Source organism: Silene latifolia, chromosome 5 (genome assembly GCF_048544455.1).
Source record: "Silene latifolia isolate original U9 population chromosome 5, ASM4854445v1, whole genome shotgun sequence".
NCBI lineage: Eukaryota > Viridiplantae > Streptophyta > Magnoliopsida > Caryophyllales > Caryophyllaceae > Silene > Silene latifolia.
Window position 1 is genome coordinate 21,043,228 of NC_133530.1, and position 72,089 is coordinate 21,115,316.

General features: G+C 35.3%; 4 protein-coding genes across 6 annotated transcripts; 3 read left to right on the forward strand and 1 right to left on the reverse strand.

Annotated features, from left to right (window-relative positions):
* The first annotated feature begins 6 nt into the window (after positions 1-6).
* On the forward strand, positions 7-6,450 carry LOC141657028 (uncharacterized). The gene is made up of 2 exons (XM_074464136.1): positions 7-400; positions 1,658-6,450. The coding sequence occupies exons 1-2, from the start codon at positions 391-393 to the stop codon at positions 2,218-2,220; spliced, it is 573 nt and encodes a 190-aa protein (XP_074320237.1). The 5' UTR covers positions 7-390; the 3' UTR covers positions 2,221-6,450.
* Positions 6,451-18,110: 11,660 nt separating this feature from the next.
* LOC141657029 (uncharacterized) lies at positions 18,111-30,251 on the forward strand. Of its 3 annotated transcripts, XM_074464138.1 has the most exons (5): positions 20,103-20,218; positions 20,493-20,608; positions 24,040-27,952; positions 29,082-29,188; positions 29,884-30,251. In XM_074464138.1, exon 3 carries the CDS (start codon positions 24,059-24,061, stop codon positions 27,920-27,922), a length of 3,864 nt encoding a protein of 1,287 aa, XP_074320239.1. In that variant the 5' UTR covers positions 20,103-20,218; positions 20,493-20,608; positions 24,040-24,058; the 3' UTR covers positions 27,923-27,952; positions 29,082-29,188; positions 29,884-30,251. The 3 variants fall into 3 exon arrangements, with proteins under 3 accessions (XP_074320238.1, XP_074320240.1, XP_074320239.1); XM_074464137.1 differs by lacking the exons at positions 20,103-20,218; positions 20,493-20,608 and adding an exon at positions 18,111-18,228; XM_074464139.1 differs by lacking the exons at positions 20,103-20,218; positions 20,493-20,608 and adding an exon at positions 19,378-19,479.
* Positions 30,252-31,603: 1,352 nt separating this feature from the next.
* On the forward strand, positions 31,604-39,660 carry LOC141657030 (uncharacterized). The gene is made up of 9 exons (XM_074464140.1): positions 31,604-31,987; positions 32,077-32,148; positions 33,364-33,453; positions 34,756-34,798; positions 35,587-35,693; positions 36,170-36,265; positions 37,184-37,374; positions 37,458-37,527; positions 39,126-39,660. The coding sequence occupies exons 1-9, from the start codon at positions 31,802-31,804 to the stop codon at positions 39,231-39,233; spliced, it is 963 nt and encodes a 320-aa protein (XP_074320241.1). The 5' UTR covers positions 31,604-31,801; the 3' UTR covers positions 39,234-39,660.
* A 26,105-nt stretch (positions 39,661-65,765) lies between these two features.
* LOC141655023 (uncharacterized) lies at positions 65,766-66,239 on the reverse strand. Its single transcript, XM_074462126.1, has one exon. It carries the CDS (start codon positions 66,237-66,239, stop codon positions 65,766-65,768), a length of 474 nt encoding a protein of 157 aa, XP_074318227.1.
* Between the last annotated feature and the right edge of the window lie 5,850 nt (positions 66,240-72,089).

Consider the following 72,089-nt stretch of genomic DNA (forward strand, 5'->3'; position numbering starts at 1 on the left):
GGTTGTGTTGGAATTTTGAGTCACTAAGCACTCAAAAATACTCAAGTTGTGGCCCATTTACTTTAGCTTAATGGAGTCAAAAGATGGACTCAAACTGCCCTACTTTGTCTCCCCACTTCTTCAGCCAACCACCCACTCACCCTATATTCTAACTGATCTTTGATGGCAAGATTAGTATAAATGGAGCACCAATTCTGATTCATAAGGTCACCAAACCTACTCTCCCTTAAGTAAATATACACCATCTAAATCAGTGAGAAGGAGGGTTCGGAACCGAAATCAGAGTAAGAAAGAGACAGACGTGCAGAAATATAGACAAGTTATCGGAAAGACGGAAACGGGTTTATTTCTTTATTCGGGTTTAAAGCTGTTCAGGAATACCGATAAGCAATGGCTGGAGGTTTTAATTCTCGATCCTTATTTATCGCTTCCGCAATTTATTTATTCGTATATTCATTTAGTAATTAGAATATACATGAGTAAGAATTAAATTAATACTTACATTTGGTATCAGAGCTTGTGAAAACGCCTCTGTCTTGCTTGTTGATTTCCGACTTCAGTTTTCCGTCGGTGATATAATGATTCTGCTAATCTCGTTTTTGCCATCATGAAATCTGGGTTTTTTGTTTTAATGGTGGAGACGGAGGTAAAGGGATGAAGTTTTGCCCATTTGTCTCGTCTGATTTGATGGAGTGTTTTGCAGAATAGAGTTTGCTGCAATTATGAGGATGGTGCTTTTAATCATATAAAATATGTATATACTTTTTCCAAGACCTACTTTATAAGCATGCTCATGTGTTGTTTACATTTTTTTTTTTTTTCAAGAGTCATGCGCGCTGGAATTTTTGGTTTTCTCTGTGGAATGCTTTTTCCACTGTTTGTTTGCTAAAGCATCATTCCTTAATTTATTATATGATGTTATAGCTTTTTGGTTTATTGCTTTTTACATGACGTTGGGTCTTGTAGCCTTTCATTATACAATTCCCAATGTTTTGGTTACATAAAACTCTCTCGTTTTTGGCAAGTTGTCCCCTTTATGTGTAATATTGGCATGTTTTTGATAATGTCACAGAATTTGTCAAGGTGCATCAAACATGTGGTTTGATAAAGTAAATCCATTTAATTTATTTAATATGTGTAGATGGATGTTTGTGTTGCTTTTGTCAGATGTTTGTTCATATGATCAGTTGTTAATTTGTTATTATGGTCATATATTTTTATTTTTCTATATACATAAAGTTGAGTATATAGACTAAATTTTAATGTCAAGTGATTTTAAATTTATTAGTTAGGGAGTAGCCACAGCATCTCTAACTGATTAAATTTTATACGGAATCACATGTGGAAACTAGACATTTTATTGTAATTAATTGTACGTAATGTGATGAGACTTACCCACAGGAATCTTATTATATTTGTATAATTAATTAGGATGTTATATTGAATTATGTTTCTTAATATACCCACAGGAGTTGAGAAATGAATATAATTTGATAGTTTCATCATAAAGTTTATTTATGCATCTAATTTGAGTAGACTTTAGCCCACAGGCAAGTTTATGTCACTAGATTCATATAAGCATAATTTACATTGGTAAATTGTGATAAAGTTAAGTCTCAAATTTTGGTTACTAAGCATGTATATTTAAAATTCGCAGCAAGTTTACCTGGAAATTCCTTTGATATCAAAATAGACGTTCCTGAATTAACTGGTGATAATTTTAAGGTGTGGAAGGAAAGAGTTCTATTGCATTTAGGATTCACGCGTTTCGATTATGCTATACAACATGATGAACCGGCTAAGATAAAGGAAACTAGCACACCAGATGAAGTAGATCATCGTGAAAAGTGGGAGAAATCAAACTATATTTGCACGATGTTCATAAAGACAAAACTGTGTGCTAGTATCCGAGGTTCATCGAGCAAAGATACTAAAGTTCGAGACCTTCTTAAAACAGTAGATGAACAGTTCGAAACTTCCGATAAGGCTTTGGCAAGCACCTTAATTATGAAATTTACTTCTTTGAAGATCAATGCCACTAAAGGAGTGCGTGGTTTTATCATGCGCATGAGGGATATTGCAGCCCAACTTAAGGTATTGGAAGTTACTATGTCGACTCTTTCTGGTACATTTCATTTTGTGTTCTCTCCCAAAGACAATATGCTCCCTTTAAGATCTCTTATAATACACATAAGGATAAATGGTCTCTTAATGAATTAATGACCATGTGTGTTCAAGAGGAGGGGAGGTTGTTGTTGGAGGAGGGCGAAAAGGTGAACCTAACTACTAGTACTAATAAAGAATCATCTAGTACTAGGAAGGGTCACCATAAGGATAAGGGAAAGGGTAAGATGTCTGTTGAGCCGAACATTAAGAAGAAGTCTTCATGTTTCTTCTGTAAAAAGAAGGGGCATATGAAGAAAGACTGCATAAAGTTCAAGGCTTGGCTTAAAAAGAAAGGTAATTTTCATGCGTTTGTTTGTTATGAATCTAATATGGTTAATATTAATCATAATACTTGGTGGATTGACTCTGGTACTACAATCCATGTTTCGAATACCTTACAAGGTATGACAAACCTGCGGAAACCAGTGGCAAGTGAAAGCTCTATCTATTCAGGAAATCAGATAGGCTCGAACGTAGAGGCCGTAGGGACATGCAGTTTAATTTGAGTAGTGGTTTTGTTTTGGTTTTGGAAAAGACATTTTATGTTCCGAATTTTTCTCGGAATTTAATTTCAGTTTCAAGGCTTGTACCGTTTGGATTTACCTTTAATTTTACGAATTCTGGTTTCAGTATTTCCAGATATTCTAAAGTTATTGGTTATGGTATTTTGTCTGATAATTTATATCGTCTTTATTTACAAAATGATACCACTCAAAACACCATGCATGTTAATACTGGTTTAAAAAGAAGTATTATGAATGAGGAGTCCTCTATGTTATGGCACCGGAGATTGGGACACATCTCCATTCAGAGGGTTAAGAGATTGGTAAAGGAAGGGGTACTTAGTACTTTAGACTTTACCGATTTTGATACTTGTGTTAGTTGCATTAAGGGGAAGCAAACTAACAAATCTAAGAAAGGTGCTAAGAGGAGTTCCGACCTATTAGAAATCATACACACGGATATTTGTTGTCCTGGACATGAACGCTAATGATCCGAAATACTTTATTACCTTTATTGACGATTATTCACGATATATGTACATCTACTTACTTCGTTCCAAAGACGAGGCTTTTGATGCCTTTAAATTGTTTAAGGTCAAGTAGAGAAACAATGTGGTAAGCACATTAAAATCGTGAGATCGATAGAGGTGGTGAGTACTATGGTAGATATACTGAGGATGGACAAGCACCTGGTCCTTTTGCTAAATTCCTTCAAGAGCATGGGATTGTTGCCCAATACACTATGCCCTAGTTCTCCTGGATCGAATGGTGTAGCGAAAGAAGGAATCGGACATTAATTGAAATGGTGCGTAGTATGAGAAGTAATATTAAACTTCCTTCATTTTTATGGGTTGATGCACTAAAGACGGCTGCGTATATATTAAATCGAGTTCCTTCCAAGGCCGTCTCAAAGACGCCTTTGAGTTATTCAAAGGTTGGAAACCGAGTTTGCAACATATACGCGTTTGGGGATGTCCGTCTGAGGTGAGAATTTACAACCCACAAGAAAAGAAACTAGACCCAAGGACTATTAGTGGGCATTTCATTGGATATGCCGAAAAGTCCAAAGGCTATAGGTTCTATTGTCCTTCTCATAGTACCAGAATTGTGGAATCTAGAAATGCGAAATTTCTAGAGAATGACTTAATCAGTGGGAGTACTATAGAAGTTGAACCTGAAAAGGATCAACATGAAGCTTCACCCTCTGTTTTAAGTGATAGGTTGGTTATTGTTCACGGTCCTGAAGATCGACCGCAAGTTCAACAACCAAATACAGAAATTCCACAAAATGTCGATCAAAATAGGGTGGATCATAATGAGGAAGAAGTTCACCGTGAGGTTGAACAAATTCCATTAAGAAGATCTATTCGAGAAAGGAGATCGGCTATTCCCAAGACTATGAAGTATATCTACAAGAATTGGATTGCAATGTTGGAGCTGATAATGATCCTATGTCATTTTCACAAGCCATAAGTTCTACAGATTCAAACTTATGGATGGATGCTATGAAAGATGAGATGAATTCTATGGCGGCTAATCGAGTTTGGGATCTCGTCGAGTTGCCTGATGGTGTAAAAACCATCGGATGTAAGTGGGTCTTTAAGACTAAAAGAGACTCACTTGGCAACATCGAGAGACATAAGGCAAGACTCGTTGCTAAAGGGTTCACTCAAAGAGAAGGGATCGACTACAAGGAGACATTTTCTCCTGTATCAAAGAAAGATTCTCTTCGAGTTGTCATGGCATTAGTAGCTCATTTTGATTTCGAGCTACATCAAATGGATGTGAAAACGGCATTTCTCAATGGCAATTTAGAGGAAGAGGTTTATATGAAACAACCTGAAGGATTCTCCTCTAAAGATGGTGACCATTTGGTTTGTAAGCTAAATAAATCCATATACGGTTTGAAACAAGCCTCCCGCCAATGGTATAAGAAGTTCCATGAAGTTATTTCTTCTTTCGGTTTTGAAGAAAATATCATGGACCAATGCATATACCTTAAGGTTAGTGGGAGTAAGATTTGTTTCCTTGTGTTATACGTGGATGACATTTGCTAGCAACCAATGATAAGGGGTTACTATATGAGGTGAAACAATTTCTTTCAAATAACTTTGATATGAAAGATATGGGCGAGGCATCTTATGTCATTGGCATTAAGATCCATAGAGATAGATCCCGAGGCATTTTAGGCTTGTCTCAGGAGGCCTATATCAACAAAGTGCTTGAAAGATTCAGAATGAAAGATTGTTCACCAAGTGTAGCACCTATTGTGAAAGGTCACCGATTCAGTTTAGACCAGTGTCCCAGGAATGATTTAGAAAGGGAACAAATGAAAAATGTTCCATATGCTTCAGCTGTTGGTAGCATTATGTATGCTCAAGTCTGTACTGCACCGACATTGCATATCTTTGTTGGAGTATTAGGCGAGATATCGAGTAACCTGTGCACCGATCACCGGAAGGTCCGCAAAGAAAGTGTTGAGGTACCTTCAGGGTACCAAAGACTACATGCTTATGTATAGACGGACCGATAGTCTTGAAGTGGTGGGGTACTCCGACTCGGACTTTCTTGGGCTGCATTGATTCACGAAAATCCACATCGGGATATGTGTTTATGCTAGCTAACGGAGTCAGTATCCTGGAGGAGTACTAAGCGGATACATTGTGACCACTTCTACTATGGAGGCCGAGTTCGTTTCTTGTTTTGAGGCTACCTCACATGGTGTATGGCCGAAAGGTTTCATATTCTGGGCTAAGAGTCGTTGACTCTATTAATCGCCAATTCGAATGTATTGTGATAATTCAAATGCGGTATTTATGGCTAAGAATAATAAAAGTGGAAGTCGAAGTAAACACATCGACATTAAGTATTTGGCCATAAAAGAACGTGTTCGAAAAGAAAGTGATCATAGAACACATTAGCACTGAATTAATGATTGCCGATCCATTGACTAAAGGCATGCCACCTAAAGGTTTCAATGGTCATGTAGTAAATATGGGACTTGGTCCCATAATGTGATACATTCATTTATTGTATTGAAACTTTTCATTTAGTTGGATATTTTCTCATTTCAGATTATGTACGTACATACTTTGGTTATTTATTTTATTGAGAAATATCATTATGTTTTGACCTAGAGTAAACATATGGTTTATTCATTAAGTTAAGTGTGAGTGGTGAGAGACTAAGTGTATCGTAATACATGGAAGATTAATTCTCGCTCTAGAGAATTCGTCGCTATGATTCGTATATGAAGTTTCTCTTGCGTAAATGGACCAAGTGGGAGAATGTTGGAATTTTGAGTCACTAAGCACTCAAAAATACTCAAGTTGTGGCCCATTTACTTTAGCTTAATGGAGTCAAAAGATGGACTCAAACTGCCCTACTTTGTCTCCCCACTTCTTCAGCCAACCACCCACTCACCCTATATTCTAACTGATCTTTGATGGCAAGATTAGTATAAATGGAGCACCAATTCTGATTCATAAGGTCACCAAACCTACTCTCCCTTAAGTAAATATACACCATCTAAATCAGTGAGAAGGAGGGTTCGGAACCGAAATCAGAGTAAGAAAGAGACAGACGTGCAGAAATATAGACAAGTTATCGGAAAGACGGAAACGGGTTTATTTCTTTATTCGGGTTTAAAGCTGTTCAGGAATACCGATAAGCAATGGCTGGAGGTTTTAATTCTCGATCCTTATTTATCGCTTCCGCAATTTATTTATTCGTATATTCATTTAGTAATTAGAATATACATGAGTAAGAATTAAATTAATACTTACAGGTTGAGGAGGTGAACTGGGTTGATGTTTCGTGAATGGAGGTGAGTGTATGGTTGCAGGTTTGAAATGGTTGAATTGGCGATGACGGAGGGCAGTTGTCGAAGGTGAGCCGTGGTTGCAATGGTGGTGAGTTTATGGGTGAACGATGGATGCTGTTGGTGTGTTTGTATCGTGGCAGGTTTCGGGTTTCAGTTCAGAGGTAATGTCTGGTTGACATTGATTGATGCGGGTTGATTTCAGGTCGAATGGAGATGATGGTGGTTGAAATGAGGCGGAAACGGAGTTGGGTAGCTGATGGTTGCTGCTCGGAGTCGAGTTTTGATTGCAGCTGGATGGTGCACAAAAGGTGAGTGATAATGGTGATTGGGTTAAATGGTGATGCGGTGAGGATTGCTCGTTTGTTGATAATGTTGGCTTAATGGAGGATGGTGATGTTAATGGCGGAATGCGGGAATTAGCAGAGGTGAAATGGATTAGTGAATTGAAAATTGGTGTTTGATGTGAATTGGTGATGGTGTATGATTGAAGGTGATAGTGAATGATGGAATAGGAAACAGGGGAGTCGTTGTTGAGGATGGTGAAGTGGAGCAGATATTTGGCATTGAATCAATTGCCTTTAGCTTGTCTTTGACCCGTCTTTGACTTGCCTTGAATTTGGCCTTTTATTTCACTTCACACTATCACAGAACTCGTCTCGCCTACAAACATCAAATAAACAAAAAAACAATATCAAATTCTCGAAAATATGACAATTATTCATAATTAAAATTAATAATTACTAATTAATAAATAAAACGACTTATAAAACTAAATCCCGACATCAAAATACATTTATTGGCAATAAATAGAATTAAACTATTAAATACTAATTAAACTAATAAACGAGTTATTTAACGATTAAGGCACACAAAATCGAGTCGGAATAAGGTATAAATGCGGGGTAAAATACGACTAAAATGCTACTTATCAATCCAGCAATGATTAAATTATGGTTGTTAGTCTAAAGAAGGAGATTTTTTGCATCATTGAGTTGATTATGCAGAGTAGATATTATTGTTTTCCTTGACCAATTGAAAAATAAACAGGTATTAATGAACAAATTCTAAAAACTATCAGTCCAAGTATCATATGTATAAACTTCATATTGGTTTTATTTTCCTAAAAAAAAGTATTTTATTAATCAAACACTCTTTTATTCTTATGTCAATATTATGTTAACGGGAATTATTTGTTGGTCATGCGGCATACATAAAATCTTAGACATGAACGACGTACTATATGTCTATATTCCATTTTATTGTGAAATTTATCACACATTATTTTAATATCCGTGCAACGCACGGGCAAGAAAACTAGTTCATTTATATTCTAAGCAAATAAATCCAGACGAATACCAGCTTCAAACCTATGGGGATTCGATTTGGGGGTGACCAAATAAGAATGTACTCTCTCCATTTCCTTAGTTACAGAGTCCAATTATTGTACGTCATATTCTAGATTTACCAAGTTAGTACTCCCTCCATTACTTATTATATGTCGTTCTAGGTGTTTTGATTTTTTGCATTAGACCATCCCCAAACAAGGATCGCGCTAATTAGGTCGCGACCCGGTTTTACTCTTAATCTCACCTTATTAACTTTGACCCACTTTCACCCTCCCAAGCAAGAAGGTCACTGATGGTCTCAAGTTAAACCTCGCAAGTGCACGATTTTATCGTTGTACACTCTAGAGGGTCGATCCACAAGGAGTAGGGGTGATTACTAATTGTCTATATTCTTGAGCTTAGCTAAGTCGATAGATAACAAAGAGGGTAGTAACAAACTAACGCTAAACTAACAAATTTAAAGACAAACAACAAGATAAGGTGAAAACAAGCTAAAGATAGGAGATAGATCAAATAAAGAGAAAGACTAGAACTCGGTCCGACCATGAATATGAGTAATTCCACATACTAATCGTCTCGGCTAATCAAAAGGGGTAGAAAGGTAAGGGGGAGATGGCTCTAATTCGCCTAGAACCTCCCTTCCGGTCTCGCACTAGGACACTAGCTACTCCGACTAACCCCCCTCCCGGGTTCGAAAGCCGGTCTCCCTAACTCAAAACCCGACAACCCCAAGAACATGCATTTTCCCAAGGAGGTCAAGTAAATGGTCAAGGTCATTAAGCCCTCATCATATTTCGGGTCATCCCACTCCCCCTTCCGGAGGTCGATTTCAAACACTAGCCTAGAGGCACCCTCCCTCGGTTCTCCCTTCCGGTCTCAACCTTAGTTGGTGACAAGGGTCGGTCCCCAAATACTCGACTAACAACCTAACCAACTTCCGTTGGTGGACAAGGATCAAAAGCCGACACTACCCGGAAACCAAACCTTAAGCATGAAAATTCCCCAAGACTACCCTAACCAATTTTCCCCACAAATTAGCCTTAGTGACAATTAATTAGTGAAATTACCCATATCGGGCCAAACCGAGTCCTAGAAGGAGACTACTCACTAATCATGGTCCTAATTGTTGCAAAATAAACAATAAAGATGGAAACTTTGGTCACAAACATGGTGAGGAGATGAATCTTACTACTTATCATGCAACAAATCAACAATAATTAAGAGAAGAAGAGATTTTATCTAATAACAAGGTTAACTAATCCAAAAGGCACAATCTTTAACCAAATCAACTCAAAGATTAAGTCTTTGAGTACAACTATCCAAGGATGAACAAATGAAAGAGAAACAAAGGAAAGATGAACAATGAAAAGATGAACAATGGTGAAAATAACAACAAACAAACAACAACAACAATTTTAACATAAACAATCAAACAACATGAAAGAAGAACAAAATGTAAACAAATGAAAATAGGGAGAGAATTAATACCAACAAAATAGTGAAAGAGGAATTTGGATAGAAATAATAAGGAAGGAAATCCTTCAATCTTTTTACAAACCCAAATTCAATCACTAATTGATTGAAGAATTTCTCTAATTAAGGAAAGATTAACAAAGAGATTAACAAAGTTTTAAGCTTGAAAGGGTAAATATTCTGGATCTAGGGTTGTGTGTACAAAAGGGTTTAAGAGGGGGTATTTATAGGCTTGTACAAGATTAGGAAGAAAAGGGGAAGAAAAGCCCAAATCCGTGTCTGCGTTTTGCTTTGGTTCACCTGGCAAAATGGTGATCCTACCGTGGCAAAAAACCGTGCAAAGATTTAAAATATTTGGCATCTGTGTTTTGCCGGTGGGCCGGTTGCCGGCCTGCCGGCAAAACACCTTCTTCAGCTTTTCTTCAAATTCTTGAGTAATTCCTTGGGATGTGTTTCACGGTGGTGGCTAGACCATTTGCCGGCCTCTTGCAAAACACACTCTTCTTCATTTCTTCACCTCTTCTTCATGTAAAGGCAATGGGGTGCCTTTCTTGCCCCAATTCCTCCATACTTGGGCCGTTTCCTGCAAAAGGATGCACAAAGTGACAAGTACGGGCATTGGGCACAAAACGCAAGGAAAAACACCCGAAACCGACTCGATATGAGTCGGTATGCATAAAAGAAAGAGGGAATTAGAAGTAAATTAATCGTATATCAGTCACGACCTAGGTCATCAACCCAATCATTTCCCACTTTCAAACAATTTCAATCATTTCTCACATTATTTACCCCCACTAAAGTTTTTCTCATTTTTTTCAATTATCATTTAATTTATATAACTTAATTTTATTTTATAATTTTATAAATAATAATTACTACTAGATGATAAATATTTATCTTTAATTCGAATATTAGTAAAATATTAATTTGATTTTACAGTCGTATTTTAACGAAAATCTATTCAATTTAATAATCGTATTATTTATTTTGAACAACATAATCGAGTCAATATGGTAACTTTAATACGGAGTATTAAACAAACTCCAACAAAAAAAAAAGGTAAATTTAACGTGGTCAAGCCACAAAGACACAACTAACCAAACTCTTCAAGTTTATCCCCCCTTTTCCCAAATTCATTCCCCCCACAACCCAGAAAAATCAAAGAATCCCCCAAGTGCATCACCAGCATCGATCTTCAACATCATAGCCGATCTTCACCATCATCGATCTATTTCTTAATCAATCAATACTGTTAACATCGCCTATTCAGATCGTCTCGACTCACGACCGTCATCTTGAACGATTACCATCACCGTCTTCACCATCACCTTCCCAACCCCAGGTAGCCATGTATTTATCCTTATTTATTTTTTCTGTTTTGATTTTCTTATGTTATTTATAAAAATATTAAGAATATAATGGTGTATTTGAGAAGATAGAAAAAATAAGAGTGAGGCAAAATATATCAAAATTAAGCTCATTTAATAGACAATTTAAAAATATAGTTCTTTTTTATATGCTCATATTTTTTATTGTTTTGATTTACCGTATAATTTTCATTTAGTTTCTTCATATATTTCTTTTATTTGGAAAATTTGCAGTCATGCAATGGAGGGAAAGTAACATTTACTTTTGCAGATAACTAGACAAAGACTGAATTGTGTCCTTTTTTTGTTTGAGTAACCAATCAGAGCATGACACCTAGCAGGTCATGGATGAGGTCGAGGTCACCAGAAAAGGTCACAAACTGACTTTTACTTGCCTTTGCCATGACCTGGGTCACGCTAATTTTTCCTTTAATTGTGATTAAGATGACCCAAGTAAGGTCACGACCTTGCTTGGGGATGGTCTTATACTTGTCGTTTTAGCCCTCCTATCATAAACACTCTCCAATTCTCAATGTTTTGGTCACATGAAATCTCTATATCAGCCAATAGAATGCATGAAAGAAAAGGACATGATAAGGGGGGAAAAATGAATTATTAAGAAGGATAAAAAAAATAGAATAAATGCATGTCTTATTTTGTGTGCTTCAATCTAAAACGTCATAAAATAAATAATGGAGGGAGTATCATTTTAAAAACGATTTACATTTTGGGATATGTTACATAATCTTTGTCACACTCTCCGCACATGAGTTACTTAATTATAGATTTGATATGGTAATAAGTTTCATGAATTTTTTAATTACGAAATATATAAAGGGGTTTGTCATTTTACCATTTGAAGATATTATAATATTTAGAAGGAAAATAGACTGGAGTCGAATGACATGACTCATATCCGACTGACTTTTGAATATATAGGATTCAAATTTAACCAACAACTCTTAATTGACTAACCTCATCCAATCTAAATTGAATATTTATCATCTTGTACTGACCATGATCCCTATTTAAACATGCTCAAAAAGACCTTAACACAAAAGTTCCGCGAAAACATGAGATTTATGTTCGTTGGGTTGCTCCGCCTCAAGATTGGTTCGTCCTTAACATTGATGGGCCGTCTATAGGCAATCCTGGACCCTCGGGGGCAGGAGATGTTCTTAGAGACTCGTCGGCGTAGTTGATGTAGGCTTTTGCGAAGAAGTTGGGGTAGTTATGGTTACTAGAGCGAAATCGATGGCATTGTGAAGAGCTAATGATAGCTATAGAGCGACAAGTCACTCAACTGATCATCCAAACATAATCAAAAGTTGTGACAAATGTTATGGAAGATGAACCACTAATTTCGATTGCTCATTCCCATTTGATTCATATTTGGCAATCATTTATTCGGAACTCACCATGGAGGGTACAAATCTAACACATCTTTCGGGAAGCTAATTCATGCGCTGTTTGGTTAGCTAATCTAGCTGGGGTCATACAAGAACAACGGTTGGTTGTATACGAGCATTCCACTACACCCGACAAGCTTTTCGTTTGATGTAGCAAGATGTTGGTGGCGTTTCTTGGTCGCGGATGGTTCCGCTTAATGCGTCGTAGTTAGTTAGTTTGTTGTTGTTTCTTGTTTTCGTAGTTGTTTCCTGTTCTTTTTTATTTGGGCGTTTTGTTCCCGCTTCTCCTCACCACAAAAAAAAAAAAAAGACCTGGACACAAAGTAACAGAGTCCAGACTCAAAATAACCCGACTCACTGACTCGAATTATTCTCGTAGACTGGAAATAAGTACGTTGACTGATCTAACACAACCTGTTAACCAATTTTCTGTTGAAAATACCAATTCTTATAATCTACACTCAGTGGTTGTTTGGTTCAACACGGGAAATTGCAATGCACGAGAAGTTTTAATTAGAGTTCCTATGAAGTTCCAATTCATGTAATTTGAGGCAACCAAACATCTACTCCGTAATAATTTTTACACTTCCCATAAATTACAATTCATGTGTTTTTTAATGCGCAACTAAAATGTCCTTAGGCCAAGGATAAAATCTAATTTTTCCTCCAACCAATTAATTTTGTAATCTTAATTAACAAACAAAAATTGAAAGCAAATCTGATAGAATATTTTTCTCAACATCCAGCCATTTAAAAACAAAACCCTCATACACCCCCATATCAAGCAGTTGTCACTTACCCTAAAACCCTTTCCCCTCTAATTTCAAACCTATGTCTTCCATATTCACACAAAAAATTATGCATGAAATTTAATTTTTCATCCAACCTATTAGATTTGTAATCTTGACTTGTCTTCTGATCAATTATCTTCTAACTTAACAGGTAAGTGATGAAATTATATCAAACCCTAAAAATTGCATAATTGTGTTAATTGAATTAAATACTTATGTTTTTATCTCTCCTCATTCATGATTATATTTGTGATTTCAGTTGTGATATTTATCATATGATACCATTATATTCACTTTTAATTTAGTAATAAATAGGGTAATTTAGTTTGATGAATATGTGTTATTTAGTGTGATATTCATCATATGTCACTATTATATGTACATTGACTTTAGTGAATATGATAGTGTAATTTGAAGAAAAAGAGTTATGTAATGTCACATTCAACATATATTGTAACACCCCCATACTCCAAGTGCCTTACCAGGACCACTCAGGTATGAAGACATTACCATCTCGGTTACCCGAGGCAATGATAATCAAACAACAATAAAGAAACAACGTTTATTATAAATAATTTAGCGAATAGTTACAATCCTCAAAACCAAACCAAAAGTACGATACATGATCTCAAACTGACTGTTCTAAATGAAATGTAAATAAACTAAAGGCTACAGCGGAAGACTCCTATCATCATGTCGTGGCATCCCAGCTATCCCAGTACTCATCTCAATACCGCTCAATATCTGCTCACCATCCCCGAATGGATCACCGCAGTTTACAAAACAACACCGGTCGATTAATCACACAATCAATATGTATAACGACAATAAGATAAACAGACACTTAATCACACACACACACAACCAACCAATTCCCATCATCTCAATACGACCGTCCACTGGACCACCGCCACAAATGGGGGACCGCAGCCGTACCCACCAAATCCCCGCTCCACATAGTGAGCGATAACCCCGTCCATTAATGTGCACATCCCCTTCCGTGGCGGGTTCCACGAAGGGCGAAACTAGGGCGTGAAGCCACTCCCGCAAGTGACCCCACTCGGTAGAGGCCACGCCTCGCGAACCATCAACAACGATCACAACCACAATCACAAGACAATTATTATATCAAACAACCAAATACAATACATCAACCAATATCCCATTATGGGACTAATACGAGTAGAAATCCTACCTGGTATGCACACAATCGACGTCTCTCTATCACGAGTCAAAAGCCTCTTCTATGAACCCTCCTCCTATCATACAACACATAGAGGCTACCAATCACATACTACACATAAAAACCCTCAATCTCTAAATTAGGGTTTAACCAAATCAAAGGAAATACAATAAAAAGGGTACGTAGATCTTACCCTCGACGCAAGGAACTCAACGGTATACACAACGACAAGAACTGACCGTCTGAACTCCGGGAATTGCTAAGAATGCGATTAGGAAGATGAACTTGTTGCTCTCTCTTAAACAGGAATTTAGGTTTTGTAAAAGTGGTTTAGAATAATGACGACGGAACTTAAATACCTTAATCGCATAATTAACAAAACCCGAGAAAACTCCCCTAAATGGACACTCGATCGAGTACCCAAGGTACTCGATCGAGCACCCCCTTACTCGATCGAGTGCCCCAGCTACTCGATCGAGTACCCAACAGGTCAGAAACTATTTTATTTCGCAACTTACCCTTACTCGACAGAGTAAGGGCTACTCGATAGAGTACCCCAAGACTTATAAATACGGAGTATTACATATATAATATTATATTCACGTCGGGTTCAGTGAAAATTATAATGTAATTTGATGAGTCTATGTTTTGCAGTGTCATATCCACCATATGTCCCTATTATATTTACTTTGAGTTTAATGTGCTATGTAGTGTGACATCATATGGCACTATTGAGTTTGAAACAAACAGATGAAAATTATAAATCTGAGTAAATATGAACGTGATCAATTTGAGTAATATTAGATAAAAATTATGAATCTGATGAAGTTGATGGGATTCTAAACTTTATAAATTTGAGTACTTTGGAAAAGAATAGGAACATAACTCATGGACTGGATAGTTAATTTTGTTTTCTTTTATTTCTAATTTTTATTTTTATTTTTATTTTTCATATAACTGCTATGAGAGCATAATGCTAATACTTGTGCGAGCAAGATATAATTTACCCTAAAAATACACTAAGGGGTCGTTTGGTTCAAAGTATCAGAATGGATTGAAATGTATTGTAATACCAGAGATATGGAATTAGAAGTTAAAACCCCATACTTGCTCACATGTGTTTGGTTCGACCTTGGAAATTGGAATATATATACTTGCTCACATGTATTTGGTTTTACTTGGAATGGATTAAGAGGGCGTTTGGTTCGAGAAAGGGTAAGTGAATGAAATCAAGAAAGGGAAATAAGGGGTAAGGAAAGGTAAAGAAATAGATTCTCTTAAATTTACATTCATGTTTGTTTTGATAAGGAAAGGAAAGGGTAAAAATAACCCACCTAAAATAACCACCATCAATATTAATCACCATGAACCAATAACCACCACTGAAGCCAACACCCAACACAAACCAACTGCCTTAACTTTCTCTACCGTGCATAACATCAGCCACCATCACCTACCAACATCTAACCACTCGTGAGTCGTGACACGCCGGCAACACTCGCGGCCCGTCCTCAATGACGTTCCTGCCAAGTCCACCCATCGTACTACGAACGACGACAACGACCACAACACCTCATCATCTACAAGGTGGTTGATGACGGACACACACACACACACACCACGAATGACGACTTTGGTACTTCCGAGAACCAATAAGTTTTCTCTTTTATTCGGTTATCAAACTCAGATCTACATTGTTACACGAATTATTTTCGAAAACGACCACCATGGTTGTGTTCTCCGACGCCACGTGCAGCAAGTGGTGGTGGTCCTTTTTATAGTTGTGGTGGTTGGTGTCTGGCAATGGGGGTGGTGTGGTGGGAAGGGCGGTGGTCAGGCGAATTTGGTGGGAGTGTGCCGGTGGCCAGGCAAGTATGTTTTAGAGTGTGGTGGTGGTCAGGCAAGTGTGTTTGAGAGTGTGGTGGTGGTCATGTCAATGGTGGTTGGTAGGGTAAGGAAATCCATATCGGGGGGAGGGGGGGTTAAGGAGATAGAAGGATTAGGGAGTATGGTGAGGAATGTAGAGCGGAATGAGAATGGGAAAATAGTAAAACAAACAACATCAAAGGGAATTAGGGGATTTCTTTCCCTTTCCTGTAAACCCCCAACCAAACGCCCCCTAAGTGTAGGTGGAATGGATTTAAAAACTTGAGGGTATAAGATTTCAAGGGGTTAGAATGGAGTTAGAGTTCATTGGATATCTAACTCTATTCCAAAAGCCTCCAACCAAACAGCCATAAATAAAAACCCAACTCTAGTTCAACCCAACTTCATTTTAACTCTCTTGCGAAAAGACCGTAGAAAGAAAAGATGAGAGGCAAGACGAAGTCTGCCCTCGACGGAGATAAATCTCCTACACCTTAGAGATCGCACCCATTGATCGTAGGACAGACGGACCGAGAAATCCAACATGCAATGTGAGACACGAACCCTCACGCATGAAGCACCTCAAAGACCAACACCGTAACATGGACTTGACTTACCACTAAAGAGACGACCAAGGCTCCTATAGGAGGAGGTTATTAGGAAATGCAAAAGAAACAAAAGGCAAAGGGACAACATTTGAAATGTTAGGAAACCACCACATCCAGCCCACCCAACACCATAAACCAACCCGTACCCACACAATCCAACCGACACAACCAGACAAACTAACACACTTCACCCAACAGGAGACCAAACCAACCGGGAACAGCAAACAAAAAAACCAAACAAACTCCAGCACTACCCACAACACCCAGAGACGAGAAGACAAAGAAAGACGGACCGAATTACTGACCAAAGATGCCACTCAGACGGACTCAACAAACACAACCCGACAGTCCAGTAAACACCACAGAAAAACAAAGGACACCAAAATCACCAAACGAATCCTCCCAGGACCACCGCCTTACATGCAAAAACCCAAGACGAAAGAGACAAACGGACAAAGGACCGATAAGTGGGGGAAATGGGGGGATCACCAATCGGTCCCAAACTGACCCGAAAGCAAAACTCAAAGACAGACACAACAAGGGCTAGAGACTGATTGGTGGGGGAAATGGGGGGATCACCAATCGGTTGCTAACCAACCCGATGAGCTATGCTCATAGACAAACACAACAAGATCGGAGGACAGAACCTCTCCCTAGGATGCATGCAAGGTTTTCGGCGACAGGACGAGGAATCGGAGGGACACGAACTCAAGGAAACAGCGACAACCCGTTGCCCAACAAGCAGATGAAAACCGAACCAAAAGGGAACACAACAAGAGAAGAGCACCGACGATGGCATCACAGGGAGCGACGACAACAAAGGATAAAGGTGGGAAGCCGGAAAGTTCATCGATCAAAACCACAAGCAAGAGAAAGGCCAAATCCCGGAAAGGAAACCTCAAAATTGGTTAAAAGTGTGTTAATTGAAGGGGAGTGAAGGTTCCCGGAGATGGGCTAAGACATAGCCACATCTCCGGCGGAAGGATTGAGGAGAAGGAAGGAAAGATGGGTGGGTGGCGGCTGTAGCGGAGCAAGATTTAGGTTTTGTGGGTTTTTTGGGGATTTTTAGGGAGAGAGGATTTTAGAGAGAGAACGTTCCTCGGTCAACCAACAACAAAACAACTTTAATCCGGCGTCAGTATGTTTCGACGGTCTTTGGAGGTCTTCTGTGTTGATGATGATGATACCAGCGTTCGTGACCAAGATGTCGTCCCGTGCCATTCTACCATCGTTTATCTTGCTTATCTTAATATCGCATCTTTTCTTTTATATAAATGTTATGTTATCTCGATGTATGGCTTTGTAGTGCTAGATCCTCATTGTTAAGTGTCTGTCTTACCTAATCGAAAGTAAATTACTTCGTATTATTTACAATAATGTAAGTTATTCAACCTTCAAAAAAAAAAAAAAAAAAACCTTCATTTTAACTCAAGAAACAAGAAAACCGTATACAGTAGATCTTGATTAAAACCGTCTAGTAAATCCTCTCCAAATCATTTTCATTCCCACCCCTTAAACGCCCACTTAATCATATGCTTTAAGTAAAACGGCACTATGGGTTTGGTGAACTTGCCATTAAAATGGCGTGAAGATCCGATAGTAGCCTATTACCCAATGTAGTTACCATACTATCCTCTTCTTCCCTCTTTCAATTTGAGGGTTTGTCCAATTCCGCAATTCTCTTTATAATTTTGTAAGTTTTCCTGCATTTTAATTTCTTTTTTACTTATTTTTTTTGGTGAATTTCTTGTTAATTTAGTTTATTGATCCGAATATTCGAGTTTGATTCATACTTTAGTTTACTGTTTTGATTTTTGATTCTGGGTTTTGCATGTTGTACACTTTTATGAACATGTCATGAATTGATTCAATTCGAATAATTGATTTTTATGTTTTAGCCGAAATTCAACTTATGAATTGGGTAATTATGGAATGTGTAATGTTAGGGTAGACCCAATGGTGAACCGGACTCATGCAAAACTTGAGTAGCTAACAGACTTGATTCGTCTTTTGGAGAGGGATATTCTGGGTTTTTTGGTGGTGGTTTGAATTGTTGGGATAAATGTCGAGATATCCCATATCATAATTAAGGAATATGATATATAGAATAGAATAGAATTATCATATAGATAAATATTGATTTAATAGAATAAGATAATTAAGGATAATATGGAATATTCTAGAATTAGGTTTAGGGTTTCCATGTTTGCGTGAGTCTCGTTCATATTGAATTTGGGAAACACGAATTAGATTATCAACAATATAGTGAATGCACCGAACCTTATGAATTGATTGTTTTTCGGTCCATAAATTCTATTTATGGTGTGTTTGGGAACAAAGATCGTATTCCCAAATTCAGATTTAGACCAATTTGCATGTTTGGCAAACCTATTGGATTTGGATTCCAAATCCCTACCAAATCCAAGCAAGGCTAAAATAAACCCATTTGAAATCCACTCTCTAACCCCTTATTTCCAAATCTTTATTTCACCTTGCTAAACTGAAAATGAGGCATTTTAAATTAATTTCTTGTTGCCAAACACTCTCTTAATGTTATTTGTTAATTTTCAAATTAATAATTGAGTTTATTGTGGTTTGCTTATAATCTATGGAAATCTTTTGATTTGTTACTAGTTTCCTATTCTTGTTAGAATTGTATTAGGAAAGTGCCTTGGGCATCAAGGGCTCTTCATGTATATATATATATATATATGTAGGAGGTGAATCATTGAAATACAAATCAGAATTTTTTTTCCATATTTCTTCTCTTCGATTAGGGTTTGCTAAGAACGCTTGATTTACAAAATTGTTTGATTTTAATCGCCGAAAAGAAAAGGCGGTCGACAAATTTTAGTTCAAATGCTTTAAAATAGCCTTCCTAAGTCCAAGGTTCAAGCCAAGAGCTTCTATGTGCCTTATACATTAGATTAGGCGCACTAGCGGGGTAAGTACTTATTCCCGTGCAATCTCCATAATTTTTTCTCAAGGTTCTTTCATTATGCCATTCTCTTTGTCATATTATTCTTAGCTTTTACTCGTTTACATGTTAACCCTCTTTCACATTGAATAATTATTGCTCCACTTTCTTTTTTTTCAAATTTGGCCTCATTGCTCTTGACAAATTTAGGAAGAAATTGGTGGATTAATTTGTTGGTGAACTATAAGTATGAGTAATACTATTGGTTCTTAAGAGTTAAATTCACGTGAAATATATAAGTTGTTTTGGTGAGATAGGGCAATGTAAATCATGTGGTAACTCCCACTTACCAAGAGGGTTTTGGTAGGTGACCTTTTAAGCAACCTAACGACACCTCATTTAATTCCTAGGAAGTTCCACTTCACGTGAATTATAAAGGCAACCAAAGAGCTCCCAATTTTACTCTGCATTTACCGTCTCTCCTTGAACAATACAAACTCGTTCTAACGAAGCTATTCCACATGCTCTCCATTTCAAGTTTTGGTCCCACATTTCTTGCATTCACATATCGAAAAAACAAAAAACAAAGCTTACCTTTATTGTATTATTTGGAGAACACATAAAAAATATTATAAACCACCTTATTATAGGCAAATCCCAATCCTTTTTGCTTTCCAACAACATCGACCATCTTGAAGAACACTTCGAGAGAGCTTATTGAAGGGGATCCATTGCACATGCTTCTAGGGGTTTGACAACCATTTAGGTAATTTATGGCTTCATTGTTATCCTTCTCGATAATTTTAAATGGTTTTTATTAGTTCTTAGACCATCTAAAATAATAAAATATAGAGAGAACTTATTTTTATCTCTATTTACACTAAACAAAAACCAGTTTTACACCTACAGTAACGAAACTCTATCACATGCTCTCCGTTTAATGTTTTGGTGCCATTTTTTTCTCCTTTGCTAGAGAGCTCCTCTCCATTTTATTTTACAGAGATCACATGAAAATCATAATAATAAAGCCTCTATTGTAGGCAAATAAGAATCCTTTTTGCTTTCCAACAACATAGACCATCTTGAAGAACACTTCGAGAGAGCTTATTGAAGGGGATCCATTGCACATGCTTCTAGGGGTTTGACAACCATTTAGGTAATTTATGGCTTCATTGTTATCCTTCTCGATAATTTTAAATGGTTTTTATTAGTTCTTAGACCATCTAAAATAATAAAATATAGAGAGAACTTATTTTTATCTCTATTTATACTAAACAAAAACCAGTTTTACACCTACAATAACGAAACTCTATCACATGCTCTCCGTTTAATGTTTTGGTGCCATTTTTTTCTCCTTTGCTAGAGAGCTCCTCTCCATTTATTTTATACAGATCACATGAAAATCATAATAAAGCCTCTATTATAGGCAAATAACACTATTTGCTCTTCAAAAACGGGGACCATCTTGTAGAGCATTTAAAGAGCTACTTGGATAACTCCTTTTGTACATGCTCTTAGTGTGAGTGTTGTAACGAGGTTATGACCACATTTTCTTTGGACCGTGTTTTGAGAAATTTGATTAATGAGTTTTTGGTATTTTTTTTTATTTAGGTTTGATAGGAATTTGACCAAAAAAAGTACCTTTTTTCCTCCGCGTGTGTGTGCGCGTGTGAAAGAGGCAGAAGAGCTATTTAAATTTGGTGGTACCTTGCTTAACTTATCTTTAGCAAGTGCCTTCTTGTCTCACTATACCTTATCATTAAAATTTGTGTAACTCTCTTAGGAAATGGGTTTTTGTGCATGTCTTGATATGGGAAGGGGGGTTTAGTGTCTAATTGGCGATGATTTTAGCTAGTTATTTTTTTAGTACGTAGACATGATATGTGATTCCTTAAGGATTGAATAGTGTATGATGACGTTTTTTTTTAGTAAACTACTTATAAAAATATTTGTTTATTTTTGAGATTTATCGAACATTTTACTTAAAACTTCTTATATAATCCTACTTTTTTCACTTTTAAGATTTTATCAAACATTAATTTTTACTTCCATTTTCAAAAAAGTATTGTTACTCCCTCCATTCAAAACAAAACACACCATTTTTGACACTATTCATTAATGAAAAGAATCTTTAAAATTATGGGCAATGTGTAAGAGAAAAGATGGTCATGTGGTATCTTGTTTGATTCGTCTTCATAAGTACAATAAGAATATCAATTTTTTATATTTTTTATAATGTAAAATTCAATATATTTACGTTACAATTTGTGCATTAGCAAACGTGTAAAAGAGAACTGGTGTGTTTGGAGTTGGATGGAGGGAGTATCAATTTGTATTTTTGAAAACCGTGTTTTTGATTTTCAAACCTATCTGTTTAACTTGAACTTGTCTATGGTATTATGTTTCACTTCTCTTTTGCTTTTCAGTATTCTTTTTCTCTCTTTTTTCATTTTGGGATTAAGGATGATTCATGTCGATGGACCCTAGATTACTTTGGGATTAAGGCTCTCTTGTTGTTGTTTAGGAATTTAGGTAATTATTTGTAGATTGGTTATCTTGTGGATAAGGGTATTGAAAATTAGGGGCAAACTTTGGTTGTGGTAATACAATTAAATACGAGTAAGTGAGGAAGTACTTACATCATCTATGGCTTGGATCGGTAACTATTGTAAGTTAATATGTCTTAGTCCATGCCTAGGAACAATTGGAACAATGGGAAGTTCAGATACTTTAAAGATGAAATGGCTGATGGAAATCGTACTAATTTGTTGGATGTATGGTTTTTGAGGTTAATGTTTGATTATAAGCTTTGATTATAAGCTTTGGGTTAGGGACTAGGGAGGCATTGAGGTAGGAAGCTAATTTTGATTTTGTGATTTGCTATTGGGTGAATATGTGCCTAGGCACCATGGGACTTTGGTTAAGGTAATACGGCCATATGATTATATTAGACTAAGCACTTAGATCACCTATGGCTTGGATTGATAACTATATCAAGTTAATTTGTCTTAGTCCATGTCTAGGCACAATGGGAAGTTAGAGATGATTTCAAAATGAATCGGCAAATGGAAATCGTAATAATGTATTGGGCGTATGGTTTGCTATGATACTCGGACACGTCTGTTGAGTGGCGTATTCCGTATCGATACGATACGATACGTATCGGATACGCCAATTACTGACGTGATACTGACACGACAACGACAAAAGGAAACATCTTGATCTTCATCTTAATTTTGATGGAAAAACGACGACTTAACTGTAATATTTTAATATTTATGTGTGGAAACAGTAGCAAAGGATCTTATCTTGATCTTGATCTTGGTGTGAGGAAGAGTTTGTTCTTGATCTTGATCTTGGTGTGATGGTGTGAGGGAGAGGTGCTGCATGTGTGTGTGGAAAAGGAGAGATAGAAGGAGAATGTGTATTGCGGCTGGTATGGGTAGAAAGATTAGGTTTTATTTTTAAAGAGAAGTGTGGGGCAGGGGGTTAATAATTACTATTGTGTATTTTATAGTTTTTTTTTTTTTTTCTAATAGAGAGAGATACGAGGTAGTTATACTGAGTACTATAGCAAGAATTGTAGGTATAAAACAAAAAAATACAGTATAAAGTATATTTTTTATTTATTTCTCAAATATAATAAAAAAAAATATATATAAGACATATCATATCCGTGTCTAAAAAATAGTCAAGATACTCCTTTGACCGTATTCCCGTATCTATTAAAATTCTAAATCACGTGTCGGATACTCCGATACGTATCGGATACGATACTTCGTATCCGTGTCTGAGTAACATAGATGGTTTGTAGGTTAATGTTAATTATATACTTGCGGCAGGGACATGGGGTAAGAAGTTAATTTTGATTTTATGATTTGCTAGTGGGTGAATCTGTGCGTAGGCACCATGGGAAGTTTGAGATGACCGTAGTTTTGTTTATATGTTTAGGGTTTGGGAGGCATTGGAGTAAGATTGTAAGAAGTTAATTTTGGTTTTGTGGTTTGCGATTGGGTGGAGGGAGTTAAATATTAGCGTCTACTTAAAAAGTCAAATTTACATCCACACAACTTGTTATCTTGTGTCTTGTTATCTTGTGTATGTGAGAACTGGGGAGAGGTTTCCATCACCAGTTCTTTGGAACGAACCTCTCTTGTTGAAAGGTTGCCTATCCCTCCATTTACCTAGCTATTTGCCAAGAGCGTCATTAAGCAACATTGATGTTGATGTTGCACTCAATATCTTTGATTCTATATTATATTTTCGGTATCTTGTCGTTGCGAATCACTGTAACATCCTATGACGCGGTGTCACATCATAGTTGCGGTTTGTCACGTCTTAATTTTTTGTGTTGATCATATCATCGTATAAGCTATATGTAAATCTGTATCGGCTGTTGGCAGTTCGTTTTGGTCAAATCTAGGTTATTTTTGAAAGCCCTTGACACATCGGAAAATATGATTGTGATAAGCAGAGAATCGTTCACCTAACAGAGTATATTATAGCGTGGTTGACATAAATTGATTGAGAGGTAGGGAATTTGAGACTCTTTAACTTCATTAATTATAATTCTATTTTTGTTTGTAGGCTTTCACGAGGGGAGACAATGGGGTCTCTAATAGGCGACAAAAGGCATTTGGCGAATGGTAATACTTCTTTCTTGACACCCTCGCCGAAGTGTAAAAGACGGAAAGTATCTGCAGTTCGTGATTTTCCTTGTGGCCTAAATACATCAGAGTTTGATGAAGGGGATGCTCTCAAGCGGATTACTCGAGCAAATATGTCCGAGCAATGTTCCGAGGTCAATGGACGAGGGAAGAAGTCAAAGTCAGATGACGCTTCTAGTAAGAGCATTGTGCGGAAGAAACATGGTTATGATGCTCAAGATAATCAGAAATGCTATCTTACAAGAAGTAAGGGCAAATCAGAAAAACTGGAAGAAAAATCTATGTTGATTGCACCTTGTCCCAAGAAGATGAAGTCCGATGGCGTTTCTAGTAACAATATTGATCTGCGAGAAAAAAGTAGGGATACCACTCAAGTTGATAATGGCGTCAAAGTGCAAGGACTCATGTGTGCAAAAGTAAGTAAGAGGACAGCAGAACTGAGCCCATCTCGTGTTAGTGCAAAAGTAAGTAAGGGGAAGAAGCATGGTTATGATGCACAATATAGTCAGAAGCGCTATCTTACAAGAAGCAAGGACAATGCAAAAAACCTGCGAGAAAAATCTATGTTAACAGGTGAATTTTCTCAACCACTGGCTCTCAGAGATGATGAAGACCGCTCAGAGAAACATGACGTTGAGCTTCTACTAGGACCACATCATTGCGGTGTTTCCATCCCTCCATATGTTCCCTGTTCTCCTATAGTTATGGAACGGGATAGGAAGTTTGAGGACGAGAGTGAAATTAGGATTTTTTCGGACAGGAACCCCAACATGGATTTTCGGAAGGATAAAGATGAGAAAGTAAAGTCAAAATCAGAGGGTGCTCTTACTAACAGCACTGAGCTGCAAGAGAAAAGTAGTGATATCACTCGGGTTGAAAAGGGGGTCATTGTGCAAGGTCTCATGTGTGCGTCTTCTTCTCCGTGGAGACAGGTGGAGACGCCTGTGAAATTGATCCCATCTCATATTAGTGCAACAGTAATCAACGGAAGGAAGCATGATTGTGATGCACAAGATAGTCAAAAGCGCTACCTTACAAGAAGTAAGGGCGATGTAGAAATGATGACAGAAAAATCTATGTTGGTTGCACCATGCTCCAAGAAGTTAGAGGCAGGTAAGCTTTCCCAGTCGTTGGCTCCCAAAGATGACGAAGACTACGAACGTCATTTCAAGCTTCTTCCAGGACCACATAATTCTGATGCTTCCGTCCCTCCATTTGTTGCTTGCTCTTCTGAAGTTACGGAACGGGAGAAAAAGTTTGAAGATGAGAGTGAAATTAGGAGTTTTACTGACAGGCTAAAGAACCCCTTCGTGGATATTGTGAAGGATAAAGATGAGAAGATTAAGTCAAAATCAGATGATGCTTCTAGTAACAGTATTGTGCTGCAAGAAAAAAGTAATGATATTACTGGAGTTGAAAAGGGGGTAATTGTGCAAGGTCTCATGTGTGCGTCTTCTGATCCATGGAGACAAATGGAGAGGCCTGTAAAATTGAGCGCATCTTGTGTTAGTGCAAGAGTAAGTAACGAAAAGAAGCGTGATTATGACGCACAAGATAATCAGAAGCGCTATCTTACAAGAACTAAGAGCAATGCAGAAAAGATGGCAAGAAAATCTTTGTTGATTGCACCTTTCCCCAAGGAGTTGGAGACAGGTCATTCCGATGTTTCCATCTGTCCATTTGCTACTTGTTCTCCTGAAGTTACGGAAGAAGAGAAAAAGTTTGAAGATCAGAGTGAAATAAAGCATTATCAGAATTGGCTGAAGAACCTCATTGTGAATTTTGTGAAGGATAAGGATGAGAAGATAAATTCAAAATCAGATGGTGCTTCTAATAACATCATTGAGCTGCAAGAAAAAAGTGGTGATATTACTGAAGTGGAAAAGGGGGTGATTGAGCAAGGTATGAGTGCGTCTTCTTCTCCAGGGAGACAAGTGGAGAGGCCTACAAAATTGAGCCCATCTTGTGTTAGTGCAAGAGTAAGCAGCGAAAAGAAGCATGATTATGATGCAAAAGATAATCAGAAGCGCTATCTTACAAGAAGTAACAGCAATGCAGAAGAGGCAAGGAAATCTATGTTGAGTGCACCTTCCACCAAGGAGTTGGAGACAGGTAAGCTGTCTCGGTCAGTGGCTCGCAAAGTTGATGAAGATTTCTCGGAGGATGAGGGACGTGACTTCGAGCATCTTCCTGGACCACGTAATTGCGATGTTTCTGTCCCTCCCTTTGTTGCTTGTTCTCCCAGCGGAAGAGGTGCCCGTACTAAAGTTCGAGCAACCCTAAGGTTATTTCAGGGACTTGTCAGAAAGATACTTCAAGGAGAAGAAAGCAATTTAAACGAATTGGGAACAACTGGTAAAACGGCACATATACATGCTGCCAATGTCTTGAAGGAACAAGGGAAATATATCAACACCGAAAAAGTAGTAGGGGCTGTACCTGGAGTGGAAATTGGTGATATTTTTAGTTGCCGCTTAGAACTTGCAATTATTGGGATTCACACTCCTTTGCAGAGTGATATCGACACTGTCAAGAAAGGTAACACTTGCATTGCAACAAGTGTTGTGGCTTCCGGAGGCTATGACAATGGTGAGGATTACTCTGATGTATTGATATATACGGGTCAAGGTGAAAATCCAATGGGTGTTGATAAGAAAGCTGAAGATCAGAAGCTCGAACGAGGAAATCTAGCCTTGAAGAACTGCATTGATGAGAAGAGTCTGGTGAGGGTAATTCGAGGTCTCAAAGAAGCAAAACCGTCAGATAATGGTGACGAAAGGACTAAAATGACTGCCGCATACACTTATGATGGGTTGTATACTGTTAAAAGATATTGGTATGAACTTGGGCCTCATGGAAATTGGGTTTACAAGTTTGAGTTAAGTAGGATTTCAGGTCAGCATCAGCTAGCTTGGAAGGAATTGAAGCATTCCAACAAGTCTAAAATGCGTATAGGTTGTCGTGTAGATGACATTTCAAAAGGGAGAGAGAAACTCCCGATTTGTGCTGTCAATACCGTAGATGATGAGAAACCACCATCATTTACGTATATTACCGGCACGATGTACCCTGACTGGTGCCGACCTTTACCGCTTACGGGATGCAATTGTAAGGGTCGATGTTCTAACCGATGTGCTTGTGCGAAAAAGAATGGGGGAGAGATTCCATATAATTTAAGTGGGGCAATAGTCGAAGCAAAGCCCCTTGTGTACGAATGTGGTCCTTCTTGCAAATGTCCTCCATCTTGTCCCAATAGAGTTAGCCAACATGGTATCAAACTTCCACTTGAGATCTTCAAGACCAAATCTATGGGGTGGGGTGTCAGATGTCGTTCACCTATTCCATCCGGAAGCTTTATATGCGAATATATTGGAGAATTACTGGATGACAAGGAAGCTGAACAAAGAGTTGGTAGTGATGAATATCTATTTGATATTGGCCAGAACTATAATGGTAATTCTGTCTCGGATGGACTTCCGGATCTCATGCCTCACATCCCTTCAACTGATAGTAATGCTGTCGAAAATGTCGGATTTACCATTGATGCTGCTAGATATGGGAATATCGGGAGGTTCGTCAACCATAGCTGCTCTCCTAACTTGTATGCTCAGAACGTCCTTTATGATCACGAGGATGAGAGAATCCCTCATGTCATGCTGTTTGCTGCTGAGAATATACCCCCTCTGAAGGAACTTACTTATGATTACAATTATACTGTCGATCAAGTTTTCGATTCCAAGGGGAATATCAAGAAAAAGAATTGCTATTGTGGCTCAGCTGAGTGCACTGGTCGGCTTTACTGATGAACTTGGACTTGCCATTTCATTGTATTTGTAAGTCTCATTGATATAGTTAGTTTTTTTTTAATGTTGTGTCTATTCCTTTGACGTATTTATTTTATAGTTCAAAGACTTCACATCTCGTTAACTCACACATTATCTGCACTCTGCAGTAGAAATTAATGCTAAGATCGTCTGCGTTCCTATTTCTGTCCTCCAAACTTCGAACTAATTTCTGATATTTTAGTTATACTTGGCAAGTTGAAACTTGAAAAGGGAACCTTCTCATCATATGAGGTGTCAAATTGGAGTACCACATTTATTTCGAAACACTTAAACGTAAAAGCAGCGTTGCAGAACTCCGAAACTTCCACCAAATTTCATTTTAAGTCAAATGAATTCAATTTAGAATTGGAATTTGCAGTTCGTTTTGCTGACCACCTCGATGAATTTTACATATCTTAGTTATTATGATTTTTATCCCTGTTTTGGTAACATCTGATTTTGGGTATGTGCAAATTGTTTAAATTGTGACACCCTACACTCTAGGGTTGTGGACCCATCATCGACGTAGCTCTCAGGTCTGTCACCTGTTTGTTCATTGGATTATCAAGTATTTTAGTTTGGTTAATCCCTGATTGATTGATTTTCTTACCTGATTGTTTCTTTCATAATTCCTCAGAGTTTGACCGGGGTTTGCTTTCCAGTTGCAAAATTGTCTAACAAAGATATGATCATTGAGGGAAATAAAAAACGTATTGTCAAATGGTTTTGTTTTATGTGATGTTGGTTTCTTGTCTGCTATGTACTATAGGTTGTGTATGTTACCCCTATAGTACCTATTTTGTTGGTACCATTTACGATCTGGCTGGTCTTGATGCTTGGTTAGTGCAAAATGACGACTTAGTTAAGCCTTTGCCACGGGACTACATGGCAATGCTACCCTGGGAGTGATTTCATTGAAAAAACAGTCACCTTTCAGCTTCCACTAGACTAATCAGTTTTATCATTTCTTGCCTTAGTTGGATGATGCTTTTTGAAATACTAATTCTACAGCTTGTTGCATTATAATGCTCGGTAGTATTTATTCTGTTGCTCTGCACATTGCATTATAGTTACCCTAATGACTCAGAAATTTTTGTATTCCTTGACGGTTAAACTGTGTATATTCATGTTTTTGCAGACTAGAGCAGAAGAATTACTGTGAACTGAAAAAAGAGCCAATAAAATTGCAAAAACTGAAATTGTTACCAGGGTGTTTCGAGTCCCCTTTCCCTTCCTGAGCATGAGGTCTTTTTCTTCTCTCTTATGAACATATCAGTCACCATTTTCCTGGATTTTTTACTTTCTTTTTTTTTAACTGTTACTGTGTTGATTCCTCTGCATTACAGAAAAACCGCATATATCATTAGCTACTTCTAAAATCCATCTCCTTCACGAGGAGAAATACTATTTGCATGCATTTTGTTTCTTTCAACAAGTCAATGTCCCTCTCTGGTGGAGGTCTAGAAATTCGATTTATGTAAGCAACTCGGAACACAGATCAAAATGACAATATAAGTTCTGTGTGCGGTGCATAATATTCAAGCAATGACACGACTATTTATTGTATCCAAGCAAAACTTTTTTTATTTCATCCTTGTGCTGCTATTATACCCAAATTATGTAATTGTCCAACAAATGTCGACTGAAATTCACGTCCTCTGCGGCTCTGCTCTTCCTTTACTCCCAGACTCTTCTTCATTATACCCAAATTCATCATGATTTTGGTAGAATTGAAAATGAGTTTTTCCACCCAAGTCAGACAGTCAGTGCAGGATTTAGTCTCTGTAGTGTTACCGATTCCGATAGTCGGACAACTGCATGAGTTTGTGATTTTATCATGGAATCTCGATAAGATGATCATTTATGCAATGCTTGTACTTTGCTCTCGATTTTCTCAGTTTATCTTATTAATGTGTCAACTTTTTTGTTCTTTCAAGTAGGTGGCCGAGGCTAAACTAATGGACTCCAGATGACGCTAAACACATTATGGAGAAGGTGAATGCTTCTTGCTGTTTTTTCTGTTGTGATGTGTTACTCGGAATGTTTGATGCGGGTGGATATCGGGGTGTCAGACGTGGCGATTTCACTGTTTCTTTTCTTTCATGTGGGGAGTTTCAGCAAGAACTGCATCTGGTTACTCAAAATTCACTCTATTGGAATCATTGGATTTGAGCTTCTTGAAAGGCATATTAAACCTCGGATTGATGCTCTATATTTAGCCGATGCTTATTTATTATGAAGTACTAGATAATTGTAGCGTAGAATCTTAACTAGTTTAAAAGCGTCGACGATGCCTTTTCAAGCAAAATCAACCAAATGTGGCGTTACCTTTCTTGCATCTTGCAACTGTCCTTGAAGCAAATTCGGCTACTCAAATTTTACTACTCATATATCGTTACATCTGCACATAAAGCGGCATTCGAATAAGGGGGCTCAAATTCTTGAAATCGAAAAAAAATGCGACACCATTTTTACAATTTAGAATAATTTTGGTATTAAAAATAATAAAACAGGGACGAATCGTATCAGATTTACTAATAAAAAATGTTAAGATCAACAAAAATGGGTACGCTAATTATTGTAATAATAAGTACTCCGTAAATTAAAGAAACATTTTAGGCCGCGATCAGTTGTAAGAGTAAGTCTCATATAAAGGCGTTTTTACCATAAAATATTGTAAAATTGGTGTTGGTGGAAGTTAATTTTATTGGAGTTATTTATGTGAATTATTATCACTTGTATAATAGCACTTTTAGAAAAACGGTTCTATATAAAAATTATTGCAATAATAAAAGAATTGCAAGAAACATATTAAGAGACGGAAAAAGTAGTTACTCTATAACTCGGTGAGAGATTGCTTTCCAATATTTATATTTTCATATTTGGACAAAGGACAAATTGTCTCGGTCTAAACAATTTAAAGCGCACTTCATAAGAAAGAATAATAAAAGAACAAGAGCTACACTAAGATCTTACCATGTACGGGAGTATTATTCAATTTAATTTTATTTCAGTTTAGATTAATGTACATTGAGTCAGTTCAATGTCATTACCTTTTATTCACGAGTATTATATTTATGATTATCTTTTAGTTTCATCAATAAAGTTCCTGTTCTCAATCACGAGTTAAGCACCATTATATCCCAACATCGAACTCAAAAATCAAATGAAAACAAAACAACCTCTTATCAATTAATCTAATTTTATTACCTTTTATTCACGAGTATTATATTTTGATTATCTTAGTTCCATCAATAAAGTTCTCGTTCTCAATCACGAGTTAAACACTCTTCAATGAGTAGATTATACAACCTGTTGTATGCAGTTGTATGATGCAGAATTCGAGCCGTGTACTAAAGTTTTCGAGTTTTGTTTAGAAAAATCTGAGCTATGCTGTAAAGTTTTTGAACTTACACACGTAAACAAAAAAAATATTTTTACAAGACTCAGAAAAATTACACATAAGCTCGGATTAATGTACAGAGTTGTACAATGCTTATTATACAATTAGTTGTATAGTACTCCCTCCCATTCTTTCAATTCATATCATTTGAATAAAATATTCCTCACATATATTCAACATATGGTATAAATTGAAAGAATGAGAGTGAGTATTATTTGTGCTCTTATATTCCCCCAACATGGAACTAAAAGATCAAATAAAAACAAAACAACCTCTTATTAGTTAATCTAATTACTTTCGTTTGTTCAAGTCACGAGCCCAATAACACCCTCACACGTCACACACCCATGAAGGTATCGAGTTAGATTTCCAAAACACATATCATTTATTTCACTTCACCGTATTAAAAACTAAAAATAAACAAAACCGTCTGTCTTCCTTAAGCCGGTTGAATAATGGCGAATGTTGGACCGCAATCACTGTCAATAAACGCTCCGCCGTACGGTCACGGCGGTGCGTCGACTAACCCTAGCGGATCTCCGGCGAACGTCGATCGGAAAATTATGCACTCCGCCGAACTCTACGTTCTCGACCTTAGCGTTCCTGAACGCCGCGAAAACGCTCTTCTCGAACTTTCTAAGGTTAGAATCTTAAAATTTCATGATTTAGGGTTTTTTGATTGATTGATTAATTGAGTTTTTAATTTGTTCTTGTTGTTGTTGTTGGATAGAAAAGAGAATTGTTTCAGGATTTGGCGCCGTTGCTGTGGAATTCGTTTGGTACAATTGCTGCTCTTTTACAGGTTTATGTCTTTCAACTCTTAATTTTGTAGCGCAATCGGATTCATTGAAATTTACGTGTTTGCTTTTGGCACAAATAGTTAGTTAGGTACGAGGACAATTAGTTGGTGTAGGGGTAGATAACTTAGGTTATGATACGGAGGAGAACGATAAAGTCGTAGTTTCAAAATGATTTGAGGTCGGCTAAGAGGAATATTGTAGAATAAGTGGATGAATGTGTGTATATAATTAGTCTTATGATGAGTGAGTATACAAAGTTGTTGTCTTTTGGCACAAATAGAAGTAGATGAACTTGGGTTAGGATGACAATTGACATCGATGAAAGTCGTAGTTCCGAAATGATTTGGGGTCAGCTAATAGGAATCATGTAAAATGACTGGATAAATGAGTTTGTAATTAGTTTGTTGATGAGTGAGTATACAAAGATGCTGTCTTTGATTGTTGATTTAAAACATATTTTGTCAGGTAAAATTTGGTGTAATTAGTAATTGACTTACTATTGTGGTTTTTGCATTTGTGCAATTTGGGGCGGCTAACATGAATTATCCTTTGGAACTGTATTGATGAGTGAGACGGGTTCATTTTATACCTATTGATGAGTGATATTGTTTCGTAGGAGACTAACTCGGGGGGTTTATTAGGTGCATAAATGAAGCTGATATATAGAACATGAGGGAGTATACAAAGTTGCTGTCTTTTATTGTAAATTGAAAGCATATTATGTTATGTGAAAGTTGGATGTAATTAGCAATTGCATTTATAAACCCTGCTAGTCGCTAGAGTATATGAGTATGTATTAAAGAGAGAAAGGAAAACAGTAATAATAAGGGAAAGTGTTCAGTTGCAGTAGAGAAATATGAAAATGTATTTCCTGAAAACGTTTTTTTTTTCGAGCATCAGGTCTCACAATACTGGCTGGAAGCAGAGTCATAATGCTTGTGTAGTTTGTAGCTTTAACTTGTAGACAGATGCAAAGTATTCCCTATTCTTGAAATGAAGAGTCCAGATGAGCTAATTTTAGTCATTTATTGTAAATTTTAACTGGGAGAGTAACTTGTAGTTTAGACTTTAGCGTGCTCTGTTGTTTTTATGTGTGTTGGACTTCAAATACAGTTCAGTTTAGGGTGTTGTATTGTAAAACTGATAGCTTATATAACATAGGTTTGCATCAATTGTTTGTAGATTTTAGTTGATGGTTGTATCATTTGTGGTTGCAGGAGATTGTCTCTATATACCCGGTGCTCTCACCTCCAAGCTTGAATCCAGCTCAATCCAACCGAGTTTGCAATGCTCTTGCACTGCTTCAGGTTTGGCCTTTTCGAGCCCTTATGTTTGGTGCCACCTGTCTACTCATATTTTCTGCCTTCTATTTTTCTTTATTACTGCGTACTTTATATTTAAGCTTATTGATGATTTGATTTGTTATGCTTGAAAGATACGTGGCATGGAAGTAAATCTAAGTAGCTACCTTAACAAATTACCTGAGAGCTTACTACTAGTTGCTAACTATGACCTTATAACTTTTGTCATGCATGTATTGAGAACTCCTACCATGTCATTGCACCAAGGTGATGAAATGAGTTGAATCCCTTGTCGTGGCTTGTAGTTTTAGTATCGGCGCGACATCAATTCGCAACCGAGTTATCAAGGCTTTGGAGGTTACCACGACCTTATTGTATTGCATTGGAGGTGATATTGGCCACATTTAGCAACATTGGTCCACGACACCTTTACCTAGATCATGACTGAACCAAGATTTAATAGTGTGGTTGCTTCTGTACCTCTTGTTTGCACGTTAGCCCCATTTTTAGCGAAATCAATTCGCTGGCGAATTACATTATTTTAAAATTCGGTAATTCGTCGAAAATCATCTTCTTGTCGGAAATCAAAATCAAATTAAAGCTAAATCTACAATAGTGAATCAAATCATTGTGCTTGGCTTCAAAGTTCAAACTTCAAAATAATCAGGTATCTTGTCTATACTACAATTTTTCCTGATTTTTTTTGGTTTTTAGCATAATCATATAATTCGCTCATCTCAGCGAATTAAAAACAAATTAAAAGCGAATTGGGACGAATTAAGATGAAAACGAATTGCGAATTAATTCGCAATTCGGAGGGGGGCGAGCGAATTAGGTAACCCTGTTGCTCCCTATATATCACGGAGTATTATAAAAGAGATTCGTTTGCAAAAATAGTGAGCCTTAATTTTATGAGGTGTGAACCTCATCTCTCCTCATCACCTTGGTCTTGGCGGCATGTCATGAACTTGGAACAAGACGGGTTCCTTCTCATATAAAGTGCATCATTCTTTGATGGTATTTTAGACTTCATGAACATGCCATATAGAAACTATTGACACTAGGTTGTGGACTTGTGACAAGATGGATTCCTTCTCGTATAAATCCAATCTAAAGCATATTAACATGCTTACTTGATATACGCCTTCTCCAGCTACCATTTTCGTTGGAAAGGCAAGTCCTGTCTGCAGGTCTGAGCTTATGTTTGATCCATGGTGTTGGGTAAAATAAATAATAATAACATCTTGCAGTAAATAAGGCCTAAGGTGTACATTTCTCCTAATTCATGAATTTCTGAATATTGTGCAGTGTGTGGCATCTCATCCTGACACCAGGATGCTATTTTTGAATGGTAAGTTTCTGTTTAGTACTAACATGGCTTTTATTTTCATCTATGGTTCAATACTTACACATGGATGTGCTTTTGTGCTTGTAATATGTTTCACAACATTTTATGTAGTAGATGGTCCTCTTTCAAACTGTATCATACATCGCATATTTATTCTTACTAGGGAAGCAAAATCAGTATGGATGATTAAGGCAAATTCTTCTACTGCTAGCTACTTGATTCATTCCAATGAATATTGTTTACAGATGAGGTGGGAAATAAGGGGATAGAGCGGGAGATCTCACTTCTATGTGTTGTCTGGGGTTCAGAAAATAAATTGTTTTGGAAAGTATAGCTGCTTTGTACATTGATGCCTAGGGGTAGGGAGGAGGAGGGGGTGCTTAGGCTAATATGGTGTTGGCATAGGCTATCTCACTTTATATGTTGCTTGAGGTGCAGAAAATAAATGCTCTGCAATTTATAGCTTCTTCATACATTGATGCATTCAATCACATTCTTAGTTTAAAAAGGCACATCAAGGCGCTAAGGTGCCCAAGGCGCGCTTTTTAAACTAAGATCACATTCTGCTCTTGTGACCTCACTCTCTCAACTTTGTCTCCTGTCTTGTCTAATAAAGAGTCTCCATTACATTCTAATAAATGATTACATCCCACTAATCATGGCAATAACTGTGGTCTAGAGTCTAGACTCCTACCATGTTTTTCGAGTTGTAGAAGTGTAAATAAGTTGCACTTCAGAACAATTTATGAATGTTATTTACGGTTAGTATTGAATGAAAACTATCCTTGCAGCCCATATTCCGCTTTATCTGTATCCTTTTCTCAATACAACAAGCAAATCCAGGCCATTTGAGTATTTGCGTCTAACAAGCTTGGGAGTCATTGGTGCACTAGTGAAGGTATGTTAAAAGTTCGTGTTTTGTGTTTTTATGACTGTACTTTCTGATCTTACACAACACGGTATGTTGTGTGTTGCTGGAGATATATTCTTGACTAGAAACTAGTGTGTTGCTGCCTAGGGACCTTTCCATTTACAACACTGAGACAAAGACACACAATTCTTTGGCTATGGAATATGATGGAATAGAAGTGAGGATTACCGAATTGTCAGTGCCTCTTATTTTATGAATGATCAGAGGTCTTTATTACATTTTGGATACTATGAAAACAGCCGCTCTGTGCCTCTTATTCACTTGGCTAAATACGACCCCTTATCACGCATATATCGGCAGCACTTTTCAGGCACATATTTAACAGGAATGTTTTGTCTTTTTAATTGCTTGGGTGCCAGTGGTAGATTTTATTATAGGGCTGTTGGCGGTTTTACTACTATCTCTACATCATGTTGTTTTCTTAACCAGAACTGACTTTGCAGGTTGATGATACAGAAGTTATAAGTTTCCTCCTTTCAACAGAAATAATTCCGTTGTGCCTCCGCACTATGGAAATGGGCAGTGAATTGTCTAAAACAGTAAGTCCTACTCTATTCTATTTACATTGTCCCTCTTTGACTTCTCCTTTGACTTTGATAGTCAGTGGTTAACCATCATTTTCTCATAAACAATACTCCATAGCTACAACTTATTCGAAAAGATAATACTTTATGAAAGTAGTAGTTTTGAAAAATAAATGTGACATTTTTTTGACATTGACATATATTTGGATAGATTAATGGTAAAAAATGACCATTAATGTCTAAAGGGACAAATAAAAGGGATGACATGTTGACAAGAGTATCATTGATCATTACACCTTTGGAAATGAGACTCTTTTAGTGCTCTATCTCATTCTAGTTTCCATTTGTTCACTCTCGCCTTCTGTATATCACCATATAGGCTCAGTATTGTACTAGTACCCATTGTGTTATCTGTCGTCTTCCAGGCTTTTCTTTATGTTGCATTCTCACTTGTACACATTTCGACAAACATACATAGCATACAGTCTCTTTTATAGCAGGTTTATTTGAAATTTTTATTTTTGCTCATCTGTGTCCACTTGCCTAAGATCTGTCTCTCATTTTGGAAGCCTGAGAACCTGTGTAGTGAACTTAGGGTTTAAACATGATGGTTAGATCCTACAATTTACTGCTTTTAGACCATCACTCTTGTTCACAAGTATGTCATGTGGAACTCAGTTTTTTTCTGTTCTTTTTTTTGGCGTGGGGTTTTATTGATTAGCCTTTGTTTCCATTTCCAGTTGAGCCAACACTCACTATTCCTTGGTTGTGGATTATTATAAGGCGCTTTTTGTTGTTGTGTAGTTTAAGCCATTCGATATCAGTGTCATGTTGACACAATTTTCATCTATGTACATCTCACCTGTCATTTGCAAAGATCCTTGAGGCACTGAATAATATAGGTGTTGTTCATTGGTTCGCTTTTCTCTGCAGGTGGCCACATTTATAGTCCAGAAGATTCTTCTGGACGATGTGGGCTTGGATTACATTTGTACGACCGCAGAGCGGTTTTTTGCCGTTGGAAGAGTTCTGGCTAACATGGTCGCTGCATTGGCTGAGCAGCCTTCTTCACGCCTGCTGAAACATATCATCAGATGCTATCTACGACTGTCAGATAATCAAAAGTCAGTTGACTGAAATTTGTGGCCTTGACCTCTTTGTTTGTGATTTTCGGATTATAATGGCCTTCCTTTCGTATTTCCTGCAGAGCTTGCGATGCGCTAAGAACCTGCCTGCCAGATATGTTAAGAGACGGCTCCTTTTCTAGTTGTCTACGTGTAAGTTGTTTTACTCTTAATTTTGTGTCTTTGCTTTCCAGATCTCTTAACAACATATGCATTTTGAATTTGTACTTTCCCGATATGTCAATACCATAACAGTATAAGCTTTGTGTTTGTTGTCGATTTAAAATAGATGGTGCTGATAGTGTGGACTGTTGTAGCATTATTCACCCTACACATAATGTCAACTGTAGCAGCTCACTGCATACACAACTAAAGTTCAGTCATATATTTTTGGCATTCTTTCTATTTGGATTAAACATGTTAAAGTGATATAAGGTCCATATGAGATTTCTCGGGCTGGATGAGGGAATAGTGACGGAGAGGGCACAATGGAGGGCAATGATACATGTTGATTTTTAGTATTTGACGTTATTTGAGATATTTAATGTTTTTATTTAATTTTTAAAAAAACATTATTTTCTCTTTTCGGATTTATAACTTTCTTATATATTAATACTTGGTTCACTTTTAAGGTACTCCGGATCCTTAAGTTTTACTTCGGTTTTCAAAATCGTTTTAAGCTTTATTCTCGATTTAAATTCTAATTTTTTATAAAAGAAATCTGGACTTCGATTTTACAACCTATAAGTTTACCTGGCTTTTGTATTATGTTTTACTTCCCTTTTGTTTTTCACTTTTTCTTTTCTATTTTCTTTTCGCATTTTGAGGTGTGCGTTCACCCATGGACGGTTTCAAAGGATGATTCATGTCAGGCTGTCAGCCGACCCCAAATCATTTTGTTATTAAGGCTCTGATATTGTTGTTGTTGTTGGCTGTACGGGGAAAATGAAAAGGAGACAGAGGTGGAGGGAGGATTTTGAATGTTGTGTTTACAAAGAGAAGGTGAGTTCTTGGGAGGAAATTGATTTTCTTTTTCCCCTGCATGTTCCCCTTCTCCCCTTCATACCAACAAAATAAAGGAGTAATTGGGAAAACCATTTCAGTGTAATGTTTTCCTCCAAACCTAAGAGGGCTGTGGCTCGAACTCAAGAAGGATGTTTACTATACACGTGTGTCCAGGTCATCAGACTGTTTTGTCGTCGTTTGTTTTGATAGTTCGATGCTCAATCCTTGGTATGCGAATCGGTTTGAGTGTGTTCTAATATGACTCTTAAAATATATGTAACGAACATTCTACAAGAGCGTATTATATATGGATATTGTGGATATGTTGTGTATTGATAAAAGCATTAAACAGTGGTTTGGTGAAGGGCCAAATTCAGTTTGCTTGCATTGAAAAACCTGGAAACATATTAGTTACGACATTTGGTTGTGGGTGCTGAACTGCTCATGTCTAGATGCTTGTAATTTGTCAAGCATGTATTTAAGATAACGTATAGTATAGCGGATTTGTCTTTTGTTATTAGAGGACTGGTAATGCTCACTGAACCACGGAAGCCGGTCATTAGGTTTCTTATGGTTGGAACTTGGAATGGCTGTAGGAGTGGGTGAATTTCCATCTACCCGAATGCCTTGTTGGTCGGTTGACTCTGTATCTTCACACATCTCTTGATTATATAGTTTGAGCATTACCTGTGATACTCTGTAGTAGAATACCAACTTTAACATGCCATCCATAATTGTGATTTCAGGAAGATACAACTACAAAAAGATGGCTTCAACAATTGCTTCACAATGTCGGAGGGCCTCGAGTTACATTCCCAACCGGAGCTGGATTTGAGCATATGTTCGTGAACTAAGCAAATTACATACCATAGGAAAAGCTTTGCAGGGCACATCAAGCCGATGATAAACTCCTATCATGGCTCGGTCTTGTAAGTTAGCAACAACTACAATGCCATCCATATTCGCAAATCCATCAAGAAGAAAACCCGCAAAGAGAGTTAAGGGCTTTCACTGCGGTTTTCTGCTAGCTTGTTACTCAATTGTACTATGCAATTAGTATTTATTAGTCGGTTAGAAGCCTCTTGTGACATAGCTGTAATTTATTCATGTGAATTTACTTTCACCTGGGTAAGTACTTTATTTTCCCCTATTTAAAAAGTTCTTATTTATCAATTACCTCTTCTTTATGAGTTGTATCTGGGTGAAGTTCAAGTGTTGCCATATGGAATAATCTTTTGTAAAATTTCTAGGATGAAATAAAAAGTAGTCACCTTTTGTCAATTTCGGTTATCCTGTATTTACTATCCTTAATAATAATAAAAATTTTCGACATTTCTCTCACCAAATGAGGCAGTGTACGAGCAGGATAGTGACTCGAAACTAATGATATATATCTATCAGTTGCACACGAAATTTTCCTCCCAACTCGTTGCATAATAGTATAATACCGTCAAATTATCTTCTTTATAAGGTGGAATTGAGGAATTGAGGTAACCATAAACTTTAGTATTGCTTTCCCTTTATTTAATGTGTGTTCGACGTTGAAGATCAGAATTAGCAGTAACTTTCCTATAGGACCGTCCTATAGCATAGGACTGGCTCAATAGGAGAAAACCCAATCACAAATCACAAATCATTACTATATCAAGCTTTTTATTTTATTTTGATAACGTTATAACTTATTTTGAAAACTAACATATTTAAATATGTATATTATCAACTTATAATATTAAGTTTTAAAATAAAAATATTATTTTATATTTTTACTAAGTAATTTTGATGGGTCTCATATTATTGGGTCGGTCTTACCTAAATTTAAGCCTTACACAACAATTTGTGCAAAATTAGAATTCCTACTATTAGCCATGTAACCTTCAAAGAGTACAAGTGCACGTTCCCTCACTAGTACAAGACTATACGACCACTATAGGGTTGGACATCGGTCCAAGACCGGATCAAACCGGACCGGATCGAAGACCGAAAATAAAATTTTTGTGGACCGAAGACCGGACCTAAAACTTTCGGTCTTGGACCGGACCAAGCCCAAAATATTCGGTCCGATCCGGTCTTAGACCGAAATGGACCTAGAACTAATTCTTTCACTATTTCGTGTATGATAATCAATCAATCAATCAATCAATCAATATACATATATATAAAGCAGAAACTTTTCAAGCGATATTAGAGAGTCCAAATTTTTTAGAAGTCCTATAATTGAAAGAAAAATTTAATAAAGTGTCCTAACAAGAGTAGATTTCTAAAATAAATTAATAAAATTAACCTAAGAGTAGATTTTTAAAAACAAGTAAATTTTATTTAATTTTATATCCTAATATAAGTAGATTAAAATTATTAAATTACACACATGTATATAGAGTGTAGTGAGTATAAATTTCCAAGTAATTGTAAGTTTAACTTCTAATTCTATCTACTTCTCGTTCTATCTTAAGTTGAAAATGAACTAAAATGTTATTAAATGTATCCTACCAATAGTAGATTTCTAAGAAAAATGCGACATTAGAGAGTCCAACTTTTTTAGAAATCTTATAATTTAAAGAAAAATTTAATAAATTATCCTAACAAGAGCAAATTTCTAAAAAAAAAAAAAATTAATAAAAGTAACCTAATAAGAGTAGATTTTTAAAAACAAGTAAATTTTATTTAATTTTATATCCTAATATAAGTAGATTAAAATTATTAAATTACACACATATATATAGAGTGTAGTGAGTATAAATTTCCAAGTAATTGTAAGTTTAACTTCTCATTCTATCTTTAGTTGAAAATGAACTAAAATGTTGTTAAATGTATCCTAACAATAGTAGATTTCTAAAAAAAAAAATAAAAAATTATCCTAATAAAAGTAGATTTCTTAAGAACAAAACAAATTTTATTTAATTTTATCGTAATATAAGTAGATTAAATTTATTAAATCACACGCATATGTATATAATTTAGTGAGTATAAATTCATAAGTAATTGTAACTTTAATTTCTCATTCTATCTTAAGTTGAAAATGAACTAAAATATAAAGATATTTCATAACAGATGGGAAGCAGTTTAGTACTTTATATTCCAGTTGAAAATGAACTAAAATGTTAAAGATGTTTCATAATAGATAGGAGGCAAGTTTAGTACTTTATATTCCATGACTTTTGTGATATTGACATAGTGTTTTCCGAGTGAATTTCTTTTGAAGGAGACAACGATATATGGGGAGGATTTGTATGATTAATAATATTGACAACACCTTTAAATTTTGCGTTTTTAGAACGTTTATTTGACTAATACTACCACTTCACCAAATTTATGTAAGCTAATGGCTACTTCATGATCTTGAATTAGATTATAGATCTTCAATGACAATTATCTAGGTATGACAATCTGATTAAGATTTTTATGATTCACATCAAACCATCCTAAAAGCATACATGTTAAATGTACGAAGTGGAATTTCTTAGTGTTTAAGACATAAGTTGATACAACATGCCATACCAATCATCAATACCAATAATCAAATATTAATATTACTATTATAGAATATACTATTAAGATTAACTCAAATACAATAACAACAATATTTTTAAGATAATGTCTAATTATACCCACCCACCATTTATAAAACATAGAACACTGCAAGCATTCATGTTATGTTATTTATGATTGAATTTTATCCCACCATTTTTAAAACATTGTAATTTATTTGAATAATATTTCCTCCATTTCACTTTGGTGTCCTACTTTCTATTTTGGGAAGGTTTAAGAGATAAATGTAAAACTACTACTCTACCCCTTTATTTGGGAAGAATGGGTACAATGTAATTTTGATGGAACGACTGATAGTTAAAATACTAGGGGCCGGGAATAATGGTAGTCTACCATTTTAGCTTATCAAATTTAGAAAAGGAATAATTAGTTTGGAATAAATTTTACAAAAAGGAGTACAAGAAAAGTTGAATGGAGGAAGTAGCAAGAAAGACGAAAGACTTACTGAGTTGATAAGAAAACAACTTATGCGATTGCAGAAGAAAGAAGACCAACCTGAATGGTAAGTAGTTCGCTCCAAGGGAGTACATGGAGTACACTTGAAAGTTCATCCTTCTAACCACTGCCTTAAAAGATCACAACCAACCTAACCAATACCCACCAAAATAGAAGTAGCGCAAAAGGAGGCGTCTACAATGATCTTGTGCCACGAAGAATTAGGAGGGCCTTAATAAATTCGATTGACAGGTGTCTAAGGACGGATTTCAAGAGTGTTGGTAAGAGATCATGAAGAGCAATGAAAATGAGTAATAAAGCCACTACGGGTCTGTAGACACCTCGTTTCTGCACCTCCCGCCAAACACCCAGTGATGATTGGGCCGCATGTTTAGCATATGTCGCGATTTTATGACGTTTCGTAAATCGGTTAATAAAAGGTAACTCAAACACTTGTGTCTACCTTATGGTTGTCATCTAGGTGTCATTACGGTCGTTTTGGCAGTAATTAGAGTTCATTTGGAGTCCGGGTCAAAAACCGTCTTCATTTCCTAAAACCGTCAAATCCCAAGTCAAAGCAATAGGTTTGTCTACCTAAGATTATGATGTCATAAAATGTTAAGATTATAACTCATTTTAAGTCCCATGTCACTTCTTTGGGCTAAAGTTAAAATTTACATTTCAAAATGTGTATTTCATTTAGCTAAAATGATAAACCGACATTTAGACCAGTTTTACGAGTTGATAACGACTTTTTTGGGTCAGGCCTATTTCACAGAAAGTTCTAGATATATCTTTTAGCTTTCCAACGCCACCGAAATCACCTTAATCCAAGTCTTGTAGAGAAAGTTATGCCTAAAATACGACAGACTGTCAAACGCGCTTTCTTGCGCAGGAGGAACCCGCTGAGGAAAAGACGCAGCAAGTGCTGCGCCTCTTCCAAGGGACGCAGCACTTGCTGCGCCTTTTCCTCAAGGTTTTCTTTTTGTCCAAGTTTCCGTGTTTAACCTAAGTCGGTTGTTTCCGGATCTTTCTCTCCTTTCCTAAACCCTAATTCAGTTATTAGTATAAATAGAGACCTTCGGTCTCACATATTTCTCACGCGAGTGTCCGCCCTTCTCTTCTCCCTTTGCTTTCTAAGACCACGTTCTTAGTTTTTGGCGCCTATGTGCTTGAACTTTCGACCACGTAAGCTCGGATCCTTCCGAGTACCAGCCTCGTTTTGCATGACCGACCAATTTGACCAACTCCACTACACCATAATCAATTAAACAATTCAATTTGCTTTTAAATCCTTTTTCAAGGACACTTTCATATTTGCATTACAGATCGAGTCGAGTTACCACTAAAAACCGATTTAGTTAAATCTCGCGACGTTTACATGTAAGTCTGAGGGTGTAAAATCCCAATTTTATTTAATGTATTTTATTTAATGTATTTATTTTCTGTATTATAATTAATGTAATAATTTATGTCATAAGCATGCTCGAAACCGTCTTTTAAAACCCTTTTTAACGGAAGTAACACAGATCTGACGTGCCTTCTGGAAAGGGCGCAGCATCTGCTGGGCCTCTTCCAGGGGCTGCTTTCAATTGATGCACTTCTTCTTCTTCCTCGGGTTTTTGTTCCTTTCGTCTTTTATGTTTCTTTCTTCGTTCTTTCCCTTATTTCACCTAATAATTTTCAAATTAGTTTTTATGAATCCATTTCAATAATTTTCGACTTAAATCCCTTATAATTAATATTTGCGGGTTTTCGTCACAAATTCAAACTCGGATTTTAGAGACTCGATTCGTTCATATCAAGTCCCTTGATTTCGTCTTTGATACATGTTTTAAATCTATTTTCTTCATCAATTCGTAATCCTTTGTTTCCACCATTAACTTCAAGTTTGTAAATAAATCAATTCCAACATCGTAAATAATATCTAAGTTATAATAATTCGTTTTAAATTATTTTCTTTCACTTCATGACGATCCCAGATGCATGTAAATCAATTAATCACTTCTACTCGAGTTACCAATCAATAAATCAATGTAAATTAACCAACGAACATTAAAAAACCGTGAGTCTGACTTTCACAGTCAGAACCCAACTCAAGAACAGACGCAGGAAGTGCTGCGCCTCTTCCAGAGGACGCAGCAGATGCTGCGCCTGTTCTGAGGTGGTTTCTGCCTCTGAACTCTTCTCGTTTTGACGTAGGGTTTCTAATTAGGATTTTAATTAACCATTATTCTTATTATCACCATAATTTCCATATTTTCCAAATTTTTCTATTTTCCAAATTTCCTTATTTTCCAAATTTCCCATTTTCTTTCAATTTCCTTATTTTCCATATTTTCCTTATTTCCATATTTTCCTTTTCTTCATATTTTCCTTATTTTCCAATTTTCCTTTTCTTCAAATTTTCCTTATTTTCCAATTTTCCTAATTTAAATCAATTTCCAATTTCCTTATTTTTTCCAATTTTCTAATTTTCATTTATTCTTTTATTTTATTTCTAAAACTCTTTTGGGCATGTTTATGACGTAAATTCAAGTTTATCAATTGTAATTTATTTCGTATTCGTATTTATTATGTATGATTTATTTACTTGGCATTCACATGTAATTAATCTAACATTCACTTCGACCCCAATTTATGTGCTAATTACTTGTTCACCGACTTAGTCTAATTCTCACATGCTAAGATCAATTTATTGGATGTTGCATTGCATGCATATAAATCGACAATATATCGAGTATGGACAATTTTCCCTAATCATTAGTAGAGGCCGCTATCGAGGCGGGCGGGATTAGGTGTTCGATCAAAAGAGTTTCCTAATACGTACCCACACCCCTTACTCCAGATCTCTGTGAACATCCGTGTTCATTGGCATCCACGAGAGTCATTCTAGACATAGAATGCTAAGGGTAACGAGTTCTTGGTGTTCATGTCACTACTTTGTGTCTTGACATGGCACGAGGTATTCGAACGGTTTCCAATTTTCCACAATAAATTGGTGACGATTCCACAAATGCAAACGCTTGTTCCGAAGCGCCCCCGTGGCCCATGTCCACAAGGTCAAAGGGGTCTAACACTAAGCTAACCAAAGCCACCAAATGAATAAGGAGAAGATATGAAAGTAAATTAAGACGAGTTGGAGTGATTGAAGTGTTGATGAAAAAGTCTAAGTTAAAAGTCAAATTAAAGGAGTAGAAGGTAAACGAGAGCTCACAAGAACCCTACACATTGTGAAGTGAAGGAAAGTCTCACATTATGTGGATGGTGCTCTTATAGTGATGGTGACACATGCTGCAAGAAGGTGAAATAGGCAAACCCCCAGAGGAGAAGGTAACATTATGTAAGAGTACAACCCACCAAGAAAGACACAAGAAAAGAGAAATATGGTGTTGGTACGAGTAGAACACAACCATTTAAGGCTGGCAAGAAAAGAAGAGTAAGGTGAGTAGACTAACAAACAGGTCAGGTTCGTGTTGTTCGGGTTTGGCGGAATTCGTGGACTAGGTCGAGTCGGGTCATTTCGCGTTTAAGTTATTTTCGGGTATCCTGTTTCCAAGTTAATTATTTGGAGAGAATGATCAATTTGTGATAATAAACATTCGGGTCAGGTTAAATAAGCAAGCCAATTTAGGTTTTGGTCATGTTTGGGTCCTCAATTCGGGTTCAGGTCAAGTTTGTTTGGGGTCGATTTAGTTTTGCTATGTCATAATGAGGGTAAGAGAGAATTCTTTGGAATAAGAGAGACCTAATGAGAAACTTTTGAAGGAGCACAAGTTAAAACTCATTGTCATAAACGTTCTAAAAGTCATTGACTATAATGGAGGACATCAAACACGTTTTTAAGGTGGGGGAGGAGAAGTCCAAAAAGAAAGGATCTAAGAAGTCCAAGGGTTTACAATGTTCCACATATATATTAGTCACTATCATACTTTAGTTAGAAAGATGCAAAGAGAGGAGACGCGTACTATGTAAATATTGTATGTAAAACACGCAGTGTTAAATTAATTAAAACACAAATGAATTGTCATTTTTGTTTTGTTTTATCAATAAAACCTCAAAACTACTATGTAAAAGAAAAAAAATGTGTTATCGAAATGTCAATTAGTTTACCTTATAAAATCATATGTTCAATCAATAATGATCGTTAGGCAAGTTATAAAGCGCGAAAGTGGCCATTGAGCCCCATTACTTTGGCTAATTGTGAGATTACGCCCCTTATGTTTAGATTGTAGTAATTAAACCCCATAAATTACGCAAAAGGTGAAATTAAGCTCCTTACCCAAAATCTCATGAAAAATTCATTTTCTCATACCACAAAAACTCAAGTATAGGTTTTGTTTAAAGAAAAGTGCAAAATTCTTAGGATGTTCAACATGCATATTGTTGAAAATGATCCTAATGAGAGTCTCGTGCATCGCACGGGTTTTCCAACTAGTATCTATCTATATTAATAAAGAAAGTTTTTTTCGAGCGATTCTAGAGACTCCAAATTTTGAGAACTACCTAAGTAGATCAAATTTAGAAAGACATTAAAAGATAAAATTTAAAAATAAAATAAAACTTTGAATAAAATTATAATTAAAGACGATTTTTAAAGAGTATGATATATACTATGAAGCAACTTCTTAGAACAAATAAAATAAGGACACCAAGGACTCTAACTCTTAACGGAACATAAATACAATGAAGCAACTTTGAATGAAATGAAATTATCATAATATAATTTGTACGTGCATATCTCAACCACAAGTCCTTGCTATAATGGAATCATAAGTACATTAAACTTCTTATTTGTTTGTTCTTTGTAGGTATAAATAGCCCTTAACAAATTGTACCGTGATTTTTATTTTCATTCTTTGCTTTTGGATTTTGTATTTTGTATTTTATTCTCCTTAGTCCTTACTAACCAAATCATATACTCCCTCCTATTTCCTTATATCTTCCCCTTTCTTAAAGAAGGAATAAAGTAGAATAAAGTATTGTAAGTTGTGAAATTTATAGGTGAGAGAAAATAATAAAGAATGAATGATGAATAAAGAATAGATAAAGTAATGAGAGTTGTTGATTTTCTAGGAGAGAGAAATTAATAAAAAATGAATGAAACTTACTAAAAAAGGAAAGAGGGAAGATAATCAAACTTGTGTGAAAAAGGAAAGAGGGAAGATAATAGAAAATTGGAGGGAGTAGTTTTCTTTTTCCAGTTATGTGTGATCATCATTGTGTAAAAATTTGGTAATTTGAATGCATTATTTTTTGTTATGACGCTTTTATTTTATTTTCTTTCAGGAATTAAGCATTACATGACGCTTTTATTTTATTTTATTTCAGGAATTAAGCATTGCATGTCACATCGAAATTCTTGGGTATTAATGGCTGTCGATCTAAAAAATGCTCTCATCATGTAAAATTAAGGTAATACATTCTACTTTTGTTTTATTGCTATTACTTGAACCGTCTTAAGCGTATACCCCTCTTTTGTGGTTTTTTAATTTTTATTGTTTGTTCTTTATTATTTGTTTGGAGTTTATCAGTTTTGTCAGTTTATTCATAAATATATATATGGAGTATTTTAACTCTATTCAATTTATTCCCAAATCAAGATCCTCTCTAATTTCAAAGATGGTAATGCCTTCCCACGAATCTCCTTTTGATCTATTTCAGTTCTAATGCCAACTCTTTGAATTGATATGGTAAATTGGCACTGTGTGCATGAGATGTTGTTGGCCATTGTTAATCTATTAACCGTCTAACACCAAAGACGAGATCACGAAGTTACGTTAAGCCATATGCCCATATTGGTCTTCTTATGGGTTTACCGTGCTTATTACAATATTATGCAAGTAGTTTCTATTGTTTTAATTTATGATATTTAGTACTCGTGCTGGTTAGCATTATGTACACCCGTATACCAAAGACGAGTCTCACAAAAACGAGTAGCGGCGGTATTAATGTATTATACCTTTCCTTAATATTGTGAGACTATCAAAGTTACTCCTGCCTTGAGTTGGTTAGGGTAAGATTATTGGTAGTCTTGAGATAAGACTTTGGTGACTCAAGCCTTGTTGAGCCAAATGGTGAAATTGCAGATATAAAGCATAATAGTTATCCACATTGGCCTCATATTGGCGTAGGTGCAAATCTTGAAGGTGCAAATCATAAAGTTTAACTTATATCTACGTACAAGACTACAACTCTACCAAAAATCCACTACTACAAACCTCAATGCGTATTCATAGAAGTGTTGCTACTATTCTAAATCTACTAGGATGAGGCACACTTTCACTAGGATGCATTATATTCTCATATAGTATGATACTTCGTATATGCGACACACTTTCACTAGGATGCCAAGATTTATTATTCGGTGTACTATATATGGACCATCTTTACAATTCACATGCATCTCATTTACGGTCCAAACCGTGTTAATAAGAATGAAACACTGTATTTTAATTATGATTTTGACATAAAGAAAATAGTTTACGGAACAATTGAGTCACCACAAAAAAAATATGAAAAAAAAATTAAATTTGAATAAAAAATACAAGATTATATTTCTAATAAAGAGCTAGGGGTTCGGATTTTATTTGTCAAACACATCACGTGAGTCACCAAGAAACGAAAACAACAAATAACTCTTTTAGAACAAGACATGATTGTAATTAAAAAAACACACCAAACAGTCATTTTTTTCCATGATATAATTTATTGTTAACGTTAAAGAAAATTTAAATAAGACGATATTAGTAAAATCGGTCTCATATCAATCTAATTGACAGGGCTGTTTAGTGATACTACAATGGGCCCAATCTATTTGCAGTTTTCGTAGTTATGACACAACATGCATGAAGATTGGCGGAGACGAGTTTACAAGTAAGCTTTCCTTTGATGTTTTATACTTAATTTGTGCTTACATAATTATATTGGGGTTGACCTCATTTGTGCTTATATTAATGTAGATTCCTTTGCGATGTTTTATACGCAGATTAGCGAAGACGAGCCTATAAATTCTCATTGTTTATATGCTCATTATTATTCCGTATAATTTTGATGTTAAATATTTTTATTACTTTGTGGTAAGCCGTTTTTTTTTTTTTTTTTTTTTAAATCATGTTTATCTTTATTTCTGACTATCCTGCATGTTCTATAATACTAATTGGCATGACATTGAATTTTTGAAAGTAATTTTATTGTTGACTTTGTTTGCAGGATTTTAAGATGCTTATAATTTCAGAGTTAGCAGTGTATTGGTAAATGACAATTGAGAAACTCCTAACAGTTTGAAATTGTATACATTTGTATACGTATTAAACATAAGAGATAAATAACAAGATTTTTATTTAGAAACTCCTAATATGTTTACTATGTATATTAAACATAAGAGATAAATAACAAGATTTTTATTTATAGTTCGTACTCTATAACATATAGTGCTCATAATTCCTTATGTGGAGATTTGTTTATTGTGATCTATATTGCTTTTATACTCCCTCCGTTCCGGTCATTTGTTGTCCTTTGGTTTTGGCACAAAGACCAAGGAAAAGAGAGGGAGCCAATGACTAAATGACAAGTGGAATAATTTGAGTGTGAATGATCAAATTACTCATCAAATTCAATCTTAAAATAGAAAGGATAACAAATGACTGAGACACCCAAAAATGGAAAAGGACAACAAATGACCAGGCCGAGGGAGTAACATTCTTTGGCAGCCAACTCCAAGATATAGTCATGTCATTGGTCAAATATGCATGAAAAGAAAATTATTAGGAGTATTAATTAATCAATTAATTAAAAAACATTTTTTTAATAAATTTTTCTCTCCGACTCAATTATTTGCTTACTTAAATACTCTTACAAAGAACATAAAAAGTAAACAAATAAACGGGACAAAGGGAGTAAATTTTAAATAGATAAAGTCAAATTTTGAAATTTAATCCATAAATTAAAATTATTATGCTTAATTTAGTTTCTGCAATTTGGTAGGAATCCTCACATGATATTGTCTGAAGCACATGGTCAGACCGATGGGCGAAGCTACCGGTCTGGAATCTATCAACTAAATAATCTGGTTAAGTTAGTTAGTCAATTTGGTTCACATAGGAAAGACACAAGATCAATTCCCTGCACTAGCATTTTAGTTTGCTATAGTATACTCCGTATGTTACTATTAACTTAAAACTTTTTATATCTTCTACTTTTTGTTAAGACATTTATGTCATTTTATTTGTTATTAGTTGCTTTCAATAATTATATATTTGAATATCACAATATAGTTAAGCATAGTATTGATTAATACTGATTTTATAAATTTTTTTGTTTTGTACTTAGTTAGTTTGAAGTTAGAATTCGCATTGAGCCTCTTTGTAGATATACGTTGACATTTATAGTTGTTATTTTATAATTTGATGTTCAAGATGATTAAGATTTGATTGAATATTACAAGTGGCCCGTGCATCGCACGGGCATTAAATCTAGTATATATAAAAAAGAGGCTTTTTTCAGGCAATTTTAGAGACTCCAACTTTAATGAAACACGTTAAATAGATAAATAATAGAGGAATTAAAAAAATATTAATGATAAATTTAAATAAGATAGAGATTAAAACAGCTATATTAATATGTAAATTATCCCCCAAAATTTTATATTTATTTATCAGATATTATTTAAAAAACAAACTCTATCTAATTAATATGATAGAGTTACATTTGTAACAAACACCCTTTAACATGCATATAAAAAACACCAACCTATATCTAATGGCAAATAAATCTATACAATCATGAAAGTTAATTGACACAATAATTTAGCTCCAAATTTCACCTATATATACTCCATATGTACTATGTAAATTATCTTTTGTGTTGAACTTTAAGCCCTTGTCAAGTAACGAAAGGTATGTTATCAACTTTTTCAACCCTTTAGATTGTGGTAGTTTTCTTAAAGTAGTAAAACAATTGTTTTCAATTATTGTATTTCAATTCGATTAATTATTTTATTTTAATTGTTATTAGTCATAACTGAATTAGTAGTCAAAAGCTTTGAAAAATTACAAACCAGTTAACTAGGTATGATCATTGATTCTTAGTTGTTACAGATTTACATATTTTGTTTTTGTTAATTGCAGATAAATCCTTACGATGATTTGGTCGCTTTAATGAAATCCATTTCATGTTCAAGATTCTTTGATGGCCGTTTCCTTTATTTGTACTCACTTTATACTGCCTGCCTCACCTCCATGTTATAAAATCAAGTAATATGGATTACAATTATGGGGTTTGTTAAAGATAGTTACACAAGTCTTGATAGACGTGGATAAATACCGAGTATTAAATAACAATAACAAACCTTGATGGCTCATTGTTGTCTTTAGTTTTATGGTAGTATAATACTATTCACTTTTATTGATTTGTAAATTATTTTTTTTGAATTTTGCACAATTTATGTTGATTGAACACCTTGGTTATATATATTTCTGGTATACATACTTCTGAGATCACATCTTGATTATATATACCATAAATTACAGCAAATAAAAGAGGAGTGTCAATTTGTCCCAATAAGACACTTGCCTACGTCGACCATATAGGACTACCGAAAATTAACGCCATTTTGGCCATCATTATTTTTTCATTTCTTTAAAACCAAGGTCGACACACAGAAGGAATGAAAGAAAGAGCCTTGCAGTATCAGATGGCTCTTTTAGGCGATCGTCAATTCGTCGATGATGATTATTAGTTTGAAGTTTGAACCATTGCCTCATGTACGTATTATTTATTTGGTGGTTTTTTTTTCCTTCAATGATGAGTTTGTTCTCTTATTTCGGGCCTTTCGGGGTTGTATTTTAGAATACGTCGGGGTTGTATTTTAGGACGTATTTTAGAATATGGACTGATACTCTTAATTACCAACAAAGAGTTGAACATTTACACGACTACGGAGTATGATATTGCTGAATTAGGATACATAGATGATAGATTATTAGAAGCTATAATACTTCCTTCATTCAACTCCACTCTACCACTTTACTTTTTCACGTTTGCCAACACGTGTTTTACGCGGTAAATATCGTTAGCTACATATTTGCAAAAAATATAAAAATTAGATATTTTTAATGTACTCGTATAGACGAATCAAACAAGATCTCACATGAATGTATTTTCACTTATGTATTGAGAGAAAATCGAAATTAAATGTGTATTTGTGAATAGTGTAGAAAATAGAAATAGGTAAAGTGGAGTTGAATGGAGGAAGTAGTATTTATTTTTGTCTATTAGATTGTAGTTTGTACTATCGCTTAAACATTTCCTAAAACAGAAAATTCACAAAGATCTTCCACTTTCCTTATTTGTCTATTATTTGTGGTTAAAATAACATGTAATTTCACACTCTCTCTTATTTTCATTTTTCTCCACATACACTCCACTAATTATTGGTCCAAAGCCAATGTGGAAGATCATATAGAATAGAAGAGAGTATTTTTCTACCTTTAATTAAATAAAATTCATAAAAAAACAATTTTACACAATTGATAGTTTAAGCGGGTGGACTTAAAAAACAAAAGAGATAGAATATGTAAATCCTTCTTCTAATGGGTGGAAAATTAAATAATTTATTACTTAAACCTTTATTTCATGCATGTACTATATATACTGCGAGCCTGTTGCGGGTGAGACAAGTTGTGAACGTGAAGAACCATTACTAAGATTGAAATGTTTATTAAGCTAATGAAAAAATTGCTAAACGCAACTATACTCATGTGGAGGCAAATATTCAAAGAAGAAATGACAGCAAAAAAAATTTAATTAGATTTTCAAAGAATAAAATTCGTACACAATTGTATTTGTATCAACATAGTTAAAAAACGGTTGGGATTAGATTGTTGTCATGTTTCTTCAATAGGGTATTTATCGTGGTGGAGTCAGAATCATTTACCTGTGGGATCTACTCTAAAGTAATTGTTATTCATTTCTTATTATGGGATTTTAAAGACATAAAATTTTCAAAACGAACAAATTTTAATGATAAAAACGTCAATTATCGAAAAGCTGTGGGTTTGAATACCCTACTACTTTATATGTGGCTACGCCAGTGGGTATTCATCTTCGTAGTAGTACCTTTATTTTGTTTTTCTAATTCGAGATCATAAGGAGTGTTTTTAGAATTTAGATATATATTTTTATTTTTATCCAACTTATTTAAATTGTTTTTATTCGATTATAATATAATCCTCAATTTTGAAAATTAATATAATCACGGATAATTACTAATACCTCTATCTCCAGTAGGTCTCGTGAAAGACCGTCTCTCACTAATTTAGTGGTAGAGATAATAGAAAAAAAATAAAAAAAATTAAGTGGGTCCCTCACCCCATCATATGAGAGGTCTTTCAAAAACGTTATTAAGAGACCGTCTCACTTGAGTTTTTGTGATCTCATAATAATATTCTCATTTGATTTTACATAATTCTCGTGAATTACAATATAAGCCACTGAAAAAGTAGAGCTCCATCTTCCTCAATTATTTGTTACTTTTCACTAAAAACGCCTTTCACAATGAATAAGAAAGTTAAATAAATGATCAAGAACCGGAAAAGAATCAATGCATTTGCACGAAGTTCATTCTTCGACACAAGTCAGAATTGGATCACCATACTGAAATCACATTGTTCTTTCTAACAGGGCACACAAAGTTAACAAAATAACTACACTTTACTTTATACAAAAACAAAGGCAGAACTCAGAAGTAACGAATACCAGGTAGAGAAGACAACCGATGCCAGATTCATCGGATCGCCAGAGGACAACAGATGATTCAATAACATCATTATATATATTATTATAAGCAATAAATAGACGTTGTTGCAGGTTAAATATCAATTTATTATATATACTTTTATTTTTAAGACCTTCACGTTATTTTGTTTTCTCTGTTTAAAAATAAATATTTTTGATGTCTATAAACTGATTTCTTGATACAGGGGTGTATTTTCACAAATTTTGTTGATAATAATATAGTTGATATCTTGACCTTAAATTAAAGTATGATTCATTTTTTATGGCATGTTAATAATTATAATTAGACAAAAATATACAATAATAACACTATTGTTCAATTGATAAATCAAGACAATATAGGAAACCTGTGCAAGTAATGTTTCAAGTAAGTTTGTAACCAAGTCCTTTTTAATTAATAAACATCCCCAACAATGTTTTGGAAGCTCAAATATTCAAGACTATATTAGGTTACCCGTATGCATCGAAGAAACCATACTTACCATAATAATTAGAGGTGAACCAATATTATAACCCGTGCAACGCACGGGCACAAAATCTAGTTACATTTAAGTTTCACTAAATTAAATGTCGATGAATAATTAGACGATTGTTTTTAAGAAACAAATACTCAATATTAATTTATAATGTCTTGTGAAGATAAAATGGTAATTTAGTTTATAATATTCTTATGATAGTCTTTAGAAACATAAAATTCGGTCCATTTGGTCCGGACCTAAAATATCCGGGTTTGGTCCGGACCGGACCGAAGACCGAAAACTCAAAAAATGAGGACCGAGGACCGGACCTAAAAAATTCGGTCCGGGTTTGATCCAGACCAAATGGTCCGGTCCGGTCCATTTTTCCGGTCCGGACCTAAACTTGCTCACCCCTAGACCACTATTGATCGATTCCAATTTCCAATGCATGTTTTTTTTTTCTGGTACATACCGTATATTCTTGTAGGAGTATAAAATACTCTCTTCATCTCAATTATTTATTTACTTCTTTTTAAAAAAAAAAATTATGGAGAGTAAGAATTATTAGAACGGGGAGTATGACTTAAAACTAGTAGACATGGCAAGTGGGTCATTTGCGTCGGGTCATTTTCAGGTCAAAAATTTACCGGATCAGTCATTTTGGGTCAGGATTTGCGTTAACTAAGCCATTTTCGGTTACTTTGATCGCGCCATTTCACGTCACTTTGGGGGCGCAAAATCCCAGCGGAGGGGAACTGGTAATGCCATAAAGTAAATCTAAAGAAAATCGAAAATTTTAACTAAGGGTTTGAAATTTTCAATGTCCAGTGGGGGCGATCGCCCCTGTTAGCCCCCTAAATCCGCCACTGTGGGTCAGCCTTATCAAGTAGAGTCATTTGAGTCGGGTCAGCTTTGTCATGTCCACTTAAAAGTCAAAATAAAATACCTTAACAAGTTGATACTCGTTCACTTGGTCTATGCTAGGCTGCTAGCATGCTAGATTGCTAGGTACGATAATTAAGATATAGGCCGCATGTGTAAAACCCCAATTTATGCAAACTAGTTTTGTTGGGTCAAGTCCTCCATGTGATACAGCCCGAACATCATGGGTCTAGTTCACTTTCTTGGGTTTTCAAGTTAACAATTTTTGTAGTAGAAATTAAGGTCTTGAACTCTTTTTGTGATGCCTTCCTTCTAAAATATGCTATCGTAAATCTATTTTAAAACTAGTAATATTATACTTGGGTGTTACTTTATTGACTTTTGAAGTATATTGTATTAATTTTTTTGGTGCTTAAGTATATTGTATTAATAGTAATATGTGTTAATGATTTGTTAATTAAGCAACTAAGTATGTGCACATTTTCATGTATATGTGCTTTTTTGCTTGATGACTCCATGTTTAACTACCTCATAAAAAGGGTGCTTTCTAGATATGTAGACATTTTGAGATATTTCGATTTCATTTTTAAGGGTATTCTTTGTTATTAATACAAAATCTTGTGGAAGACCTCTTATACAAGAAATTTGTAAAACAAATTTATTACAAGTAATAAGTACGAGTAATAAGTAACTGTTCATTTAAGTGGGTCAATGATACATACAATTCCATTTTACACAATATTTGTATAAAATAACCTTTTACACGAAAATAATTATGTTTTATCGAAGAATCTTATTAAATCTTATGAAAGAAAGCCAAAAAAATTGTCATGTCAAAAAAATTGTGTATTAATGTATTTCATGTAGGAAATATGAATATATAAATACTGGAAAATAAGTCGTTTGGTGTTCATATAATGACTATTTATTTTCAAAATACAAGAGTGAGGCCGTCTTATAGTATAAACTATCAATAAATTTTATTCGTATATGGGAATATGGCGACACCATCGAACCCATCCCATCGGCCATCACCATGAAAACCACTTGAAAGACCATGCATCACCGCAAGAGTCATCGAACATTATTATTGGCATCCAACATACACCCTTAGCTTAATGCTAGAAAACATCCTCTCATACATCCTTAATCGTCAAATGGTTTGAATACGATTCACAACACTGAGAAATCGTATCCTAAACCCTTTTATTAGCCCTAGGGACTAGGGCGATGACAAATGTCATCACCAATGCCGAATCCCGGCCCTAACCAAATGACAGTCTATAAGGCCTTCGCAAACCTGGGTGGTAGACTAGTAGTAGTGACACGGCCACACAGGGTTGGTGTAATAAAGCGACATGACTCACTGATCAAATTTTACACTACACACCATCTAAATACTCGCGATAAAAAATAAGGGTAGTTAAAGAAAGATTCATAAGAATTAAATATCAATGTCTTAACAATATATACAAAGTGATTCCTCATCATACAAAATGGATTTAACTCTTATAACAATATATACCACAACAAATATATATTTCTTGTACCACAACTTATTCCCAAAAAGTGTGTGACATGCATAAACAATAATAATTATATTACAACTTAAATTTAGAGAATTTAAATTCCACATTCCCGTATAAATCGAAACAAGTTTACGTATACTATGTATAATAATAATCCAAATTCAAAAATAAAAACAATAATCCACCATTAAAATGTATATATATGTGGCCCTTTATTGCATGGCGGTATAAATGTATAAATTAGACGAACCTCGCGAAATTATATTAAGCATAATCACACATTCCATAGATGCAGTATTGCCCAGACAAACACTTATTGTCGCAACTTCCACAAAACCTTGGATCATAAGATAAATCCACACATTCTCCTCTACAACAATGTTGTGTGTACTTACACTTGTTTTTGCAAGCTCCACAATTCTTGTCGTCTTCACTGAGATCGATACACTTGTTGTTACAACATGTCGCATTCTTACCATATAAAACTTGGTTGTTACAAACCTCATTGTCTTTGTTGCAGTGGTCTGCGGCATTAGGGTTTCTTCCAGAGGCTTTGAGATCGGTTTGGGCTAGGAACCGACTCACCCTCCTAGAGGGAAGCTGCAAATGTGGCTCATCATTTGAGTTCTTGACAATGTTGTTTGAATTATCAATATTTTTGTCATGGGTCAGGGTCTGAGACAGGGAAGTGAGCGCGATGATCATTGCTAGGGTAGTAGCGATTAGGAAGACGACCTGGATCGTCTTCCTCATCGTTGTTATAGCCATAATTGGTTTTGACAATGCTAATGATGGGGAGAGATATGTTTTTGGTTCTTTTTTTCTTGTTGGAGGAGGAGGAGGAGGGTGTTCTTTGAAAAGTTGTCTAAGGAGAATGAGAGGTTTATAAGGGAATAATAAAGAGGAAGAGTTGACCCAAAAAATGTGGTTAAAAGGGTTTTTTGTTAAGTAATAATATGATATTAGGGTTAATAATTCCATGGAGTGTGGTGTAATGAATCTTGAGTGATTTTGATATTACAGCAAATGTATGTTTAATTTCAAAGTTTTGTGTATCTTGAGAAGTTGGGAAAAGAGTTGCATGATTAAACTAATAATTAAATTAATTAATTAATTAATTAAAGGGCCTAAAATTAGATTTTGACCTTATGGGTTTTGAGTAGTAAACAGATTGAGTCAAACTTGGACGTACACTAATTATAAGTTTATAACAATGTCAATTGTCAACGCATGATATCATTCTAAGTTCACATCATATGCAAGTAATTGTGCAACCTAAGGAAATAATTGCAAGATAATTCTTCAAATAGTTATTTTTTTTAAGAGAGTTTACATAATTCATAATTGTGTAAAACGGTTCTGTAATATACAAATAATGGTCCATTTGTTATAAAATCCGTTTTAACTTTTTGGGTAAGATTTGCTTACATAAGAACTTTTATAAATGATTTGTCTTACGGTTGAACCCTTGATTACATAATACTCCGTATTATGTATCACATATACAAAAATGTGCTTCATACATTATTACTTTAATTAAGTGGAGGATTCTAATTAGGGTCAGGCGACAGGGAGCCCGATCTCTGCTGACTTGTTAAGTCCATATATATCCCGATGAAAAAATTCTTTATTCAGATCTACTTAATTCAGTAATTAAGTATAAGTATTTACGCATAAACTTAAGTATTCAAATTTTAATTTCCTCTAAATTTTATTTCAGGATTTGTTACCGTTTTACTTTATTACTTTAGTTCAATGGAGGATTCTTATTAGTGTCAGGAGATAGGGAGTGTAACCTTTGCCGACTTGTTAAATCCATATATATCCCGATGAAAAAAAAATCATTATTTAGGTCCGATCCACTTAATTCAATGATTAAGTATAAGTATTTACGCATAAATTTACGTATTCAAATCTTAATCCCCTCTAAATTTTATTTCAAGACCGTCACCGGTTTACTTTAAATAAAAATACAGATTTGATGCCGTCATGATATTGTGAATAGAGTTATATAACCATGAAGTTGAAAACACGATATAAGGATAATCACTCTTGCCGACCATCGTGTAATAAATGTAGTCAAACCCTCATCGTAAGCAAAGCGAAACATCATGAAATATAGTAGTAACTTTTACGTAGATTATATTAGGAGTTCACTAATTATAAAGTGACTTAATCATTGGTGAGACTTTTATTGATCAATTGGCAACGAACATAGTTTCATCAAAACGTTGCATGGTATTATTACGTGACATAATGAATTTTGATGGTTTCCCGTTTAAGAAAACTTGACATTGTTTGTTTTATGACACTGCACAAAATGTTCTTAAATCTTAGGGATATTCTACCGTGTACCCTCGTGGTTTTCAGTTTTCTACGTTGTACCCCTCCTTTTTTTATATTCCATGGTGTACCCCTAAACTTTATACATTAGTCTATACCATGACCTTATTTATTGTCATTGCTAACTTAGTTTCTTAAATGATCTATTAAATCGTCTATTTATCATTCCAATTACTCGATAACCTACTCATTTACTTATTAGTTTGCCGAATTACTCATTAGCCCAAGAAATAGTATATGAAACTAACTAAAAGTTCAAAAAATCTCCATTATCATGTCATGAATCATAACAGATGTTTTTAATAGTAGTTAGTGCTTATTAAAGGTCATCAATGATGTTTCTCATATAAAATGGTGAAACAACATTAATAAGTCAGAATAAAGGTCAAAGTACGGTCGTTTGATAGTGATAAAGTTAATAGAGAGTTAGAGGGGGTTATGATGGAGAAATAAGTAAGAAGTTTAGGGATACAATGTAGAATTAAAAAAAAAGAGGAGTACAACATAGAAAACCGAAAAACCTAGGAATACACCGTAGAATATCCCTAAATCTTAAGTAATCATTTGTTTGATAACGTAATATGAATAAAATGTAACAATACTTCGTACTAACTTAATTCACATTAGCACAAAATGTAAACGATTACTAACTTAATTCAAATTATAGTTTACTACTCCCTCCGTCCCGGTAATTTGTTGTCTTTTGCTTTTGGCACAAAAAACAAAGAAAGAGGAGATGGTCAATTATTAAATGACATATAAACCAAATTGAGTGTAAATGACCAAATTATTCATCAAATGCATTCCTAAAATAAAAAGGACAACAATTGACTGAGACATCCTTGTCAAATCATTTGTTAATCATTAGTAACATTCTAATACATTCATTCAAATACATACTCAAGTACGTATTCCCTCTATCCCAATGATTTGTTTACACTTCTCCCTTTTTTTTGGTGCTTACACTTTTTTTATTTTGTGAGGGGAAAATAAAGCAAGTGTAAACACATCACTGGGACGGAGGGAGTAGTTATTAAGACCGTTGTCGTAGAGTGTAACTTCGGCTCATCATAGCCTCATAGGTTCTGAATTTCATCTATTGATAATGATAATAAGTACGGATTTTTTAACATGTGCTCAAGCTAATTAGGAAAATATTTACCATAATTATTGTAGGGAAATATGTGCCCAAGCTCATCATAGCCTCATAGGTTTTTCTGATATGTGTTTTAAGTAGAGGTGGCAATAATTGACACGACACGAACCCGACAGGAAGTTAGCGGGTTAGGGTTGAGAGGTTGTGACCCATTTAAGTAATTGGGTTGACACGAACAAAACAAGAAACTTAAATGGGTCGGGTTAGGGTTGAACTCTTTTGACACGAACCCGACACAAATAACCCATTTATTTAAAAGTGTCATAATATAGTTGGGTTCAATCAATAATCCAACCAAACAACTTAAAAATAATCATTCTCATTCATCATTTTTGGGATAATAAGGCTATAAAACTTAGATTATTTATTAGTTTATTGGGTTAAACTGGTTAAATGGGTTAAAAATGACCTGCTACAAGATAAATGGGTTAAACAAGTCGGGTTGGGTTATAGAAAAAGTAAATGGGTTAGGTTATGGTTGAGACAAATGACCCGTTTATGTAATTGGGTCGGGTTAGGGTTGGGGTAGTGATGACCCGTTTAAAGTTGACACGGACACGTACGAACATGACATGACCTGATCTGTTTGCCAGGTCTAGTCTTAAGGGCACATGATAAAAGTTAAGTAGGGAAATATTTTCAAGATTATTTCACTAATTATGGTGACAATGAGTTTATAGTTAAATATCTCATGAGAATATATTATTAATCTTACCATATTAAGGTTATTAACATGTGTCCTCATGGCACATATTAAACGAACTTGAATAGAAATTCATTTAAACGGAGAAATTGAACAACCTTCTATTCTTATGAACAGCCAACAACTAGTACTGTTTCAACATTTGTGTGTGTGGCGATTGTTGCTTCAAAATAGAATTGTTTTAAACGCAAATTAACATGTTTGCATGAGGGCAACTTGGTCAAGTAGTACATTATATTATTACAACTTACAAGAGCATATTACTTTCTAACCAGGGACGAAGCTAGGATGATATTCTAACCCGGGCCGAATATGATTGTTCGTTACTGTTTAAAAATGAAAATGCTTTAAAAGAAGACTCAAAGTGAGATACCGTGACATAAATTAGTGAAAATTATCTTCTTCATAGCCAACCATATTTATTGTCTATATATGGAATATTAGAATCTATATATATACATAAAAGAGAGTTTTTTCGAGCGATTCTAGAGCGTCCACATCATCAAAAATTAATTTAGGAAAGTTTTATAAATAATATTTTCCACATAAAAAATAAAGTGGAGAATCTTTTAATTATTATAATATCTATATTTCCTATTTTATATTCATGAGATGTTTCTAATTTTTATATAAGAACTTTGACATTGCATTTGGCAAAAAAATGTTGTTATAAAAATTATGAAGATAATATAATTAGATTCGTGGTAAAAAATGCTTTCATTAGAGTATAGATTTCATATCATTTGCACATACGAGTATTAAAGATGGTGTACTTCTTTTAATATGTTATATGTCCTACATTGAAAAACAATGTTAGTGTGGTGATTATAATACGTATTAATTATATAATTGTCCCACATCGAAGGATTAACATAAGGTGGGTGATCCTATGATTATAAATAGGAGTCATCATTAGAACCTATATACCAACCAAAAACCTTTTAAGTCTCTTAAGTATTGTTTTGAAGAGCTCTTAAGAGTTTATATCATTATCTTAGTATGATATATACATATTTTTTATATATTATGTATTATATTCAAGTGATATTTATAATCTTTATATAAAAATTTTTACATCTCATTTGGCAAAAAAGTATTATAAAAATACGTACGAATATTAATAAATAATACTCCCTCCATTCAAGACCAAATACAACATTTTCATATACACACTTGCCAATACACAAATTACAACGTAAATATCTTTAAGTTTACATTATAAAAAATTTAAAAATTTGATATTCTCATTGTACGTTATTGGTGAATCAAATAAGATCCTACATGACCATATTTTGTCTTACATATTGCAAGGAATCGTAAAGATTCTATTCGTTCATGAATAGTGTAAAAAAAGAAATGTTGTATTTGGTCTTAAATCGAGGGAGTATAGTATTTGCTCATTATTATTAACCCGGGGTAGATGTCGAATTATGTGCGAAAAAGATGGTGTATGTTATTTGTCCCACATTGAAAAATATGTTGGTGTGGTGAATATATTACGTATAAATAATATAATTGTCCCACATCAAACGTTTAGCATAAGGTGGATGATCATATGATTATAAATAGAAGGCATCCTTAGAACCTAAATATCAACCTAAAACCTTCCGAGTCTTAAGTATTGTCTTGGACAGCGCTTAAGAGTTTATATCATTACCTCCACAATATGATATATATTTTTTATATTATGTCCAAGTGATATTTATAATTTTTATATAAAAACTTATACATCTCATTTAGCAAAAAAGTAACCTAATTGTTTTTTGAAAAATTAAATAATTAGATTCGTGGTAAATAAATTCTAGCATTAGAATATAATATCATATTATTTGCACATATCTTAATTACGATAAGAAGTTAAAAAAATGTACTATATGAACACTAATAAATAGTATAGTATTTGCTTAATATTATTAAACTGGGTTAGATGTCGAATTATGTGCGAAAAAAATGGTGTATTTCTAAGTATATTGTTTGTCTCACATTGAAAAATAATGTAGGTGTGGTAAATATACTACATATAAATAGTTGAATTGTCCCACATTAGAATAGTATCATGAGTTGAGGTATTACATGATTATAAATACATATTTGAAACTTAGGGTATCAACCCAAAATCTTTTGAATCGCTTAAAAATTATCTTTGAGAGTTCTTATAAGAGTTTGTATTAATGGCAAACCTTAGTTACAACAATACCATACAAATATTAATCACGTAGATATTTATAAAAGCTATTATATATTACTATATTAGTGATATTATAATGTTTATTTTAAGACAATCGATGTATAATAACTTTATTTAAGACAAAATCATAATTAAAAAATAAAATGGGTATTAAAATACATAAATTGGTTATTAATGTGTCATATAATGATAATTTCTGCATTAAAATAGAAAATTTATGAATTATAATACAATCAAGTGTTGCATAAAAAGATCTTGAATCCACAAACAAATTAATAATGAGCTTTTTTACTTTGATAAATAGTAGAATTAAATCTTTTTAACTTTCAAATATAGGTAATTATTATGCCTCATTACATTTGAGTAACTAAAACACATCATAATTTTTAACCATTAATCAAAATCGCACCAAAAAAAGAAAATATTTTGCATTTGTTTATACATTTTATTGCTCCATCAATTACATCTTAAAAGTCGTGTTAGAAAAAAAATGTAATTTAAATCATATCATTTGTACATATTTTAATTATGACAAAAAATGGAAAAAAAAATGTACGAATATAAATAGATACTATAATATTTTCTCATTATTAAATCGTGTTGGATATCGAAATAGGTGCAAAAAAGATGGTGTACTTTTTCGTGTGTTATTTGTCCCACGTTGAAAAATAATGTAGGTGTGACAAATATACTACATATAAATAGTTGAATTGTCCCACATCATAAAATTATCATAAGATGGGGTAATCTAAAAAATTAATTTAGGAAAGTATCATAAATAATATTTTTTGATGTAAAAAATAAAGTGGAGAATCTTTTAGTTATTATAATATTTATTTCCTATATTATATTCAAGTGATGTTTCTAATAATTTGTACATATATAATATAGGAAATAAATATGAAAATTATATAAAAATTAGAATAAAAATTATGAAAATAACATAATTTGATTCGTGGTAAAAATGATATCGTTGCGTATAGATTCCATATAATTTGCACATATATAAAATTGTATACTTCTTAGTATGTTATATGTCCCACATTGAAAAATAATGTAGGATTATATAAAAATAATAGATTGTCCCACATCGAAATATTAACATAAGATTTAGTGGTCTTATGATTATAAATATCAGGCATCTTTGGAGTTGGAACTTAGGTATCAACCTAAAATCTTTTGCGTCTCTTAAATAATATGTTTTGACTTTTGATCATACTAAATAAATGATTAGACATAAGATGTAAATGTTAAGACCTTATAACCAATTTTTTTTTACTAAGTTAATTACCCCGTTGCAACGCACGGGCATCCAAACTAGTGTGCATTAAATATAGGAAGAACTATAATTAAGGTAACAATTATTACGACATTATTTGTTTACATATTAAGCCATAGGCACCAATTTCCTTTTGTATTATATACTGAAAATTTGGTGTAGTAATTAACTTTATTAAAATTATTTTTATTTTTTGCATAAATTTTTTTGGGCCTGCCCGGGCCATGGCCTCTAAGGCATGTGCCTAGCTTCGTCACTGTTTCTAACCCTAATTATTAACGAGTCTGTCCATACAAGAATTTCGAGACAAGCTACACGACTTATACAGTTATACATAACACAAAGTATTAAATATATGAAATAAGTAAACAAATATTCATATATATTTTCAATATCTCAAGAGAATTTTGATTTATTTCATATGTGCTCTTATAAGATGGACGTTTAAAGAGTAAGACCAATCCTTTTCAGAAGTAGACAGAACCACCATGGATAGTTGAAACAATGGCGAATTTTAATTGGTTTAATTTGCAATAAGGTACTCTTTCCGTTCATTTTTATTCTTTATTTAATATCGATGATATTCCGAGAGAAACAGTAATAACTAGTAGTATTAATTTCATAATGTTGTATCTGATGTGAATCTGTTATGAAATTAAATTTTGGTCGGAGGTTATATCATTTGACATCTAAAATAAAAGAGAATAATAAAAGTAAATGGAAGTAATAATAGTTCTCAGTTGGATTTACATAAATAAAAATTTATCTTATATTCATCTCAAATATCATAATCCAATCGCAACCATTTTTTTTTTGCAGCGATATGAAATAATTATATCGTATGTACTAGCTCAAAATTATATCGTATGTACTAGCTCAAGTTAAAATACATCTTGAGCAAGGACGTACAAATCGTCCCAAATCACTATATATGCATCATTAGCTATAAATGTCATAATTACTCCTCCTACCATCCCAATCTTTTATTTACCTTTTTCTCTTCTTAGTAAGGAGTGTATTTATCAAAGGTAAACAAATGATTGAAACGGATACAGTATAGTATCGAATTTATTAAGCATAATCACACAACCCATAGATGCAATATTGACCAACTTGGCATTTATTCATGCAACTTCCACAATGCCTCTTATCATAGCTCAAATCCACACATTCACCACCACAACATTGTTGTGTAAACTTGCACTTATTATGACAAGCTCCACAATTATGCTTATCTTCCATAAGATCCAGACACTTATTGTTACAACATGTTGTGTTATTGCCATATGCAAGGTTACACACCTCATTGTCCTTGTTGCAGTGATCTGCAGCCTTTGAGTTATTCCTCCCATTTTTAGTACTGCTGTCGAGCAGAAATCGACTCACCCTCTTAGGAGGACTCGACAATGTCGTTGAGTTCTTTTCGATGATTTCTTGCTCATTAGAGGTAGTTCTCTTAAGTTGGTGAATGGAACTTAGGGCTATGACCATTACCATAGCTATAGTGATCATCAAAAACATGATTTTCTTCGTCGGTATGGCCATTTTTGATAGATGTTGTAATTAAATGAATGAAGGAGAAAATGTAATTTGAAGGTGATGATGAGTTTTTTTTGTTTTAATTTTTTCTTGTTTTTATAGTTCTATGTTGTTTGTGGTGTTTAGAGCTTATGATTGAGATTTGTAAAAATTGCATTATATATAAGGATGTAAAAGTAAAAGGGTTGACGCTAAAAATGTGGTAAAAAGTAAGTGAGGGTGACAATTACGTTATTATGGGGTAAATAAACGGGTGATGCATGCATGGAGTGTGTTTCAATTTTAGAGATTTTTTATTTTTTTTTTGGTACGCGATTAGTCGATTACTACATTTCAAAGTTTATGTGTATCTTGTGAGTAAAGTTTGGAAGAAAGTTGTGACATTAGTACGAGTAATATTTTTTTTTAGTAGAGGGGCAAGGTACGTAATTTAGTATTCGGTACCAAAATAAGTAATAAAATCGAAAATTTGAGAGTTATTTTATGACACCGAGTTTAAAACTAGTAAATGATCGATAATACAAATACTTTGGACAATTTTATATGTAAAGCAAAGTGTATTAGAATTTAGACATGGGAAGAACTTCAATAATCAATTAACTAGCCCTTGAATCTGGGATAATTAGACATCTTATCAAACTTAAGATATAATTAAGGTTATTCAAACATGATTTACACGTTTCATAATAATATTGTGCATTGGTTCTTTAAATTAAGAAGGCTTCTATTTTAAGGATGATTAAGCATAAGGAACTGGTAAAACAATAAAAATGTCTTATATACATCAGAATCTAGATACATGATGTGCATGATTGAAGACAAAATGTGCTAAATGTCAATAATAAGAAGTCAACAGACTTGCAAGTCACACGAGCAGCAAACTCTAGTATTTAGGCACATGTGTATTATCCTTTGTACTTACTTTTATCCTTTGTACTTCAGTCAAATATTGTTGTAACCTATCCTAGTTTATAGGCTTTAGTTAGCATATCTCTAGCTAGTTCTTAGCTGTTAGTTTCACTCTTCATATTGTATATATATATACCAACGTATGTACTCAGTTATCATATCAAATAATATACATTTAACCTTCTTCTTTACATGGTATCACGATCCTTTTCGATCCAACCGAATTACGCTTTCTTCAACCTTGCACTCGTTCTCCTCATGGCATCCAACAACAACATGATCCCAAACACTCATGAACCCACCAAACCCCTTGTTTCCCTGTCATTCCCGACACACTTTGCAAAATCGACCGCTCACTTACGCACTTTTTGACAATTCCAAATAACCAGGCTCCTTCACGGCTACGAACTGTTTTCGTACCTCGATGGAACCACCCCTGCACCGGCCCAAACCATTATCCCTGCCCCAACTGACGCCAAACCAAACCCGGACCCTATTCCCAACCCTGCCTACCACACATGGTTTCGTCAAGATCAACTAATCCTTGGTGCCTTAGCCGGGACTCTTGATGATTCCGTCTCCTCCATAATACTTGATGCCAATACCTCACACGAGGCCTGGCAAACTTTAGCTAAAACCTACGCAAACCCATCCCGCGGCCACATCCTCCAACTTAAGGACCGTCTCCGTCACACAATCCTAGGTGACAAAACCATATCCGAGTATATGCTCTCCATCAAGGCATGTACTACCCAACTTTCACACCTCGGGAAACCCATGGATTCCGAGGACATAACCACTCACATAATTAACGACCTAGACCAAAAGCGTTACAAGTCTGTTATAGATGCCGTCCGTGCTAGGGACGAACCCATTAGTTTCGAAGTTCTTCACGAAAAATTAATTCAGGAGGAACTCATCACCAAAAACCAACCACTTGACACCACTCCCTTCACCCCATCGGCCCATGCAGCCGTGACCCGTCCCTACCACAACAACCAGTCCCGCGCCCACAACCAACCTCCTGCCCAACCACAACAAAACCGTCAACCCTATTACAATAATACCTACACCCGTGACAATCAACCCAAACCCTTTAAGGGTAAATGTCAATTTTGTCGATCAACTGGTCATGTTATAAGCAGCTGTCCCGACTTTAAACGTGAGTATCCCAACGTCACCTTTCCACCACCACCCACTCGGCAGAACCGTCCCTATGCCCATACCGCCACCGTCTCGAATCAGTCACCCTCTTCTCACCTTATTGACAGTGGTGCTTCTCACCATGTCACTAATGATCTCCAAACTCTCTCCCTTCACCAACCCTATGACGGACCCGATGATTTGATAATTGGTGACGGTACATCTCTTCCAATAACTCATACTGACACTTGTTTTTAATAACGTTCTTGTCGTTCCCACTATTTCCCAAAATTTAATTTCCGTATCTCAATTTTGCACTGATAATAATGCCATCGCTCTTTTCTCACATATTTCTTTTTGTTTTAAGGAAATTTCGACGGGGGCGAATCTTCTTCAAGGGTCGTTCCTTGATGGCTCATACCTTTGGCTTCCACCACCACGGCCTAAAGCTCACACGGCCGTCTCCTCCAACAGCAGCTTGTGGCACAACCGTCTAGGGCACCCCTCATTAGCTACTCTTAAGTTCTTAAATTCTCAGTTTAACTTTCGTCTTTCCAATTTTCCGCATTGTAATTCATGTTTAATCAATAAAAGTCACAAGCTCCCCTTTTCTGCTTCAACCTCGACATCAAACGAACCCCTGGATTTAATTTTTTCCGACGTTTGGTGCTCGCCGGTCCCGTCTTATGACTCATTTAAATATTACATCATATTTGTCGATCACTTCTCCCATTATTTTTGGTTATACCCGCTCAAACAAAAATCCGATTCATTAGTCACATTTAATCGTTTCAAAGCAATAATAGAAAACTACTTTAAAAAACCCATTAAACAATTCTACTCCGACAATGGAGGCGAATACAAAAAAATGACCCCAACGCTCCTTGACACGGGTATCACCCATCTCACTTCTCCACCTCACACACCCGAACACAACGGTTTTGCTGAGAGACGGCACCGTCACATAGTTGAAACCGGTCTCGCTCTACTCACTCAAGCGCAAATGCCTCTCAAATATTGGTCTCTTGCGTTTTCTACAGCTGCATATTTGATAAATAGCTACCTTCATCCACCATTAATAATCAGTCACCTTACAAAATTATCTTTCATCAACATCCCAATTATCAAAAACTTCGTCCTTTCGGGTGCTTATGTTACCCTTGGCTTCGTCCATATAATCACCACAAACTTGAACCCAAATCTCACCCTTGCGTGTTTGTTGGATACTCCACCACCCAAAGCGCATACTTGTGTTTAGAACCTGTTTCCAATCGTCTCTATACCTCCAGGCATGTCAAATTTATTGAAACAGAGTTTCCTTATGTCGATCTCGCCAAATCACCCATCTCGCCTCTCCCTTCACCAGACAAGTGGTGCACCTTAACCATTCCACTCCTCACTCCCTCCGTTAACCCTACTCCCGCTGCCACACCTCCTCCACCACCTCCAACCACCGAACCCAACCCTGCCGCGAATAGCCCTGCCATCGAACCCAACCCTGCCCCGAACAGCCCTGCACTGCATACCCCTGCCCCGAATTCCCCTGTCACGACTTCCCCTGCCTCTCCAAACTCTTCTGCCACATCGTCCTCCCCTTCACCTACTTCCCCACCACCGCCACCACCTCCCCCCCGTCATGTCACCAGACTTAGCAATAACATTGTAATGCCTAATCCGAAATACTTCAAGAAAGCTAAAACAGCTACCCTAACCTCGCCTCATACAACCCCAACCACAACGAAACAAGCCCTAGTCGATCCTCGGTGGAGACAAGCAATGACCGAGGAGCACCACGCCCTTTTACGTAATGAAACATGGACTCTTGTCCCACGAAATCAAGCCCCAAATGTTGTTAGATGCAAATGGGTATTTCGAGTCAAGTATCATACTGATGGAAGCATTAAACAACACAAAGCGAGACTCGTTGCCAAAGGTTTTCACCAACGACCCGACATCGATTACTCGGAAACTTTTAGCCCTGTTATTAAACCCACTACTATCCGTCTTATTTTAACCATTGCTGTTACTCAACGTTGGCATCTTCATCAGCTCGACATTAATAATGCGTTCCTTCAAGGTAAGTTAAATGAGTCTGTTTTTATGACCCAACCACCTGGGTTCGTTGACCCGACCAAACCCGAGTATGTTTGCAAACTCAACAAAGCTATCTATGGTCTCAAACAAGCACCGAGAGCATGGTACACGACCCTCAAAACCCACCTTGTTGATCACGGTTTTCGAAATTCCGTGACCGACCCATCCCTCTTTATTTTACGCAAACCCACTGTCACGCTCTTTGTTCTTGTCTATGTCGACGATATCATTGTCACTGGACCGAATAAAGACCATATAACGACCTTTATTACTCACCTGTCAAAAACTTTCTCCTTAAAAGACCTAGGTCCTCTTTCTTATTTTTTAGGGGTTGAGGTCACACCTACTAAAGATGGGTTACATCTGAATCAAACCAAATATGTGTCCGACCTTCTGCATAAATATAACTTTCATGAAAGCAAACCGGCAACAACTCCAATGGTGCCTCACCCTCCTATAGTAGCCGAACCTCTCCAACCAATTGAAAATGAGACGGACTATCGTGCTATAATTGGAAGTCTCCAATACCTATCATTAACTCGACCTGATATTGCCTTTCCGGTAAACAAACTTGCTCAATTTTTAAACCACCCGACATCGACTCACTGGACTGCTCTTAAACGGTTATTACGTTATTTAAATGGTACACTACATCTTGGTATACACCTTAGTCATCAGTCTCCTCTTCGTCTTCACGCGTATTGTGACGCGGACTGGGGTGGTGATACATCTGATTATGTTTCGACCACTGGTTTTATAGTATATTTGGGTATTAACCCTATTTCGTGGTCATCTAAAAAGCAACGTGCCATTTCTAAGTCTACCACGGAAGCAGAGTTTCGTGGTGTATCTGATACGACTACCGAGCTACTTTGGTTACATGCTCTTCTCCAGGAACTCGGTGTCACAACTACAACTGCTCCAACAATTTACTGTGACAATTTAAGTACCACTCATTACTCCGCCAATCCGGTGTTTCACTCTCGGATGAAGCATCTTGCAAATGCGTTTCACTTTGTCAAAGAACAAATCCGTCATGGTCTTATCCGGGTTCAACATATCAATGGTACGGACCAGCTTGCCGACACTCTTACGAAGCCGCTACATAAGCCACGGTTCCTTGAATTATCTACCAAGATTGGCCTTCATCTTCGCCCGTCCATCTTGAGGGGGAATGTCAATAATAAGAAGTCAACAGACTTGCAAGTCACACGAGCAGCAAACTCTAGTATTTAGGCACATGTGTATTATCCTTTGTACTTACTTTTATCCTTTGTACTTCAGTCAAATATTGTTGTAACCTATCCTAGTTTATAGGCTTTAGTTAGCATATCTCTAGCTAGTTCTTAGCTGTTAGTTTCACTCTTCATATTGTATATATATACCAACGTATGTACTCAGTTATCATATCAAATAATATACATTTAACCTTCTTCTTTACACTAAAAAGTATCCGTGTTGATCTGTGGGCTACGTACACAGCCTGATGAGCTACCATGAGTGACCGCTCCTGACTCAGGGTTTCGGTCGGGGTGATCCAAGTTGTATCAGAACAACCCTGCGACCATGTGGTGAGCTTGCGGTCATGACTTGAGTACCTGGGTTACTCACTTAGTGGGGGAGGATTCTGGCTTTGGATGCGGTTAGATGTTGTCAAGCGCAACGAAAACGACTTTACGTTCTTCAATTTGAGGTGTGTAATACTCCATT

Excerpts from the sequence above, each read along its gene's own strand:
- LOC141657029 (XM_074464137.1), top strand. The coding sequence starts at position 24,059 with ATGGGGTCTCTAATAGGCGACAAAAGGCATTTGGCGAATGGTAATACT.
- LOC141657030 (XM_074464140.1), top strand. The coding sequence starts at position 31,802 with ATGGCGAATGTTGGACCGCAATCACTGTCAATAAACGCTCCGCCGTAC. Across the intron at positions 33,454-34,755 it reads ATGCTCTTGCACTGCTTCAG|TGTGTGGCATCTCATCCTGA; the intron begins GTTTGGCCTTTT and ends AATATTGTGCAG. Across the intron at positions 37,375-37,457 it reads CGACTGTCAGATAATCAAAA|AGCTTGCGATGCGCTAAGAA; the intron begins GTCAGTTGACTG and ends TATTTCCTGCAG.
- LOC141655023 (XM_074462126.1), bottom strand. The coding sequence starts at position 66,239 with ATGGCCATACCGACGAAGAAAATCATGTTTTTGATGATCACTATAGCT.